Raw genomic sequence first — 72089 nt, 5'->3', positions numbered from 1 at the left:
CAAACAGCCACTTATATAGTTTTGGTGAATTAACACTCCCATGTTGGCAGAAAAGGAAAATCTATGTAGCACTAGTGTTAAATTTAATAAAATTCAACCCTTTCAAAGAATATTATCAACAACAGTTCAACTCATCCTAATTAATGGAAATTTTATCATTTGTTAAAAAAATTCACTCAAATAACCAAGTTTTGTTAATTTTTTTTATAAGTGCAATAGGGATTTCGTCCTAGTACCAAACAATTATATGCATAAGAATTTCAAACGAATACTACAGTACACATGTTAATCTTCTAGGTTTTGCTCTAGTCAACCTATGAATTAAATTAAGTCTTAATATAATTTAATTGTGTTTAGAGAAAATCATATTGACAATGAAGTTTTTTTTATTAATTGAAATCAATTATTTATAGCAAAAATAATTTTGACCTATGAATTGCATTTAATTAATTTCGATCAGTAAAAATACCAGTAGAACAGAACATTATATATAAATATTAAATGTTTCGAGTATATAAGTAGGCACAAAAACAATGATTAACTTTAAGGCTCCGTTTGGTAGGGGTATAAAATATAAAATAATTTTCACGAAATATAATTTACAATGAAAAACGCAATTTCAAAATTAGTTTTTAGTTGTTTGGTTCCATGTAAGAAAAATGATGAAATGAAAGAAAAATGAAAAGGAAAGTAAGGATGTAGTAGTGAGAGTGTACAAGAGAGCTAAGGAAAACAGTTTTCCATCATTGGGAGAGTAATTTTACTAAAAGGAAAATGATTTTACAATACGTTAGAGAAAAATAATTTTTCAGAAAAATATTTTATACCCTAACAAACGGAGCCTAAGTAATGTTTAATTTTTATACTTTTAAAACTGGTTTTCAAGGTTGAACATTTGACCATACAAGATATTATATTAGTATATGCACCCTTGGTTATCACCTTAAAACTGGTTAATATAACTTCTTAGTTAATATGTGTATGAAATATTATAAGCATTATAATTAACAAGAATTTAGGGATGTCACAATCTCATGATCTTAGCTAACAAACATGCTTTTGTTCTTGGACATCATAATAAATGGATATCATCTTGAACATAACTATTTTTTTTTTGACGGGATCTTGAACATAACTAAACAAAGCATTGAAAGGGCTAATTAGCTATTAAATAATTAAATGACCAAGTACTAACTAAGGTTTTCATGTGAATTATAAGACTATAGAATTAACAAGATGATCAAAAGGTTGGACCACGTGCGGTGCATGGACAGGGCTAAAGTGGTCCTTCACAGAAGAATTGACAGAAAGATAAAAAGAATCCTCCCTCTAAATAGACACCACCTCACATGCACTAACACAAAAATATTATCCTCCAAAAAAGAAAAATAAGTGAAGAAAAAAACCAAAAAATAAAGCCATATAATCACATATGGAGTATATATTTTCTTTATTCCCACACTTTCCTAAAAAATAAGATATCTTTATAATTGAGTTTTGTCTCGTAAAAGATCGCTTATTTTAAAATTAAAATTAGGTAATGGTAAGTCTAATATTAAAAAAAGAATTAGCTAATAGTAATTAGGTTAATTTCTTTCGATGACTAGTTTAATTCATTTAGTGATTAGGTCTAATTATATATTAAAATTAGAATATCTCTTTTAATAATTTTTGTTCTAAATATTGTCATCTATTCCATATCCAATATCAGTTTTTCTTGGTTATTTTGTAATTAGTTCTTTAATTCAGTTCAGAAAACTAATAAATTATGAGTAGCTATATATTCACAAGTAAATTAGGAAAGGGAAGATACTACATGTAGGGCTCCTCAAATTTATATAATTATCATCATTATAAAAAGTATTTACTATATAGAATCATATGTAATGAACTTAAAAATGTACTACCAAGGGTTACAAATAGCAGTAAAGTGTGAATATTACTCTAAACATATATGTAGGCCTCTCCTCCATATTTATTTAATCATCATTATAAAAAGTGTTTATTATATAAAATCATACTATTATGTAATGACCTAGAAAGTGAATTGTGAATATTACTCTAAAATATATATGTAGGGCTCTCCTCCATATTATTCTAATTATCATTATAAAAATGTTTATTATATAGAATCATATATATGTAATGGAAGTAGAAAATGTACTAATAACAAGGGTTACAAATATAAATATATTCTTATATATATGAACTTTATACTTAAACAAAAGGGGCAAAAAGAGGGCATAGTAATGTAGTAGAGTATTTGATAGTAAGAAATGTATCAAAAGCCCTTTTCCCTTTGGGAAGCTAGTAACAACAAGAGAGAAAAAAAGAGGAGAGAGAAAGGAATTAATAGTAGTAAACTTACTAGCTAGCTTGGTTTTAGCTAATTAAGCTTGCCATGATTTATGGGTATCTTGTTGATGATCATGATGATGATGATGAGGAGTGTTTGTGGTGATGCAATTACCAAGTCCAGCAATGGTGAGAATGTCACTATGAGAAAGAGGTCTTAATCCTAAAAAATCCCTTGTTAATCCATCATTTCCTCCTCCATTAATAACACTGCCATTGACATTGCCATTGCAATTGCCATTTCCGTCGTCGCCGCCGCCGCCGCCAAGAGTTTGATGAAATGCAGCTAAGGAAGAAGGGTCTTTCTTACCCAACATGCCCATACTACCAATACCAAAAGCATCATGATGATGATCATGTTGATCATAGGTAGAGGAGAGAGAATTGACCATCATGTCATGGAAGAAGGATGATGGTGGTGGGCCTTGGTTTGGGCTTTGGGTTGGGCTTGGGCCTCTAAGTTGTTGATGATGATTGGTGGAAGTATTGGGTGTTGTTGGTGTTGTTGCAGCTTTATTTCCAAAAGATGACAAACCCTGATTTACAAAATGACTACTATTACTAGTTGGCATCATCTCCTGCTGTTGCTGCTCAAGGTCACGTGAGGACAAATTCATTCCAAACAACCCAGCTGTTGTTGTTGTTGCTGTTGTTGTTGTTGTTGTTGTTGCTGTTGTTGTATTTGAATTTGTGTCAGACACGTGACTCTGCTGGTGTTGATGGTGTTGTTGTTGTTGGTGTTGTTGATGTTGTTGGTGGGGTTGCTGAGTTGCAGTGTTGCTCATGGTAGCTCCCATCTGAGCTGCCTTTTGCAGCAATGCAGTAGCTGACATGTGAGCTGATGCTGCTGCTTGTGAATGATAAGGTCCACCACCAATCCCTCCTCCTGATGAAAATGTGGGACCCATATTAGGGTTGCTAGGGTTTGTATTTTGTTGTTGTTGTTGATGGTGTTGCATCAGCTGATCTTGATGATGGAAGATCGATGACGACGACGACGGAGAAGGAAGTTGATGATTATGAGGATCCATTGATGGACAAGATAACCATGGAGGTAGATTCATTATGTTTTGCTGTTGTTGCTGATGTTGCTGGTGTTGCTCTCTCTTTAATGGGTATGCATGAAGTGGATTATCCTGATGTTGCTGATTGTTGAGCAACTGTTGTTGTTGTTGTTGTTGCTGAAGATTGATGAAGTGAGAGGTTGAAGAAGGTCCAACAGCAGCAGCTGCCACAGATGCTATTGGGTTTGATAGAATAGAGTTTGTAGTTATTGCTCTTGCAGTTTCCTCTGCTAATGCATCACAAAATGCTCTGTGTGTTATGAAACTATCTCTCCTGCACAAACCAAACACATCCATCTATCCATCACATGACTTTCACTAAATTATTCACCCAAAAAAAAAAATTATAAAGAAAAAAAGAAAAGAAAAAGCATAACTCTTACACATATGTATATATCTCACATCAAAACAAAAATCATGCATCTTTATCTTTCTTTCTGATCAACTTTTTGCTTCCCCCTCTCTTGTTTTCTGTCTCTTCCCTATTTCTTTGCTTTCTGACTTGTTACCATATTGGTAAAAAAGAATCTCACATAGCTAGCTATACCTATATAGTCTATATATAACATGTATAATTCAATAAAAGAATTTTACTTTTTTAGTTTAACTAATTTAAGCTCATCATAATCTATGAACATTTAATAATTTCATAAAACTGATTTAAAAATGAGATTAGTAAATAAATAAATACCTGGAGAAAAGGGTGCCACAATCACATCTGTATTCCCTAGTGCCACAAACCTTAGAATGAGCTTTCCAATCAGATTGAACAGCATATCTCTTAGAACATTTATCACATTTCCATTTTTTCTCACCATGTTTTCTACAAAAGTGTTTCTTGATTCCTGTTAAATCTCCTAAAGCTCTTGATGGGTCATGGTGCACACAGCTTGGTTCTGGACAAACATACACTTTCTTCCTAACTTCTTTGTTTGTTCTTTGCTTCAACTTCCATGGAAGATTATGTCCTCTTCTATGAAGCTGCAAATTCTGGTCTCTTTGAAAACCTTTGTTGCAGATCTCACACACAAATCTGTTTGTTGCTAGTAATGATTTTGGTGATAAAGCTATCACTTCTGCTTCTGGGTCTAAAAATTTACAAAAACAAAGATATACCCACAAAATATTATCAAAAACCCAGATCAAAGTTGTCAACTTTATTAAAAAAGATTGAATTTTTATTATAAAAAAAAATCAAAGAAATTATAAAAACCTGGGTTTCCTGGTAGGTTTCTTTTCTTCTTAGCAGGTGGTTGTTGTGCTTGTTCTTCAGCTTCAACTTCAGCTTCAGACTGATTAAGCTGATGTGAAAAATACTGATGATGTTGTTGAGGGTAAATAGAATTACTAGGTTCACCTCTATTATTGCTAGAAGAAACACTTGCTTCACCAGAAGCTGCTGCTGAAGTCAAATTTGACATGTTTTCTTCAACAAATACTTGTTGTTGCTGCTTTATCATTATCCTCTATTAAAATTTTCTGTTTTTCTGGATTTTTGCAAACTTATAAATTTTATTAATTAGTTTATTTGGATCTTACTTTTGTCATCTACAACAACAAGTTAAGGGTCTTTTTTTTAAAAAAAAAAAAAAGGTTGGGTTTTCAAGGATCTATATGTAATGATCTAAAAAGACAAAAGAAAACCCAAATCTGGTAAAAAAAAAAAAAAAAGAGGAAGCAGATGAAGAAAGACAGAAACTAAAAAGATGAAAGATTTTAAAGTTTTGAGGTTAAGTATTTTCAGACCCACTTCATATGCTCAATAGCACTAACAGCAGCAATAGCAGCACTAGCAGCCTCTTTGTTGATGGCTTCTTCCTCCTTTGGCTGCAACCCAACAGACAACTTTCACTTTTTTGGAGTGTAGAGAGAGAAAGAGTGGAGTTTTTAGAGAGAGAAATTAAGAGTGTCTGTATATTATTTGAAGAGAGAGAGGGGGAGAAGAGACCTCTAAATAAGGCTAAAATAAGCCTCTCTAGGTGTTACTATATTTCTTCATTTTTATTTTTTTTAAATAAAATTTTATTTTTCATGTGATATTTTTGAAAATTATTACAAAATTCAAGAAATATCCCAACAAAGAAACCCAACCCACATTCTAGTATAGAGAGAGAAAGTTAGAGAGAGAAAGGGTGATGGGTTGAGATGTGGTGGATGGGATATAGAGATTAGAGTGAGTGCCCTTATGTTTTTTCAAAAAAAAAAAAAAAAACTACACCTCAAACTCAAAAGAAAATGGCAAAGAGAAAAATAATAAAAAAAATTAAAAAAAAACACACTATGAAATCTGATGTTACCTCATTTTGTCTTTTCCTTTGTTTGGGGTCCTTGGTATATCTTTCCTCTACCCCATAAACATAAAAAAAGAAAAAAAAAAAGAACTTTTTTTTTTCTTCTACATTAATTTATTTTAATATTAGCTTTTGAAAAAGTTAAAATATAATTATCTAGCAAGTGCTAAAAACTTTTCTTTAATCTAACCATCTTTCCCAACTGTGCTAAAAAGTGAGATGAGAAAGCAAGCATGTAAAAAGGGACAATGATTTGTAAATGAAGAGAGACAGAAAACTGTGAACTGTGAAGTGTCATTCATCTGTATATTCTACCATACTTATTCATATTCATATAATCATATTCATATTCTATAAATTTATCATGGTTGTAGTAGTTGTAGTAAAGTATTACTATAATTTATAAGTAGAAAATCCTCTCTTTACCAAGCTTTCTTCTGTACTTAAAATCTCTTTTTTCTGCATTAACTTTTTTCCATACTTTTTGTGTGTATATTCATTTTCAACCTTTTTTTTTTTTATTTTTTAAGTTTTTTACTGCCACATGCTTTGATTTGTAGTAAAATGTTAAAGTATAGACCACCCATGTACTAATGAATTATGAATTACATACCATTTTTGTCTCTTTTCTTTTTTTTTCTGATTTTTAAATTAGTTTTCAGAGTTAATTATTCAGTATGGTTCTTGTGTTTATAAAGTTTTGGTTAGGCTTGAGTGATATATTGATGATAAGAAAGTGAAATGAGCAATAACAAGGATCATTTTCAAGACATGCATAACGATTAGCAGCAAATCAATGGCCTTATTTTCTTACACTTTGATGTAATAATACTCTTGTCATTTTCAAATAATTAACAATATGATTGTATTTCCCTTGGAATAATATCTTCATGAAAAATCATTTTTTTTTTAATTGAAAATGTTCTCCTTGTAATCAAATTTGAGATGACGTATGAAACTTGAGATGGCTCGATTAAGAGCTAAGTTAAGGCCATGTTCTTTTTGACTTATTTTCAATTCAATTCACTTTTCTCGCAATCCAGTTCAGTTTGGTTCAGTTTCTCACAGTTTAGTCTAGTTTTTCCCAATCCTAAAAAACGGGTGTTATTGTAGCAAATTATATTAAATACTGCGCAACTTTTAGGGCCTGTTCTCCCCAGCTTATTTTCAGTTCAGTTCAGTTCAATTCAGTTCAGATCAGTTCAGTTCAGATCAGTTCAATTCAGTTCGGTTCAGCTCTTGACAATACTTTTACTCTCACATATCACTAGTCATTTCAGTTCAGTTCAGTTCAGTTCAGTTCACTTCAGTTCAGTTCAGTTCAGTTCAGTTCAATTCAGTTCAGTTCAGTTCAGATCAGTTCAGTCCAGTTCGGTTCAGTCCAGTTGTTTTATGCCGAAGAGAACAGGCCCTTAATGTACATCCAACGCTATTTCTTAGCTCATTTTCTCGTTTGACAACTTCAAATGAGCAAAAAAGTATTGAGTGTACAATAAATTTTGAGTTATCATATCTGACGTTTATATATGCTGGTGAGAATTCTGATCCATAAAGTTAGATAATGGGACTATTATATATCCATTATATTCAAAATTCATATAGGGCTAATAGCCTTATATATTTGAATTAATTCATATCTTTGTTTTTTTGGTACATGAAAAAAAGTTAGGATATTCTTCTTTCAAGAGAGTTAACTAACTAAGGAGAACACATTTATGTAAAACAGGATTAATTCATATCTAGTTAGTTACTACAAGTATATCTCTGGAAGATGACTAAATATAAATTTAGATAAGAAATTTTTTGCCACAAGATTGAAGCCTATGTAAATAGTAAACCTGCATAGCTTTCCAAGTTACTATCCACAAGTGAATTCAAACTGGTTTAGATGCATATCATCCTTGCGGTATTTGGATTCTTTAGAGTTGTAAAATAAAGAGTTCGAACAATATCAATCATTAAATAAAAAGTCAACGGCTCATATATTCTCTTTTTGAAATCCCCCCAATTTTATTAATATGGGCCATTGATTTTAAAATGTATGACTCAAGTAGTCAGATACAACTATACCTTGTAGAGTTTCACTAAAACCCAAACTCCATCGTGGCGTTTTGTAGAATTACAACGCTGGCGGGGTTTTAAAGATTCATGAAAAGTTGAATAAACTTTAAAAGTATTTTCTGGTTTATGTTTTTTCTAGGGGGAATTTTCTGGTTTATATAAATACTGTTAGAGATGATTAGCTTCACCAAGAATATCTTGGCCTAGTGGTTAAGATTGAGGTACTGTGAATAGAGGTGGTTATTGGACAGGGTAGCCCAATGGTTAAAGGGTTAGGGTCAATTTTACAGGGCTTTTATTGGACAGGGTCATTATTGGACAGGGCCATTATAGAGTCAACAAAGGAACCCAATAATTTTAAAAAATAAAATAAGTTTTGTAAAAACAATTACATAATCGGATTCGCATTTTATTTATACTTACTTTTGGCTCTTTTTGTTTCTTGTTTTTCTTGCTCGTTTACCGACACACCCATTATGGGCCCGCTATAAGCCCTCTACCCATTTGGCCCGACCCGCTACCGACCTTTTATTAGGCGACCCTCTTATGACCCGACCCGCTTCCGACCCGCACTGATCCTGACCCGACCCGTTCAATAACCAGGTATAACTGTGAACGATAGGTCACAGGTTCGAATCCCCCCTCCGAGAAGATGGGACGTGCAAAAATGCTAAAAAAAGTCTTAAAATGCAGTTTTTAGAGTCAATTTCCAAAATTTTCTAGAAGACTCCCTCAAACAGTCATACTAGAGTTCATAACATGTGTTACATTTTCGCTATAGTTGTATTTAGTTTGTTTGGACGAAAATATCTAAACTATATTTATTTTCCAATAAATACATTTCAACAATATCAATTCAAACTTTTCGACAGCTATATGAAAACTATTTTCTATCATATAATATTTTCTCATTTAGAAAATGATTAATACAGGAGACTTTTTTCTTATGAAATTAATTAATGAGGGAGACTAACTAAATATAAATAATGTTACTTTCTTAAAAATATATACTTCATATATATCCCGTTTCCAATTAAGCACAATCCTTTTTTTTTTTTTATGTTTCACAATATATGCATCATTTTCCTCTTTTGGATGTTTCACGATAAATGCATCATTTCCTCTCGTGTATGTTTCACAATGCATCCCTTTTTTAAAACATAATCACACGACTTTGAAATTCAATCACAACCCTCTCTCTCCACACCCTTGCTTTTTGTGCCATATAGAAATGATGTATGTATTGTAAAAACAAGGTAGTATTAAAATCTTATAAGACTATCCAACTACTCAAGATTTTAAAGATTGATTTTAAAAGACAGAAACAAACATTATATTATGGGACGGAGAAAATAGTTGATAAGTATAGAACATTTGCACGGTTCATTTCAGCTGAAAAGGACACTTGAAGAAGAGATTGACACCCAAAAGATTGCAGCAAGAGCAAGGAAGTTGCCTGTTGGGTCAAGTTTTTGTATCATTTGTCATAATTTTACTAAAAATAAAGTTTCTTTTGATAGTTACCTCTTTCATTCCAAATCCCAACACTTTTTTTCGTACTTTTACATAAACTAGTTTGAACTTCAAAAGCAAATACACAGTTAAAAATGCTAGTCAATATGTGAATACAATTGACTTCCCCAAGAATTAAAACTTGTAAGTTCATATGCCTGGCATGTACTACTATAACATAAAAGCAATAATTAGGTATACAATGATCGACGAGAATTAATATAATTCTTGCTTTTTAGTTACTATGAATTCTATAAGCGGAAAAGTGACCAAATTAAAGTGGCTTGTATACATGTATGATTTACATCCTTTTTCCCTTTTTAATATATATATGGCAGTGTGGATTCGGTTTGTGAAGAGACACCCTCAAAAATTTATCTTGGACAATTTGTTTGTGAAAATCTATGTATAACCAAAAATGGACCGCACTTAAAATCGGCCAAGTCATAATTGTTCAATCTGACTACGTAGTAATAACAAAAAATTTCATTATATCTTAGTATATATTTTAAAATTTTTGTAAAAGATTTGAAATCTCATATACCCTTAGGACAATATCAAAATTTGAAGCATTTAAAATGAAGAAAAACAAAAAAAATCCAAATGTGTTGATGCAACCTCTAGGGCTTAAACTTCCTTTTACACCTTGCTTCACTGCTACTTTGCCACAGTTTGTTTTGTGACATAAACTATAATTTACTTAATTAATATTATTTTACACTAAGAACAAGACATATGGTAAGCTATAATTTATTAATTTATTAATACACTTAATTTCACAGACCTTCTATATGAGCGACGAAAGCAGTACAAAGTTCAAAGAAAGGGAGTGGAGATTCGAACTTGTTACATGTCGTTCACAAGACCTCAATCTTAACCACTAAGCTAAGACATCCTTAATTGATCTAATCTCTTTATACATGTATACTGAGCTCTTTATAACAATGCAAAGCAGCAAAGTCCCACGATTTACTGTTTTTATAAAGTTTTTTTTACATGTTACGAATTACAAATACGCCTAGCCCATGCAATCCTCTCCAGGAGTAATAATCAACTGTTAACTCTATGGTAAATTGATAATGATGAAATTCTCTCTACAAACATCTTAAGAAAATAATAATGGAGGGAGTACTTATTAAGTTCTTTTCACATTATTTTTTCCGTTTTCTATTTACAGCTTCATATATCAATCGTTACAAATTATTACACAAAACCTATATGATTGCATCAGATTTTTTTTTTATATAAAAAATATCTAGTTAGTTTAGCAAGTTTCCAAGAGTAAATTATTTTGGAGCCTATTGGCCATTACGGTCCTTGGAAAGCCGCTATGTCCCTTTCATACTAGGGTAGTAAAATGTTTACAATTTTCACTATCATGACAATTATGGCTATATATATATATATAGAGGTATTCAAGTGAAAAAAGGATTTAGTTTTATGTACATCCGTAATTTTTTCTGGAGGAATTATCAAGACAAAAGTCATAAATCATAATGTACTTTATTTTATATATTTTAGATGGATCGAATTATCAAAGGACCAACTAACCAAAAAGTTAAGCTGATAGTTGGAGTCCCACGAATAGTTTATTAATACTCTATCACCCCCTCCTCACGCGAGAGTCCATTGGGCTTGAAGTGTGGATCCAGCACAGGCTGCCCTCATACATGAGGTTAAATATTCGACTTAGAAATGAGGGGGTGGATGAGATTTGAACCCGTGACCTTTATGTCACGCTAACTCTGATACCATGTTGAATGACCAGCTCAACCAAAAGCTTAAGCTGATGGTTGGAGTCCCAGGAATAGTTTAATACTCTATCACAAATGTCTTATAGAGAAAGTATCGGCGCATACCCGGTATGGGTCAACAGTGTCCATACCGGGGTATGTTAGTAATTTTGCCAGAAAAAGACAAAAAAAAGTTGACTTAGACAACTCTGATCATGTTGGAGAGAAATCAGATCAACTACAATGTGAATCAGATCAACTATAATGTGAATTAGATCATGAATATATGTAAGTAAAAAACCAAAAAAATTAAAATATAAAAAAAATTAAAAAAAAAAACAATAAAAAAAAGAAAAGTTGTATTTATTTACAACTTTACCCCGGTATTTAGAAATACCGGGTATGTGCTTATCAGCGCTCATGTCTTATAAGTCAACCAAACATAGGGTTACAAGTTAGAATTAAACAGATGATTTGTGAAGAGTGAAAACAATCTAGCGCAGTATACCCTAGAATCTTGTGAAAAAAATGCGACCCTTCAATTTAACCTCAAAATCTACCAATAGATCAGCAACCTCAGCAATACATGTTTTTAACTCAAAATTGTTATCTGGCATCACTAGAGAACGTTTAATACCAAAAAAACATAGCAGATGTTCAGCTAACTTCACCACTAGACCAAGAAGCCAATAAATGTAATTCTGTTAGGAATTCTATTTCTAGTGGGACCTAAAATGTTGGTTTTTTCTGTTTTATGTTTCTGGCATCTTTCTCATTATTTATGTTCTCATTCAATGACTGTTGTTTCAGTTTCATACTCCTACAACTAGACCTAGATTATATATTTTAAAAAATAACAGCTTTTTTTAGGGTTGTTTATAGCATTTCATCATTTCTTGTTTTTATATCTTATATTGGTTTCTAATTTTTGAATCTTTTTCATGTTTAGTATTCTTTGAGATTTGGCATTTATTTCCTGAATATAACAAAAGAACAACTAAAAAACATGCATGATTTCTTGACGTTTTAATGATTATACTAAGTATGGGAAAAGTACGTCTTTCTCTTTGTATTACGTTATCTACTGCATGAAGTGATGCTAAAGTATGAAAGGAATAATACTGGTTTGTCATTACTATAAATTTCAGTAGTTATTTGCTATAATTGTATTATTACATATGATCCACTAAAACAAACAACTCAACTACTTAAAGTCTGCTGAATAATTATCCAGTAAGCTAATTAGAACCGTTAAATTTTAATAATATAATCCTTCTTAGCAGTGAGTGAGTTGGACATAATACCTATAGCTCCCTAGATTATGACATGTACATTCTATCAATATGAGTTCTACTTATACATGAAAGATACGGTTTTCTTGAATTTTTTTTAACCTTTTTATTTTCATAACTACTAATGAACGAGTTCAGATAAGTTTTGATAAGTTTGGTTTTATTCTAATATGGTGCATGTTTTCTTCATTGATTTAGTAGGCACAAATTCAACTTAAGATTGATCCTCAACATAACTAAATAAACTGACGTAATTAACCTTGGTGGCCTTGGATCATAATCTTCATAGTAATTATAATGTATTAAAGGCATTAAATTTAAAAATCAATAAAACAGATATAAAATTTATTTGAACTTGTTAACCTTTCTAGATAAATTATGAAGCTATGAGAAATGGCTCCTTCTTAAAAGAAGGAACTCCAAATTCTCTTCTTTTGTTAAGACATTTAAACTTATTTGAATTTTTTTTATTATCAGAGTTAATTTATTTGATGTTATTAGCCTTATTTGAGCTTATTCATGATCAAGATTAGTATTCCTTCGTTATATATATTACTAGCTTTATATGTACACTCTGTGTGTGGCGATATTTTTGACTTAGTGCTTTTATCCAATTATAGAGTGATATAAAATCGGTTGATTGATTATAATTTAAATTGAATCATTATCAGAGGCACATGATTTCAACCTCTTTAAGGCTATGTTCAGTTCACCTTATTTTTGCTTATTTTAGATCTAATCAGATCAGATCAGATCAGATTAGAAAAAATAAGTTCAGATCAGATGATATCAGATTAGATCAGTTCAGATCAGATTAGATCGATAAGTTCATATCAGATCATGCTTATATTTAAAAACTCATTATTACTATTAATACTATTATTTACTAGTACATTTGTTCTAAAGGATTATTATTGTTGTTGTTGTACTTATTAATTATTAATATTGGTAATTATTATTAATCTCATTGTTATCATTATAAATGTCATTGTTATCATTATTTTAAGTTATTTTGCTGTTATTAAATAATAGAAAATTAAAATCCACGTGTCATAAGATTGGCGCAAAAATAAGAAATATATAAATTGATAGCTCAAATTCATGACAACGAAACTACTAAGTTTGAATTACATTTCAAAATAAGCTAAGTGCGAGATACAAATTATAAATTTAGATCCGGTATAACTCTTCCTACCGAATTCCAAATCTCTCTAGTTATTTGAAGTTGCACGCTATCCATTTCTTTCTTGTGCAAGTCATAGTTTTTTTTTTTTTGGTAAACAACATTTCATTCATTACCTAATAATGTTAAACATATTACAATCCGAAAGTAGTTGTTCCGAACAATAACTAGGGGGGGAATCCTAGTTACAATACTATCACCATCCATGTATATCTTATTTTATATCTTATTTTATTTTATATGAAAAAAAAGAGTTGAGTCTGCCGACTTCACAAGTGTGAAATATTTTTTTTAATGAAAAGTGTGAAACATTTAAAAGTGCTCTTATAAAATAATGACTTGAATTATATAATTATTTTTAGTAATAATAATAATTATTATGATTATAATTATTGTTGTTGTAATTATAATAATGATAATAATAATAATATTAATTATTATTAATAAAAGTTGTGTAAAAGTTGTGATAGAAATAAAATGATAATGATATAGTAATACTATAAATAAGATCTTATAATATATTGTACTAGCCTTCATATGCACGCGATGCGTGCGTTAATTTCAAAATTTGTTATTCTATTAGAAACTCCATTCGTACTTTATTTATGATTAAACTTAAATGTGAAAAATTCAACAGTTAGATGAATTTAGATATATTAATTTGCTAATGTAAAAAAATAAAAAAGTTGTGAGTGATTGTTAACATTAATTTTTTTGTGAATGAATATTGAACCAAAAGAACAAAAATAATGAGTTGGTTTAACTGAATTAAAGAGTATCAAAGGTAGTGAATGTTCAGACTTTTCATGTGCACGTTATGTATGCCATCTTTTTTTATAAGGTATAAATATTTTGTCCATTTAATTTTTGATTGAAGTATTTGATGCATATACCATTTTAAAGTTGTTTTAAATGGCAAGTTGGAATGAGAATTTTTAAATGATTTGCTTTTGTAATTTTTTTCATTTCATTAATTAGATCATTAAGGGTATTTTAGTCACTTCAAAAGAGGACACCACACCTCCTCCCTTGGCTTATATAATAGAGATAATAATGAATTATACAAAGTAATAATATAATAGTAATAATATATTTTAGGGAAATTCTATATGGTAGCCTTCAAGTTTAAACTTTTTTATGTGGTAGCAAGGCAAAAATAATAATTTACAAAGTGACATTGTACTATGACTAATTATATTTAGTGACCTTAATTCACTTAATATTGACTAACCCATTAATAAAACCTAATTTACTAACCTACCCTCTTAGTAAATTGCCCTACTCTCTTTAACCCTTCCTGTCATACGTGATTTATGATCACATTAACTCTTCAACTTCCTCTGTAAAGCACATCTCCTTGCATTGATCATATTTGAAAAATAAAAATCGCTCCATTATCCATAATTTTTCGCTGCAATTTCTTCGAAATCTAGAGGGTTATTTGAAGGTTGTAATTTTTCTCCTGTCATTCGTGGCCAAAATTTGGGAATTTTACCCAAAACGCTGCTCACTATTTCGCGCTCGAAGTTGTGCATTCTGGTGCACAAAATCTGCAATTCAGGTATACATCTACTCTTTTTTGTTGATTATGTACTTTGTGGTGTTTTTTTAACAATAAATTTGTAATTTTTGCTGTTGCTGGACCCTTAATTTCACGCTGGATGTTATTATGCACTTAGTGTTCTCTGTTTTAGTGCGAAAAATTAGGGAAATAGTTAGAAGATTAGGATTACTTGATTTTTTCATGAATTATGCTTGATTGTGTTCTTATAATAGTGTTATTGTTCTATTTGCAGTATCAGTAACAATGTTGATGAAATAGTGTTGAACTTTAATTGTCTGGGTAATTGTGTTGATCTAATGATTGATGACATTGACAAAGTGATGTGGATTGACCTGATCAACGAATTTGAGGATGAATTTAGGAAGAACAACTATCAGATGCCTGAATTCCCTAGTTTCCATTATTGTTTTAAGCAAAAGGCAGTAAAAATTCATAGTGACAAGGATTTGATGACTATGTTGCAAAGGTTTAGTAATAGCAAAGTGGTGTATATACATGTTGGTTTCTTGGATAAGTTAACTGAATGTGTCAAACTAGCTAGGAACTTGAAGTTAGTTGGTTTGGGAAAGGATAAGAATGTGTTGTATGAAACAACTCAACCTAGGACTGGAAGTGGAGTTGAAACAGGCAGTGATGACCCAAAAACAGTTAGTTCCCCTATCCCCAAAGATGACCATTTTCCTACTGTAGACAATGATGTCATGGATCGACTAAATCATGCCAATGAAGAGACTGCAGCAGATGTAGAGAATTACTTGGATGAACACCCTGAATTTAGGAAAGCATTGAATAAGAAACCAAAAAAACCCCAAAAACTACCACTTAGAACCAATAGAAAGAGACAAGTTGCCACTCCTAAAGTCACTGCGTTATCTCAAATGGCCTCATTCTCAAATGCACCTCCTTCCCTTCATGCTCACATCCCTACACAACCTGCTATAGAGTCCACAACATCTGTGTTCCTTAAAAAAATACCTAGGACAACAGCTGCTAGGAAGGGACTTATGATCCAACATGTTTCCCAGCCCCTACAGCAACCTGAAGTTGAACTACATGGTCTGGAGGATTTAGGTAATTTGACATTGGAGAGGGATGTTGGTGGCAAAACTGTGAATGGTAGAGAAGACCCTCTAGATGGTCATGAATATGGTGATTATGATCCTTTGCATTCAAATGGGGAAGAGGAGGACTTAGGTGATGATGTTGCTGTTGATATTGTTGACAGTTATGACCCATATGCTGATGAGTACTGGCAACATGATGTTGATAATGATGAGTCCTATTTGAAGAGAATCTACAAGAATGGAGAGTACTACAAAGGTGAGGAAGAATGGGGAAGGATTGTGTTAAAACCTTGGATGTTGTTTAGTGACAAACAACATTTCAAAGGGGTGTTGAGGGACTATTGTATACAGTGTGGGTTTGGGATAGTGGTAGAGAGGTCAACACCAAGTGAGAAGGGCGAAAATAAAACTGCGGGAGAATTAAAATCAGAGAGGGTTTGTGGGAGGGGTTAAAGAGAGTAAGGCAATTTACTAAGAGGGTAGGTTAGTAAATTAGGTTTTATTAATGGGTTAGTCAATATTAAGTGAATTAAGGTCACTAAATATAATTAGTCATAGTACAATGTCACTTTGTAAATTATTATTTTTGCCTTGCCACCACATAAAAAAGTTTAAACTTGAAGGCTACCATATAGAATTTTCCTATATTTTATAAAAGATAAGATCTTGTAAATCAGATCAGATTAGATCAGTTTAGATTAGATTAGATCAGTTTAGATTAGATTAGATCAGACCAGATTAGATCAGAAAAAATAAGTTCAAATCAGATAAGATAAGATCAAATCAGAAAATTTCATGTGAACTAAACATAGCCTAAGTGTGATTTTGAGAATGATTACTTTTATTTTCCATTTAAAAAATTTGTTGATTTGTATTATTTTTAAGAGAAATCGCACTTACATAACATTTTTTGTAATATTCTAGGTGTCTTTTTCTCTTCGCATTGTGTACTTCTTTTTTAATATTGACGATTATTTTAGAACCAAAAGTGCGAATGTTTTTATTCTAATTTTGCATTACCTTTTAAAGAATCTTGTGTATTTACGGTTGTGAGTAATACTCATTCTCTTGAAATTTTTTACTACTTATGTATATCTAATACACTATTGTTTTTGTAAATTTAGTAGGGAAGCATGTGTTATATGCGAAGATAACAAATTGCATACTTGATTAAAAATATAAAACGCGCCCACAAATCATAAAAGTTGTGATGTTTTAGGAGTAGGACCATGCATAGATTTTTTTTTTTGTTATAAAAAGAGTTCATACAATATATACCAATTAACAGAAGAGAAAAATTTAAAGTCAAATAGCGCTAGTATCATGATCATATTTACCAAGGGACATAAAATATTATACGGTTTTTTCACTAGGTACCCCTGTGGTATTTCCAAATTCATGGGGTACCCCTATTGTTTATAAAATGCACTAGGTAACCTTACTATTTCAATAAAATGTATTTAATGTCCTTAATGACAAACAACATCAAGTTTCCGTTAGTCATTAATCCTAATCAATCCATCTTACCCCTATAACCCCTCTAGTCCTAACATCAAAACCTTAACACTAAACCCTCATCCCCTAACACCTAACCCTCATCCTAAACCATAATCCTAACCACACAACCATCACAACCCCGGCCCCACTTCCATCCCCCACGAGCACCCCCACCCCTTCCCTCCACCATGCTTCCCACGCCCACCCCCTCCTCCTTCCCCTCCCCCGTTTGTGTTGATTTATGGGGAAAGTTCGAAGAAATTTGTGTTGATTTATGGGGAAAATTCGAGAAATAAACAGTAGCTCTGTTTTGTTTAAAGAAGGAAGACGATGATATTCTTCTTCATCAGTTAAGATTGATGGACGAGGGTGGTTCTAGTGTTGTTCCTGTAAGGGGGGTGCAGGGGTGCGGGGTAAGGGGCTGCATAAGGGGGGTGAGCTGCTGAGGTAAGGGAATGGGTGGGGGTGCTTGTGGGGAGGGCATGGGGCTTGTGGTGGCTGAGTGGTTAGGGTTAGGATGGGGGTTCGGTATTAGGGGGTTATGTGTTAGGGGTTAGGGTTAGAGGGCGTAATTAGGGTTTGATGAGTTGATTAGGGTCAATAACTAACGGAAACTTGACACTGTTAGTCATTGTATTTCATGCATTTAGTAAGGTTACCTGGTGTATTTTTGAAACAATAGGGGTATCCCATGAATTTTGAAATAACAGAGAGATACCTGGTGAAAAAACCAATATTATAGAGTAAATACTTTGGTCTATATAATATAAATAAAGCTATAGTTTTAAAAAGTGACATATATAGAAAACGTAATAACTGATACTTAATTCTAGATTCTATTCAATATCAAATGTTCAAAATCATCAAGGACCTTTCTCGCTTCTCAGTTCAGATCAGTTGAGAATAGTCTATCGTTGCACGTTTAATTGATGCAAATCAAAGCTAGAAAAATCTACTAGACCTAATGAATGATCCTTGACGGCTATATATAAAGGCCAAATTATGGGAGAAGAGACCGGTTAGAATCACTAATAAATAACTATAACCAATCAATATGTTTAGTGAGGAGAGGTATTGGAAAAAGTTTGAACTCATATTAGACAATTTGACTAGTCAATCCTCTAATTTGAGTGTTTGGTAAATAGAGGTTTCAAATAGAAAATTCAGCCCAAAAAGCTCTTTTTGAAAAGTTGGAGGGAAAATCCTTTTGACATTTGAGGTTGAATATGAGTTAACCAAATTACGTACGTTTATGTCCTAAAATACTTTAAAATTACATTAATAAACAAGAGAAGTACAATAATGAACTATGCACGTGTCTTTGTTGATCATTTTATACAATTATGTAGCAACTCACTATAAGCTATTTACCAAATATTTTTATATGAACAACTAATAAAATAAATTAATATAATCATCTATCAATTGCTACAATCATGCCAAACAGGGTCAAAGTGTAATATCTTAATGAAAGACTAAACAATCGGAGGATTCCTAACCTTTAGAGGGGAGAGCGAGCTTACAACCCAGCTTGCAAATGCTATGGTGAAGGAAGCAAGGAACCATATGACTTTCAATGAATAGACTTGACTCTAATTATTTTACATGTATTTTTTATAAAGAAAAAGTTACTTATCACTTTATCAGTTATTAATGTCCATACTCCATGATAAAGAAATAAAGTCTAACAACCCTAACATCATGTATTCTTTTCATTGATTTGTCCATAAGGATACGGTGTAAATATCGATCCCTAGTCTTAGAGAGTCTTGAGACAAGATTTTCATGGGTCTTAGGGATAAACTAATGCAAGACTAGGGAGAGTCTTGAGTTGAGTTTTGTTTTCCAAAACTCAACTTAAGACTCACCCTTGCCAAATGTCAAATATTGATTGGGTGAGTTTTTTTTAAAACATCAAACCAATTATATATATATAAAAAAAAATCAGATTATGTTTTGATGAATAAGTGGGTCTTGATTAGAGTCTGGGGATAAAGTATAAAAGTATAAAGAGTCTGAAGTGAGTCTGAGTTAGTGGAAAACTGATGTGGCAGAGTCTGAAGTGTAGTGTTGAGTTTGAGGGATAAATTTACCCTCCCGTTTAATATCTATACTAATATATTAAAAGGTGTTGTACAATAAGGAACTGTACCACATGACACTATCCCTTAGAGTGTTTACTTCATGTACTCCACATACAATAAAAAAATTTAGAAAATGCATAATATAAAATTTGATCCCATGACCTCAATATACTAAAGTATTATTAGGGCATTACTATTTACCGCCCGTATTTACTAAAAATAGCCCGAATTTTTTTTAAACTTTTCCTAAACTACCCCTATATATACTCACTCAGTCTCTCTGATCTCTTTATTTCTCCTTCTCTCATTCTCACTTTCTCTCACCTCACCCCAACCACTATAGCAACGAACCACCACCGGAACCACCACCATAGCAACCACCTTACCCAACCACCACCACCGGAACCACCACCACAGCAGCGACCACCACCACCATCATCACATCAACCACTATGACAGAGGCAACATCACCACCACCGTGAGACCACTGAAGTTTTTTTCGTTTCCTCCACCGAGGAAACGAAACAGATCTTCGTTTTTCGTTTCCACCAAACAAAATTTTGGTACTGTGCCTTGGTGGCGGGAAAAAATGTTTAAAAGACTAACCACATTCCGTTGGTGGTTGTCCGCGAGTGTGAGTCCGACGGTGGTGTTGTCCGTCGGCGGAGGTGGTCTGCCGGTGGTGGTGGTCTGTCGGTGGTGGTACACTGGTGGTGGAGGTCTGAGGGATGGAGTGAGGTGGAGGTGAAGTTGGATGAGAGCTGAGAGAGTAAGAGTGGGGTGAAATTAAAGGGGTAGGGATGGGGGTATTTCAAGGAAAAAATATGAGCGATTTTTAGTAAATACGGATGGTAAATAGCGAAAGGGTATTAATAACCACTAAATCATGTAATGTTTAGGGTTAAAATTTCAATGTAAAATATAATTAAATAAAAATTATGATTACCCGGGACATAGCTCTGGCGTGAAACCTAGTTATCCTCTACAAAGCGGCAATGAATATCTATAAGGAAATAATTATATTGGTGTGAGAATTCTCTTACAAATCACATATATTAACCAATTACCATTACCTCAAACAAATTAATTACCATTAATTATCAGTAGGTCGTACTGAACGAGCCATATATATAAGTAAACTAATAATGGTGGTGGTAATAGTCATGGTTTGTTAGTACTTGTTACTAATGATGCTATGTCTTGAACTAATCTATCATTCTGCCGTACCAAAAAAAACAATAGAGGGGTTCAATCTGAGACTACTAGGCTCAATCTTTATGCAGTTTAATTTTATCCTTATCTCAACTCTCAAAAAGAAGCCAATTCTTTATAAAGTAAATCATGGATTTTGTTTCTCAAATTGGATAGGCAAGAACTACACGTACAGATCAGATCCCGTGATCCGTCTCTACTGTTTTATGATTATCATAAATAAATAAAAACTATTAATTAAATTTCCATAAAATCTGCAATTAGCAACAAAACATAGCTTTAACTTTATGTTTGAGAATTTAAAATTTTGACCATCAATATACTTAAATATTAAAAAGAAATTATATTCCCTCCATTTTTTTTTAATGTAACATTGGACTTTTCAAATTTATCGAAGCACAATTTTGACCAATAATATCTCTAATTATATAAAAGAAAAATTATAAAAAATCATATACTTGGAGAGTGTATACCGTGACGAAACAAATAAGATCCCACATGACTATATTTTTTCGTATGTATAAATAACACTTAATGATGAAAGTACATTAGATTGAATAATCCCTAAAGTCAATATGTTACTCTAAAAAAACGGAAGAAGTAAAAAGTTGACAGGTTATATATCGAGACAAATCTAATACGATTTCAATATGACTATGATTTTTTGTGAAGCATAGGTCACCAACAATAATCAAAGTAGGATACAGTGATTAGTGCAAAAGTAGATTAAAGAAATGGAGGGAGGGCTTTCTTCTCTTGCAGGTATCAATGTATCATAACCTACATTATAACCTCTATGTTAGTATGTTCTTGGATGGTATGATCCTTTTGAAAATCAAAAAGTTACTATATATTTTGGGTGCAATATTTTAATTGTATATTATGTGTTAAAAAAACATAGGAGCTAGCAGTAACAATGGACTGTGAACTTCATAATATCCTTTTTATTAATTATCTTGATACATAATTTAATATAGTATATCAAATGCTTGAAAAGAAATAGCTAGATGTAGACAGTGAGATCACTAGCTAGTAGTAACATATATAGATTTGCGTTATTTGGATTTAGCATAAAATAATACTCTTAATTATTTATCAATGTCGGAAATCTGCATTGATGATGTATGTGGACTTAAACAGATGTACTGTTCTACATGTCAATTGTCACATAATGATATGTTTACTAATGCTTCAGCAAATTAGTGTACGTACTCTCTCCTATACTATAAAGGGCTTAATATGAGAATCACGTGGGTGTCCAATGGTTGGAGCTCCTACCTCCTAACCTCATAGTCGGGAGTTCGACTTTCATTAACCTCTTGTGGGTATAAATTCCCACTTTCCAGTCTCTGGAAGTTTTCTTATGGTTTGGATCTCCTTATCACCCCCTAACTCATGAGGACTGAGCCTACTTGACCAGTTCATTATCGAATAAAATAAAAATAAAAATAAAGGGCTTAATATTATAGTATTATGTGGACTAATTTGAAAAGCAATCATATCAAATTAGATTAGATATATTACTATTAGATATTCTACTTGTTTTGTGAGTTTGTTCCCATGTCTTGTTCTTCCTTTTTTTTTTTTTTTTTTCCTTTGATTAAAGGGTAAATGTGCTAACACAGCTCATTATAATCTAAACCAATTTATTAGACATAAAGAAACCAATAATTGAATGATGATTAATCATAAGGATTTATTTAATATATAATTTGTGATTGAAAAAATATTCTTGTTGTTAATCTAGCTCCTAGTTATCTTACGTGGAAAGCAAGGCTCCTATTATCGGATACCATTTTATGCCACATGGCATACCTTACACCTCTAAGATTCACTAAGCTCATCAGTTTACTGTTTACCTATATGATATTATCTATCCAGTTTTCAATTATTTGGAGAAAAATAATGTGTATGTAGATCTCAAAAAAAAAAAAAAAAAATTTCCTTTTGGTCCTCCGAGTATCTAGCTTGTCTCCTAGGTCATCTAGTAAGACTTTAAATTCAAAAACATAGTTGATAAAATCTTCCCGTCAAAAAAGTAAAAACAATTTGCATTAGATTTTACTTTAACGAGCAAACTTGAGATAAGGGTTATATCTTCTATTGTTATTGAAGCTCTTTTAGTACTGCATAGTAAGAAAAGCTTTATCATACAATTAGGTGTATTAAGGATACGAATTAGCTTAAGTGGGTAGAGCATTATGCTGGGATATTCTCTTAGCATGCTATGCATGTCTTAACAGCCAATGTGTTGGTGTTTTCTACAGGTTATTAGTAGCCATGTAGGGGTTAGCCCTTGGGTTGACTTAATGTCCTAATAAAAAATTAAAAATATATATATGTATATAATTAGGTGTATCGTGATTATAGTGCACTCAATTTTATTTTATTTTCTTATTACTCATTTGAAATAATCCAAATGAGCAAAATGTACTAATAATGAGAGTTCTAAATAAGCAAATGAGCAAGAATTAGTCTTAGATATACCATGTATATGATACACCCGGGTGTATGATGGATGAACTCATAAGCTTTATGAAGTAAAGTTCGCTAAGATTAAGATATCATGGGGAAAATCGATCACAGAGATTCAATATTCACCCTGAATATAAACATAGTTTCGTCGTGAAATAAGTAATTATATATATACTCTTCACATAAGTTACTTGAGAAAAGAAACATACAATTGAAATTAATACATAATGACTAATTAAACAATAATTTGTTGTCTAAATTGCTCCGCAAAATAATTCGAAACTCTATATAATTAAGGTAAAAAAGTGCTACACAAAAATGTTGCAAAATTAAGTAGGATTGGATAGAGGGATGCACTGAATCCTTAGGAATTAGGATTGTACAATATGTATCTCATATTACTGATTACATGTGAAGGGTATCCCCACACAAAAATATTCCTTACCTTTTGTGTATCTACATTCCATAATGTACATGCTCCCATCATTCAATATGAATAATACAAGATGAGGAAATAAACATAAAAGCCCTCAAGAAATTTATTGAATCCAATTTATCATCATTTTTATAGTTGATTGCTTAAATATGTTAGGGTATATGTTGGTGGGGGTGGCACAGCTAGCGAATATTTTTTGCAGCCATGCAGATTGCAGAGTTATCATATTCAGGAAGAAGACAAGTTTGCTATTATGTTAGTAGTATATCTTTATTTCATTTAATATATATATATATATGTTTGAAATTGAGAATTTTTATGAGGTGAAATATTGTAATTAAATATTTAGAAGAGAATCTTCTACTTATATACCAAGTTCATCAATCTATATGAATGGAAAAATTAGAGGGGGGTGGGGAAAGTGCAGAAAAGACAAGAATGTCTTCTGGCATGTTTGTTGAAAGAGAGGCTAAATTTCATTAAAATCTCATCTTGTGTTATTTTTGGGACCGAAAGATAACATTTCCAGCCTAGCTACCAAGTTCCAACATCCCTCTTGGCATACCACAACCCCACACCCTTCTTTTCCCAACGACCCACCTCTCCTCTCCACATAAAAATAAAATACTTCCTTTTTTATTTATTTATATATTACACTTTTCAAATCACGGACTCCTAGATAATTTTTGAAGAGGAGAGAGATAGAGAGAACATGTGATAGGAGAGAGATAAAGAGAAGTTATTACTCAAAATAAAAGCGTAACATCTAATTTGAAACTTCCTAAAATAGAAAGTGTAACATGTAAAAAAAACGAAGAAAGTATAGAAAACGAAAATTGTCTCCCTCATAGATGATTAAAATATTATACACCTATGTACTAGGTGGAGAGCCACATATAAAAGTGATAAAAATTAAATTAAGACGATCTTATTAGAGTATCAATCATGTTGAAGATTTTACCGCTGAATTAGTTGACATCTATTGGTAGCATCGCAAGGAGTAGATGTTAGAATCTAATTGTAGGTCACGTCTCGAACATAGTTATTGGCTGGAATATAATAAAAAATATTTATCAAAGGTGAAACTATATAATTGTGACCATCTTGACATATACAAGTCAATTTCTTGTCTTAAGAGAAGGTATTAAGAAACATTAGAAGTTTGTTATAGAAGCTAAGTATTATTACAAATTGTAGTTTTCTAACATAAAACTTATATGTATTTAAATTTTCTGTCAAAAACAAAACAATAACTTAGAAATAGATAAGTTATATCAGAAAATTAATTAACATCTAGTCGTTTGTAAGAAAGTTTGATGTTAAGGCTTAATGTTAGATCAATTAGCTAAGTGATGTAACCAATTAGTCAAATCTTGAAACAAAATACTCTTCATCTATTAGTTGAATGCCATAAGCAATTAGTTATGCTAAAAATCATAATTAATGACTGATCATAACTATTAACCCCGACCCAAAATCATAACTATTCACCATAAAATTATAACTATCAACCCAAATCATAAAATCATCAAAGATTATATCATAACCATTAACCCACAATAATAACTTTTAACCATAATTATTAATCCAAATAAATAATTTTTAGTAGAAAACTATAACTATTAACCCAAAATAATAATTATAAACCTAAAAACCAGAACTATATAAAAACACAATGACTATACCAAAAAACCATAACTATTAACCAAACTATTAGCCAAACCATAACTACTAACCTAATATTATAACTTTTACCAAAAATCATAAGCTTTGGTGGTCAGATTGTTGCCAAAAATCTTATTGACAGCGGTGAATCAATCAAAGTTAAGTTAAGTTTGTATTAAAATCTTTAGAGCCAATTATGATTTTGGTATAATAGTTATGATATGTAGTGAGAATTAAGGTAGAGAGAAGAGAGCAAAAGCTCTAGAGTTTGTTATTGCGGAATATTGAAGCTAAACTTTCTGTTATTACAAACTACTATTTATAAGCTAGGTAGTTATCATTTAACTAACTAACTAACAGAAAATAATAGAGTGTAACTCAAGTTTCTTTTATTACAAGATATTTACAAAGTATTCTTCATATTCCCCCTTCAAGCTGGACATGTGGAGAAGACACAAGACCAAGCTTGGAACTAATTTGATGGTGTAGAGGACCAGCCAATGGCTTTGTAAGGATATTTGCTAACTGCATGGAACTAGGAACATGAGAGGTCTGAATAAAACCAGAAACCACCTGTTCTCGAACATAATGACAATCACGGTTGAGATGCTTTGTCCTCTCGTGAAAAACCGGATTCTGCGCAATGTGTTTAGCAGCAGAATTATCACAAAATAAAGTGATAGGTTTAGCAACATGTAAATCCAAATCTTGCAATAAACCTTCTAACCAAACAATCTCAGAAGCAGCACTAGACATGCTTCTGTATTCAGCTTCTGCACTAGACTTGCTTACAGTCTTTTGTTTCTTGGTTTTCCAAGACACCAAATGATTACCCATGAACATACAATAGGCACTTAAAGATTTACAACTGAATACACAAGAACTCCAATCAGCATCAGAATAGGCTGTAAGTTGTAAATCACAGTGTGCAGAGTAAAACAAACCCAAATCAAGAGTGCTCTTCAGATACTTGACTACATGTATAGCAGCTTGTAGGTGTGGCTTCCTAGGACAACTGAGAAATTGACTGAGGTGCTGTGTTGCATAAGAAAGATCAGGTCTGGTGATGTTTAAGTACAACAATCTACCTACAAGCTGTCTATATTCTTCAGGATGATCAAGAACTTCCCCTTCTTCAGTAGATAAATTAAGACCTTTTAGTAATGGAGCAGTAACAGACTTAGAAGAGTGTAAGTGAAAGTCTTGGATGATATCAGTCATGTATTTCTTTTGACTAAGAAGAATCCCAGAATTATTCCTTATAACCTCAATGCCCAAGAAGTATTTCATTTCCCCTAAATCCTTAATAGTATAAGCTGCATCAAGAGCCTTTTTCATGATGTCAATTTGACTTTGACTTGTACCAGTAAGCACCATGTCATCAACATATATCAATATAACAACAAATTCACCATCTAGATGCCTGGTGTAGAGAGAGTAGTCTTGCACAGATTGAATAAAGCCATGACTAAGAAGAAATCTGCTCAGTTCCTTATTCCATTGCCTTGATGCTTGTTTAAGACCATATAAAGATCTCTTGAGTTTACACACTTCACCAGATTGAGCTTTTGTGTAACCTAAAGGAGGTTTCATGAAGACTTCCTCATCCAAAAAACCATGTAAGAAGGCATTATTTATGTCTAATTGACATAAGGGTCAGCCTTTGGCAGTTGCAAGGGAGATGAGAATTCTAACAATTGCTATTTTAGCTACTGGAGAAAATGTATGAGTATAATCAGTCCCTTCAACTTGTTGATAACCCACAGCCACTAATCTGGCTTTATACCTTTCAACTTCACCATTAGGAAGATATTTAATCTTGTATACCCATTTAGAAGAAATAGCCTTCTTTCCAGGTGGCAAATCTGTTAAATACCAGGTGTCATTTTGTTCAAGAGCATGAAGCTCTTTATCCATAGCATCTTGCCACTCAAGAGATAAACAAGCTTGTTTATAGGAAAGAGGTTCTATAATGGGAGGAGAAGAATGGACTGAAAAAGAAAGAGATGAAGAAGAAGGTAAAGTGGGACATTCATAGTCTTTAAATTTGATAGGAGGTTTAACAACTCGTTTTGGAAGTTGACAAGGACTAGAAGGATTATTAGAGATAGAAACAGTGCCAGAAGATGCAGGAGAAATAGGGTGTTCAATCATAGTGTTATCTGGTGTCTGTAATGAAGAATCAGATGATGAAGAAGTAGAAGAAAAAGGGACAGGAATAGAGTTGATAGAATGATTATCAGAACATGAGGAAGATAGAGTAGGTTGATCAGAAGAAGAACTAGAAATGTGATTAAAAGCAGGAAGTAAAGGTTCATCAGAAAAATCAACAAGAGACTGATCAGTAGGTTTAGAAAAGGAAGTGGGAATAGAAGTCATGTTATATGGAAATATTTTCTCCTGAAACACAATATCTCTAGTTACAAAACATTTTTTAGATTGCAAATCATAAACTTTGTAGCCTTTTTGACCAAAAGGATATCCTATGAATAGACATTTTGTTGCTTTAGGGCTGAATTTATCTCTTTTTCTGTCTGTGTTATGTGCATAACACAAACAACCAAACACTCTAAGGTTAGAATAATCAGGTATGGTATTTGTAAGGATTTCAAAGGATTTCAAAGGGAGATTTAAAATTGAGAAGAGGTGTAGGTAGTTTATTTATAAGAAAAGTGGCAGTCAGTAGACATTCACCCCAAAAATATGAAGGAACATTGGATTGAAATTTTAAAGCTCTGGCAACCTCTAATAAGTGTTTGTGTTTTCTTTCTACTCTTCCATTTTGCTGAGGTACACCTGCTATACTTCTTTGGTGTATGATGCCTTTGCTATTAAACAAACTAAGGCATTGGTCTTGTATTATTTCTGTACCATTGTCTGATCTAACTCCTTTGATTTGTTTCCCATATTGTGTCTCAACTTGTATGAAAAAGTTGGCTATAGTTCTATAAACTTGCTGTTTATTTTGTAGAAGAAAAGTCCAGGTTGTTCTGCTAAAATCATCAAGTATGGTAAGGAAGTAAGATCCCCCATGAATGGTTTTGACTTTATATGGGCCCCAGAGATCAATATGTATAAGAGAAAATATTTCAGGTGCTCTAGATAAACTTCTAGGAAATGCAGATCTATGATGTTTAGCAAAAATACAAATCTCACAAAAGTAATCATTTCTATGAGAGCATAAGGCAGAGTCAATATATTTCATTCTTGAAAATGAAGGATGGCCTAGTCTGGCATGTAGGATGTCAAGAGAAGGCTGAGTTATATTTGCTTTATGAGCAGAAGATTGTTGTGTGTGAATAGGATCAAGAATAGAATGACAAGCTGTAATTTCCTGTGTAACAGAATGCATTTTCAGATAATAGAGACCTCCAAGTTTAATCCCTTGAACAATTTGAGTACCATAAGCATCAACAAATACACACTCAGAAAAAGAAAATTTCACTTCAATTTTGTTGTGTTTAGCCAATTGTCCAACAGACAATAGATTATGCTTGAAACTAGGAACTAATAGCACATCATGTAACACAACATTTGGACAGATAACCACATCACCAATTTCAGACACATATGAAATGCTACCATCAGGCAATCCTACTTCAATCATTTTATCAAGTTTTCTTCTAAAAGAAAATAAGCTTGCATCATAAGCCATATGGTCAGTAGCACCTGAGTCTACTATCCAAAATTGAGAGCATTTTGTACCTGCAGAATGAGCATGAGCAGCAGGTCCTTTCATGGATTTGAGAAATTCTTGAAACAATGAATGCATCATTGCTGTGTCAACATGATTTGCCATATGAGATGGACCAGCAGCAGCAAAATCAAGAGGAGTATCTTCTTCAAGACTATCAACAGCAACGTGAGCAGCAATTTTTCCACCAGATGTGTTACCAGATGTTGATGATGGCTTCTTATGATACCAATCAGGAAAGCCAATCAACTTAAAACACTGATCCTTTGTATGTCCTTTACCCTTACAATATTCACATTTTAAATTCATTTTCTCCATCTTTTCCTTCTTCCAATCCTCCTAACACCAGAATTTCTTTGCACTGCTAATGCACTGATTTCATGAGTAGAAAATTGAAGAGCAGAAAACTGTTTCTGCTTCTCAATTTGTTGAGCTAGAGAAAACGCTCTATTTAAAGATGGTAAAGGATCCATTGACAAAATTTTAGTGATAACATTGTCATAACCTTCATTGAGACCTAACAGAAACTCTATGAGTTTCTCTTCTGCCTGAAAATCTGCTATTTTCTTTAGAAAATTACAAGTACATTTAGATAGAACACCACAACTACAGTCAGGAAAATTTCTAAGGTTTTGTAATTCATCCCACAGTCGTTTCATCCTTCCAAAATATGTAACTATGGACATATTTTCTTGCTTCAACTTCTCTAAATCTTTCTTCAGCTGATAAATTTGTGGTCCATTAGACTGACCATAACGTTCACAAACCTCATTCCAAAGTTGAGTAGAACTTTCTACAAATGTAAACTTTTCACCAATTTCGGGTTCCATAGAATTGACTAACCAGCAGGTAACAAGATAATCGCATCTTATCCAACGATTAAAATCTTTACAATCAGGTTTCATGATTGAACCATCAAGAAAACCTAATTTGTTTTTCGCAATTAGTGCACGTTTAACGTTTCTTCTCCAGCTTACAAAATTTGTAGCATTCAAATTAGTTGCTACTAGCTTATTCATAGTTTGATCTGAATTAGAAATATAGTAAGGATCATTGTTACTCACATTGTTATCACCAGTATTCGAGGTTTCTCCAGTATTTTCCGCCATTAATGAAGCTCAAAGAACAGTTTTATGCTTCTGGAAATGAACAGATTCTCTCAGCAACAATCGTTTTTAACTTTGCAATTGTTGAATCACAATATCGCAAAGAATCAAGAAAGAACGATTAAATTTTGAGGTTTGAAAATCAAGGTTCAATTTGAACCTGCTCTGATACCATAAGAATTAAGGTAGAGAGAAGAGAGCAAAAGCTCTAGAGTTTGTTATTGCGGAATATTGAAGCTAAACTTTCTGTTATTACAAACTACTATTTATAAGCTAGGTAGTTATCATTTAACTAACTAACAGAAAATAATAGAGTGTAACTCAAGTTTCTTTTATTACAAGATATTTACAAAGTATTCTTCATATGTAGTTTAATAGTTATACTATTGGATTGAAGTTATAACTTTCTGGTTATAATTAAGTTATGATTTTCAAGCTAATAGTGATGGTTATAAGATAATAATTATGGTAATTGGATTGATATCGAGGTTAAAAAGTTACCTTTTTGGTTAACATATATTTTATGGATTTTTTGGTTATTAACTATGGTTTTGCTGTTAATAACCATGATTTTGGCTAAATAGTCTAAATTATAGGTTAATATTTATGTCTTGGTTAATAGTTTTGGGTTAATGATTATGCAATTCAGACAAATAGTTATAGTAAGGTTGATAGTTAAGGTTTTTGGATATAGTTATAGCTTTTTTGGTTAATAATTTTTGTGTTGGATTGATAGTAATGATTTTGAGTTAATAATTATAATTTTAGGGTTCACGAGTATACAATTAAGTTAATGTTATGGTTTTCGGATGATAATTATGTATATGTGGTTATTAGTTATGGTTTTTAGGTTAATAGTTTTTGTTTTACATTAGTAGTATGGTTTTGGGTTAAAAGTTAGTGTTTTGTATTAGCAGTTATGGTACTTTAGTTTATTTTATGATTTTGAGTTGATAGTTACGATAATCTAAATAACAGTTAAGAATTTTGGTGTATGGTCAGTCAATAATTATGATTTTTGACTTAACTAATTAGTTAAAACGCGTTACGACGCGAATAGATGCAATGAGAATTTTTACTAAGCTTAACTAATTGATCTGACATTGTATAAGCTAAACCTTAGACCATGAAGAATTTGTGGAATACTAATTGGATTACTAATTAATATGGTTCATCTTCTAAAAGAACATGTGGGATGATTCATCTCAATCTACAAAATAATACTATCCCTTATTACTTCAAAGCCTCTTATGCCTTTTTTTTTTTTTTTTGGATTAACTGGAACGATATATTAAAAGATCAAGTTAAACGTAAATATTTCGAAATAACTTAAACATGCCCTATCTCAAGGATAATCCTACTCGAGATGCATGATACTAGATAAAGGAAAGAAAAAGAAAAGACTACTACAAGAGCAATAATGGAAGATTAATATGAATTGAAGAACTGGAAACATCCGAAATATGCAAAACCTCACCTCAATCTTACAATCTACGTACCCTAAGTTGTCAAACAGTTAACACAAAGAAAACTACAATCACATAAACTAAGACAAAGAATCAAGAGGAATCCTGTATAATTCTCCGGTGACATTGAAAAAGCGAGAATAATACTATCAATTAAGCATGCAAAACAATCATTACAACTTCCAATTATGCGAATTAATAGGAGCATCATTGTAGGAAAATGTCGTATAACTATTTTATCTTAGTTTAATTTGGCTTTTAATTTCCTTTTTTGACTTTGTTACACGTTAATAGTTATTGAAGAAAAAGTTTAAAGAGAACTACTGCATACAATAAACAATTCTTGTGAGAAATAAAAATATGTTTTACCGAAGAAAGCTTTTAGGAAATGTTCCCTTTTTATTAAAGATAACTTTTGCTCTTTGACGAAATATGAGACTTTCAAATCAAAATAATGGCACACAAAACCTTGATTGGTTTGTGCTTGTGATATAACTATTTCTAGGACTCTGATCATCGGTTTAACTTTGATTGAGTTGGTCATTTGACATGGTACCAGAGCTAGGGTGACATAAAGGTCACAACATCCACCCCTCAAGCCCAAGGGGTTCTTACATATATAGTGGAGCGTGATAAAGTATATAAGTACTTCTGAAACTCCACCCATCAGCTTAAATTTTTAGTAGAATTAGTCTTTTGACAGCTATACTTATAATTTTACTCGTACTATTTCTCTTTAAATTCACAATGCCAGTTACACTAATACATAAATAGCGAGCCAGATATTCAAACTTATATACTTCCTCCGTTTTTTTTTAGATGTTACAATTTCCATTTTAGGAAGTTTTAAATTAGATGTTACACTTTCCGTTTTGGGTAATAACTTCTCTCTATTTCTCTGCTATCACATGTTCACATGAGACCCTTTTGCTTTTCATTCTCTCTATCTCTATCCTCTCCAAAAATTACCTAGGAGTCCGTGATTTGAAAAGTGTAACATCTAATAAAAAACGGAGGAAGTATATCTTTAGTGTATTCATTAACTTCAACCATGGAGTACAAAATTAGAATATCGTCAACATATAATACATTATTACATGGTATTAAAATGATTTACTATAACTTTTGTATCTTGTTTATATATGTCTATATCCTCATGAGTCATTATCATAGGAAAATGAGTTCCAAGAAAATAATATACTCCAAGAAGGTATCCCAATCTAGCTATTATAGTATGAGTGTGTTAGCTACTTAGCTCTCTTAAAGTCGTCATTTCAAGATAACTTTTGCATTTTTGATATATCTACTTTTTCATCATATTTTTTATTACTTATATATAAATGAATGTATGTTATTGGATTATTTCAATATAATATACATATAATTTCAAGATATCAAACTTTTATGACTTGGCTTTTACTAATAAAAGATACTATTATGAATTAAATAAAGCTATCTCTGTTAATCTGGGAGGAACATACTAACTGATGAGATATTAAATTTAAAAATAGAGAAAATCGAAATAAGAACATAAGGATTTATGTGGTTTGATCAATATGACAAGTGTTAGAAGATACTGGACCGTAGGTCTTTATCTCTAACACCAAACTATTTCATAGGTACAATAGAGGGATCAAGAGCATATCTTACTTACCTTCAACAGAGCAGTACAAGAGGAATATACAAGCAGTGCTTATTAAAAGGAATGAACTGGCCTCTTATACCATGTAAACCCTAAGAATCCAGAAGAAACTCTTAGATTATGACCCAAGAAAACAACCATTGGGCATTATGTAATTAGGGGTGTACAAAAATCGGTCCGGACCAAAATTTGGACCGGAGATTCCGGTCCGGTCCCGGTTCCCCCGAATAACAGGATTCCATTCCGGTCCGGGACGGTACAAACCCTGAAAATTCCGGTCCGGACTAGTTGGACCGAAATTTCTACTATTTTCGTAAAAAAAAATTTTATATGTTAAAAAAATAAATTAAAAGGTAGAAAGCTAGAAACTTAAAGACCTACTATTTATTCTTTTAGGATAATTTATAAATATACATTTAAATAAAATAAAAATAAAAAATTTTTTTTTAAAAAATTCCGGTCCAAGAGGTCCAAGACCGGACCGGACCAGAAAAATTATGGGTCGGTCCCAGTCCAAGAAAATCTCCGATTCCGATCCACCGGTCCAGGCAATTTCGGTTCGGTCTGATACTGGACCGATGCACACCCCTAAATGTAATAACGGAAGCACAAAAATACCAGCGCAAACACTCAATAATGCTCGTCAGCAAGTTGTATGTCAATGAAAGAAGCATGGCCGATAGTCCCTTGCCTGCCCCAGCCCGTCGTCCACAATTTTTACTACGTTTGAGGGGACACGAAAAAGATATTAAAGATTAAAATTGTATATTAGCTAATTAATTAGTGGAGATATTAAACTCAAACAACTATTAAATAACAAAGGGATCAATTATGCAACCCCCTATGCAAAGTAGGAAACAAAAACATTATTCAACCCTGCTCATTTCAAAATAGTGTTACTTCACAAGCCACTTATCTCTTTGATCTATTACTCTATCCGATTTTTATTAGTTTACCTGTTTTGATTTTTGACACTATTCTCATATACGACTTTGACTATCTCTTATGATTTGTAGTTAAGAAAATATATAATCATGGGAGATCTTGTTAATAAATTTAATTTGTCTCAATGTATATTATCCAATATCAACTTTTTTGTAATTTTTGCTTATTGATCATTAGAAATATTGAGGTTTAAATTAAACCCTCAGCAAATGTGCCCCAAAGAAATAGGTACACTGAAAAAAATCAAATGATGCAATATACTGTTGATAGCATATACTTAAAAATAAAGTTTGACTATCTCTTGTGATTTGTACTTAAGGAAAAATACAATCATGGGAGATCTTGTTAAATTTGTCTTAGTGTGTATTATCCAATATAAACTTTTTATAATTTTTGCTTATTGATTATTGTTAGGAATATGTATCGTAGGCGCTAACAAATCGAACAATAAAGTAGAATATACGGAGGAATTAAGAAACAAAGCAATAAAGAACGCACAAAGATATAACGTGGAAACCTTTTGAATAAGGAGAAAACCACGAACACTGCACTAGGATCTTATTTTAATATGAGATGATGATATACAAGGATAAATCTTTAATCTCTCTAGACTCTCTAACCTTTCTCTAGGTTCTCTAGTCTCTCTAGATTGAAGAATAATTCTCTCTTCTCACGTATGGCCTCACATAAACAATAACGGCCTCAAACATATTTATAATAGGGTAAAGAGAAAATTCACCCTAGCCGATAAAACCTGCGGGCACAGTTCACAACCTGCAGGCTGGCAGATTCTTCGTACTCTTTAACTCGCCCGGGTTTTGACGAATGACGAGGCCAAAGCCTGCGAGCTGCTGTGAGTAGAAAGCCTTCGTCCAAGCTTCGTTTCGCCACAAATATACACCACACCTTCTCTATGTATGCAATGAATCTCACGCCAATTCATTCCTTCTTCTTCGTCTTCCAATTACCATCTCCACACTCAATACCCAACAGATCATAAGAGATATCTATACAAATATATTAAAAGGCGTTCCAATCAAAGGAACGGTGCCACGTGGCACTCTTCTCAAGCTTCTTATACACATGCTTATAATCTCAATAAAAAAATTTAGCAATGTGTACTTACTAGGATTCGAACACATGACCTTTGAAATGTAATGTGAGAGTTCAACCACTAATTCATTACAATTTCAATGCTTAATGTTTCAAAGTAAAACATAAAAAGCCTTATAATGGTATGTAATCATAAAAAGATGCAGACAAACCTTTTGATCTTTAACCTCTTTTTATTAAGTAATAACATTCTCTTACCCAAATTTCACGAAAATTGTTATTTTTATCCTCAATTCCTTCGAAATTTTTTTATAAAGAACTTATCATGTCATAACGTCCATTTTTCAATTTCGTACTCGACAAAATATTATGAAAAGCTAACATAATCAATTATAAAATTTACGAAAAAATTTATATTTGATAATTGTAGCTGACCCGAGGCGTAGCCCGGACCAATATACTAGTTTAAGTTTAAATCAGTACTTCGACAAATGTACCTTGAAGAAATAGGTAAACTAATAAAATCAAAAGAAATAGTATAATATTATTGGTAGCATATACTTAAAATTCAGTACACCAAGGTAAGTCGGCCGATAAATTCAACATTTTGAGCTAAGATAATGTTATGATCTAAAGCAGATATTGTTGACCACGTGAACAGTTTGCGTTTCAAAATTGGATGTCGATCACAAATGAGTTAGTTGTCTTAGCAAAATAATATCATATTAATTGGGTGTCGTTGGCGATAAAAATAATACAACTATACCATATATAGACATACATAATATTAGTAGTATAGTTTTGGTCTATGAGTTTGTGACTTGGAAGTTGTTGGAACATCTTACCGAGAAAGAGAAAATTCGGACATATTTGTAGAATTTATTTTGGGATTCGCCGCCATGCTTGGAAATTCTTCACAAAACGAATTTGACTGGCAGACCATGCGTGACTAGTTCATGAATGATTAGTTTACTCGTAGACTTGTATTTATATATTTCCAAACTTTGGAAACTAATAAGAAGGCTAACACACACAATTGTACAAAAATTAACTCTTATAAAAAAAAAAACACATACAAAAATTAACATATTGGAGTATTTAATTTTAACTAAACTTTGTCATATGGACTCTTTATTGCCTTAACAATGATAAGGTGTAATGGATTATATAACTAGCTAGAAATGTATATAATCCATTAATTTCCTTTAGTTGTGATCACGGGAAGTCAGGAACGTATTGGAGTATTTAGAATATCAATGTGATAGGAGAGATGTTCTCAAAAAATGGAGTGAGAACAAAATGCGTTTGGAAGAATTTGATTTGGTTATTGGGGACGACAATTGTTAGCCTGGATGCGTATTGGTGACGATATACTCGATTCCGTATAGGTCGGGTGTTAACTTATCGTATACTAGATCCTACTTTACATCCGGAAAGCATTAGCCGACGTCAAAGATTTAGAGAATAGCCATCAGAATGGGACTAACTTATAGAAGTATTATTTGGTCAGTTTGTTGCAGGAGGATAATTCTGACACGTTGACTAGCAATATTAAAACTAATTCGACGATCCACAGAAAATAGAAAATATTGGCAAGACAAAGAAATGGTGTATCATCCACGAATTCAAATGACAATAAGTTTAATTTGAACATGGGCTTTCTTTCTTCTGGATTTTCATTTATTACAGCATCAGTTTTTTCTTTCTATTGATGTTTCAACTTTCAAGCTTCAACTCCTTCGTTTAGGCTCGTCTCGAACTATATAGAGACCCTGTGCGATCTCGTATTTGAAGAATTCAATAATGTAATAGCTCATCCATACTTCACATAATCATATTATGAAAAAAAAATAGTCCAAATAAGTAGATAAACTTTTTCTTTTTACTACTTGAACTTTCTCTATTTTGGGGCCCTCACAATAAATGGGCCCTGTTCCATGGAACATGTTGAACATGCTAAAAGCCGCCCCTGCTTTCGTTATCTTAGTAAAATTTAAAAAGAAAAGAAAATATATGTAGTAAAATGTTTTACATCATAACATCAATTACAGAAAGTACGTTTGCACTTATTATATTACGAATCAAGGACCATTAGGTCTAATGGTATGACAATCTGTCTTCTACATACATGGAAGATCAAGGTTTAAATTTTGCTAGAAGCAAAGATTTTAATGTAGTAGGGGGTAGGGGGTTGAGACTTCTTGAGCTTTTGGGTGAATGATCCTGTGTGAGAGCAGTCCAAATTTTTTTTTCTTACCACGAGATTCTCGAAGGACCCAAATAATTAAAAAAGTATTACATTGCGAAAAGGGTTCTTAATTTGTCTTTGCCTCAAACTAGTCAGCAAGACTAAAATACTAAAAACAATAACCTAATTATCTCTTTGGACTTGAGTCTATTCATTAAACTTTAATATGGCCTATGTAATCATTAAAGTCGGCATAAGAGAAATACTTGTCTTAGTCTAGCAGAATAGTAAGAGCTTGACTCATTAATCTTTTGGTTTTTGAACCAATTAAGCAACTACTTTATATTATTTGTCCCTTTGTCGTGACAATATAATATTACTCCTAAACTTAAGGAGTACTACATGATAGTCTACGTACATATGAACATTATCTTGCATGGTCATGTCTACTCCTCGTAAGCCCATCAATGTAGTAGATTCTCTTTACGTGCAAGAACTTCCTTGTTTGTTATGATTCGTTTGTAGGAATTCCTAGCAGTTGTTGTGGTAGTCATCTTTTTTATACTCCTAACTTAAACCTAAGTAGTAACCTGTAGTATGAAGTGGTAACACGTGACATTTTTGATGAATTTTCAATCATATTTGAGAAATAAAAATATTCAATAGGTTTAAATTTTTCTATACATAACTACAAGATACATTACTCCTACCCCTTTTCACCATTTTAAGTCAAGTAAAATTAGTTATGTTCGGAACTATCCATATATCTCAAGTCATGGCCGTCTAAGATGGTATGTAAAGTAAACCTTCATCTGTATTTTAACACTTGCAACGATTTGACTTTTGTATTATTTATATACTTACTTTGACTACGAACTTATTACTAATACATTATAAAAACTTGATGACTAAATTATTAGTGATTAACCCCCAATTAATGGTAAAATGGTAGTATATTGAATGAATTTTTTTTATATAAGATAGTTTTTTTAAGATAAAAGGGGAGTAATTTTTTGAAAAAAGTTGATTATAAAATGTAGTTTTATGAAAATTTTCCATATATATTTATAAGATTTCAACTTTAATTTTTTATAATTTAGATAATTGGAGATATATACCGTCATTGACACATATATATACATTGCAACTTTTTTAAAAAGGAGGAAGTATTACACAGCTGAGGGACCCCTTATATTAGAGCAAACGATGATTTGATGTCCATTATTATTTTTAAGTAGTCATAACAAATGCTCATATTTTAGGTGATTTATTCTATAAATATAGCTATATAATTATATCTGATTATTTTATTAAATATATTTATTGAAGTATGCATTATAAATCCATATCTTTATGCCTCAATTTTATAATCAGCTTAGGAGTTAGGAAGCCCCATATGTTTAAAACTCTTGTAGGAAGTATATACTAGCTATATTAAGTACCCAATAACCCAACTATTCATATCAAGGACCTTTGAGTCTAACGGTATGATTTTCTATCTCTCACATGGGAGACCAATGTTCAAATCTTGGTGGAATTAATTAAGCAAAACTTCAATATTGTTTGGGAGGGGGGCTTGCTGGACCTCTAGGTGAGTAACCCTGTGCGAGGACAGCCTAGAGAAAATTCATCTTAGCGGCCTTGTGCGAGGGCATCCTAGAGAAAATTCATCTTACCGGCCTTGTACGAGGGCAGCCTAAAAAAAATAATTCATCTTTACGGGATTCCGAAAGGGGAAAAAAAAATAACCCAACTGCTGATCCTCTTCATTCCTATAATTGTACACAATAACGAAAACTAACACAGTTGAGATAGATGCATCATGGATGATAATTCTTGTAAATTGTCAGCTGCTAGTGCCAATCACATCACATATTATTTCTACTCCATCTTACAATCAGTACGATAAGATAACGTTATCACAAAGTTATTTTAGCAGTAAAAAAAAGTTTAGCTATATATATATGAAGCCATATAACCTAATTATCCAATTTTCCACGTTTGTATACAATTATTACTACTATTATCAACGTCACATAATATGGTGACCCTAAAAAATGTTCATAAAATATGGTAAGGTGGTGGATAATTAGACCACATAACACGAGTCTAAAAGCGTAATGAAGAAGAAATTACATACATTGCATCATTGTATGGAGTGAAAGAGAACTTCAATTATTTAGTTGTGTAATTCATTTATACACATACAAGTACGTTAGAAATTCTCTTATAGTAAAGTTAGTGGCAAGGAAAAAGGGCCAACTTTTTCTCTCCTGATAAATTGAATCATATAAAAGTTGCTGCCATTGAGATTCATTATTATGCAAAAATATGCTTTCTTGTCCCATAAAACCAGGTGATGTGTAGGTGAATTATGATCATATTCAATACAAAAGCAAACACTTTTATGCAACTTTACAGAGAGAATCATTTGATCGATCGGTTTTAGCCCCATATGCTCTATCATTTGTATTATAATTTAGCAGTACTCATATATTGGTTAGGTCAAAACCTGGCTAGGAGGAAAATCCGAAAATATAATGTTTTATCTCTTTCACATTTTTTGTTTTTGTTTATTAGTGCTTATGTCAAATTCTTCTATATTCAAATTCAAAACATAAGTTATGATTATTTGAGCGAATTTTAGATAGGACCACCAAACAAACACAATAATATATATTTTTGCTGAAGTTAATCAGTAATCATCTTCGGTCATCTCATAAAGTGATAAGTTACCGTTATCATGAATTAATTGATTCTTATCTCACAATAAGCTATTGAATTACTATCTTGTATAGAATTTTGCCTTACTTTGTCTTTTTTTTACTTCTACAATCGATAAAATAAATGGTTTGTTGACATGTTTAAGCAACATGTAAAACAAAAGTATAATATAGTAATCCTCATATTTGATATTACTTTACGTGTGTAAATAGATATAATATTAGATAAAGGTGCATCAATTCTTGTTGTCATGGGAGATATATGTAATCTTATGCTTTCTCTATATCTTTTAGCCTACAAAGTATGGCTTTCATGTTTATCAACACCGATTTTTGACCAGTATGTATCATCTTCAATTATATATCAAAGAGTTCAAATCATCAAAAGTACATTGATATTTTGAAAATATGCATTATCTACTTGACTAGCTAGTTTTCCTTTATGAATAAATCCTAAACTATGTTCAAAGAGAACTATGTAAATAGTGTCAAAGTACAAAGTACGAAGTGTGCAGAGATCAAAAATAAAACAAAGGGAGTACAATAACAAGAGACCATGAAACCAGTTGCATATAACTAATTGGCTAACTAGCTAAGTACATTTACATGCTTAAAGATTGTAACACGCATCCTGATTTTTCTATATTAAACATATATATTATATGTCCATAATGATCCATTTTTACTAAGGATGTCTTGGCCTAGTGGTTAAGATTGAGGTGTTGTGAATGATAGGTCATAGGTTTGAATCCCCCTCCCCTTCTTTGTACTTTGTACCGCCTTTGTGGCTCATATGGATCAAAAAAAAAAAAAATGATCCATTTTTGCACTAAAGTGAGTTTATTATCTTTATAGAAAGACAACAAGATAGAAGAGAGAATATGGCTAATAATTAATTAAGGTGATTATGAATCTAATAAATTTTACTTAAAAACGTAGGGTAGACTACCATAGAGCAAAACAATCAAAATTAAGATAACCTCACGTAATAAGGTGATTATAATAATCTAATCAAATCTACTTTAAAATGTAGGGTAGACTACCAAAACAATCAAACTACTACACCAAATTGAGTTAAGATTAAAGGTCAATAATAATGCATATATATGAGATATGTAGTGACCAAATGTGAAGGTACGTAGGACAGAAATACAAACTAGAAAGTGACAATGAGATGTCAATTTTAGCCCTACTTCATCCAATATTTGGGTCAGATTAGTGACACACAGAAGGCTATGAGAATAACCCATGTATGAAAGCACTGAGAGTTCACGAGTGTGGAATTTTACATTTCGTATAAGTAAGGGTGTTTGTGAGTCCCACATTTACCTTAACTTAATTATTGAGGTACAGTTGACCCACAAACCTCACTCAATCTTTTGAAAATCATCTTCTCTACCTTGATATATATGTCGACGAATAGTAATAATGCTATATCTTAGGAGCTAGATTAATATATAGATTATGTTATGTTTATGATCTTAGTTATAAATACTCCATTAATTATAAGTATTGTTGTCGTTACAATGATAACATTCAGGAACACTGCCGATCCAAAACTGTTAAAATAGATTTAGTAGTATTTCCTAACAAAAACTAATATAATTAGAATCTACTTTCTAATTTGTTAGAGGACTCTAATTGATGGTCATTATGCCAAAGAAGCTAAGATTCGAGTGTGATTATAGACTAAAAATCGGATGAGATAAAACTATTCATTTACATTGCCTAATCTACTTAGATTTTCTTGGTAGAAGACATGAAGTATAATATAATTGATACACCACACAAATTATATCAAAACTATATAATAAACTTCTCTGTTTAGAAATAGTTGCACCATTTGTATAGTGTTTACTATTCACATCTTGCACTTTGGTTGTCTTTGGTGATTTATATTTTAGGAAAACATAGTCATATGAGATCTTGTTAGATTCGTCTCAATGTATATTATTTTAATATCAATTTTTTATAATTTTTACTTATTGTTGATAATTAGAGATATTAATGTTTGAAATAATGCATTGGCAAACGTGAAAACATGAAATAGTGCAACTATTTCTTAACGAAGGAAGCATTATGACTAAATTGGCATACTAATGCACATAAATCTAAATCATCCATATTAATTCGAAAATCAAGTTGATTAACACTTACTTAAAGTTTGTTGGGTGGTTTAACCACACTTGACACTAGCTCCTTCCAAATTGTGTGGGGGTCACAAAAAGAATATCACATGCATGAGTTATAATCCTTCACTGCAATTGTCTATGGTGGTCTTAGCTTGTCTGATCTCCTTGTGATGCTAAATAAATTGGCGGAGTATTCCCTTTGTTTCAAATGATATTTTCAACTAACTCATAATGGTTTCACAAACATGTCTAACCAAATGAAGAAGAAGACATGTGGTTACAATTTTGTCGCATTGCCTTTTTATATAACAGGTTAGATATAAACTGTGTTTAGAAGCTAAGCAATTCTATAAGAGTTAACATTAATTTACTAAGTGCTAACAAATTTCTGCAACGTCAACTTTTCTAATACACCTTTTACTGATCTTTAACTCTTTTGAACTTGATGATGAGAAAGAATAGATCTTCTAAGGCATGTGTTTGTTCTCTTAACCCGAGTTCCACTTATTTAAAATTTATTACACAAGTTTTAGGGTGTAACTGTTACACCATAATTTATGGTGTAACAACTCACAAAACGACCGTTTTTTAGTATAAAAAAAGTCAAATGACATGATATATGACAAAATGACGAGAGATCAATGTCATTATTTGTGTAGTCCCTTATTGAAGTTTATGTCATTATACATGTTATTGAATAAGTTACGATTTAACATATTACACAATAAGTTCTGGTGTAACAAGCTACACCAAAGACGCACATGATTTATTATAACTTTGTCGGATCTTATTCAAACTTATCGTACCATAATAAAAGAAAATCATACATAATAATACTTTTACCTCATGTTGTCAATTAATTTTAAGACGAAATCTCACTAGACTTGCTTATGATCAAACTCCTATCTCAACCATTAAAGATTTGTCGTGGTAAATGATCAAACAACATTGTGATAGAGCCACACTCATCAATGATATTTGCCACTGAATATAGACATCCGTATATTATCCTACCTTGACTAGGATTTCAACTAGCATTGAGAAAATTTCCATAAATCTCTTACTCTAAATTAGAGGCTAGATAGAGAGTCAAGTGTAACTAAGCTCAACTTTAGGTTCTTACTCAAAGGTAGGTCCTGGACCTTATCCTAACCCAAACTTTAAGGAGAGTTTTGTGAATAACCAATGAATGATCATCTCTAAAAGTATTCGAAATGGTTGTTGCTTGAGCTACTTAACCTGAAACTATAATTGGGCCAAGTTGTGCTCTCACGAGTCACCAGAGACCTAAAAAAAAGTAAATAGTAGAAGTAGTATCTTTGAATATAGTTACGTTTACACAAATTGACAAATTATTAAAAGAGATCAACGGTCTACTTTTAATATAAAAGTAAACCTAGTAATTAAATGAAGTAAACTAGTCACAGAAAGAAATTAACCTACTCATTATTAGACTAATTCTTTTTTTAATAATATCATTGCCTAATTTTAATTTAAAAGTAGGCGGTCTCTTACAAGACAAACTCCTAAATTTATAGTTGTATATTATTCAACTTTTCTTTGAATAGAGTTAAGTGTATATTTGAGGAGTTAGCTTTCACAAAAGTTGCAAATAAGGTACTTTAATTATAAAAGTTGCAAATAAGATATGCAATTAACTTCCGTTAGCTATAGTGTCATTAACTTGCATTTAATTTTTTATAAGAAAAAGACTTTATTGTTCTATCTCTTCTCCAAACGTCATTCTTTTTTTTTTTTCCGCACTTTCTCTCTCATCTCCCCTCAAAATACTTCAAATCCCTTGAATTCTATTGCTTATTTTGTGGGAAAAAACATCAGATTAATACTCTACAAGTTGTTGCGAACATTTTGATACTAATTTTGATATATTATTTTCTTTCCCATCAAAAATTAGGGTAAATCCATAAAACCTTTGTTAGGTTCACGATGAAATCGAATCAAATATTCAAATTAAAAGAGAAATTAAATCAAACATGAAATTTTTAAAAGCGAGGACATCGAGAATTTTGTGGCTGTCAGAGAATCTGAACTCATGAAGTTGATTTATGTATTTCAATTTTGAACTTAGTGGTTTAATTGTTGTCACATGTAATATTGGTGGCTTTTTTGTTGGCTGAATTTGATTTCTGAGATGAAAGTCTTCTGTTTAAGATGAGATATTTTAATTTGATGGTCGGATTCCAGTTGAAGAATGCAAAAAATCATATTTAATTTCCTCATGTTAGTGATTACAAGTGAGGTGTGATTGTATTTAAATCATGAAATTGATGAATAATATCAAATAATATGTTAAGTTTCTTTCTTACTTTTTCTCATTCTTTTCAAGTGATGAAGTAATTGTCATATTGCCATGCTATCTTTGTCATGCTCAATATGTATCATTTGTGGCTGAATAATTGTGTAAAGAGGATATTTATGGAGCTATTGATGTTACTGATGATTGTCGTATGTTTTGTTGATTTCACTCTGTTTTGGGTGATTGATTTCCAATTTTTTTTTATGGGTTCAATTCCTTTAAACAAAACAATGAGCTTAAGTTATTTCTCCAAATTTTAAGATTATTAAACAATAATTTTAGTGAGAGAAAACTCACAGTTTTTAGAAGGAGCGGAGAAATTAACGCAAAAAAAAAAAAAAAACCTGATGCAAGTCCATGAAAAAACTTATCGAAATTCAATAAATTGTTGTTATACACATCCTCATAGCCAGAAAGTCTAACAAGAGTGGCACATATGGTTTTGAGGAAGCGTGAAAGAGAAAGTGATTGATTTTTTTGGTTATTGATCCTCGTTCTTTGTGCAACTCAACAACCAAAACAACTCAATGTTCGGTACCTTAAATGATTTTGGTGACATAAGTTGAGTTGAGTACCTTATTTGCAACTTTTATGAAAGTTTTTTTGAGGGGAACTTTTGTGAAAGTTGAGTATCCAACTATACACTTAACACATCTTTGAATGATAGCAAAGTGTTGAGTGTATTTGGAAACATAAATTGTTTTTGCTATTTTTCCTTATTTGGGTTTTAGATGTAGAATATAATTAATATTTTTTGTTTTGAAAGGAGGTGTGCTACATGTTACTCAATTATCTCCATATGTCTTACTAGTATTGTTTGCACGCTATGCGTGCGCGATATCGCGACGATATTGTACATATTTCTTTTGTTTTTAAAAAAATTGGAAGTTACCCTTCATTAAAAAAAATCTAGCATTTTTTTAGGGAAAAAAATCTGCTAGTTACATAGAGTGTTTTAAAAAGATTTCTTTTACTTTTTTACCCTCATTAATTATCTTGGAATAAAAGGTACTTAAGGGAATTCAAGTAGACACCAAATTCCTTAAGAGTTTCCACATACATAGAGGTCTTTCCATTTCTCTTCTCTCCTTTTCAATTTCATTTATTCATTTTTCTATAATTTTAATGGTGGAAAAACTAATATTACAATTGCTTATAATGTCAAAAAGAAAATACATGGAAGTTATTTTCAATTAAAAATATTTTCCCTCTAATTAACAGAGTTTAAGTCCCATACCTTATTAACTAAAAATAAATGAAAAAACACACTTGCACAAGGTTCATGTTCTTTTTGTTCGATGATTCAAATTTTTCATAATTTTAGAACTAAATTATCTATTTGGTTAGATTTTAGCTAGCTAAAATTCAACAAAATACCTCAATCTTTTAGAAACAGTTAGGGACTATTATAGTAACATGCCTGAATATCAATACCCATTAGGCCATTAGTGTCTTTTAGAAGGTATGACTACATCATGATGTTTTTCTTTAAACTCAAGTTTTACATAAGAAGAGTAACAATGAAGCCTGAAGCTATACCTTTTTTTACCACACTTTTTTCTATTCATAGCTCCAGATGAGACATTGATAAAATTAGATCGTTCCATTTCTGATCAAACATGAGTTTTCATACTTTTGCAATTTATAGACCATACTTTTGCAATTTACTAGACCAAGAAAAGGATGAAAAGGAAATCTTCCAATATTGATGGTGCCAACAGCCAAAGCTAAGTGCCAAATGACAATAATCTCGTTTAATTAAGATCACATCAATGTAATGATCCCTCTATCACTTAATTGCCAAGTCTGGCATTGTAGTCTACAGAGATGGGATCATTGGAACCTGACAGAGAAAGGGTGGCTAGAGATTTACAGGCACACGAAGTCCGTCGTAGATAAATTGCACATCAAGTCCTCCTGGATCCTTGAAGCTCAACAAGTACGCGTTAATTTCTTCATGATCCACCAGACACATTATCATGCCTTCGAATCATACTAGTAAAGAATAAGGGTTAGTATTTGTTATAGTCCAGTTTCCCTGTAAGTAAAATGACAGACAATGAACGGACAGATGAAGGAAACATCAAAGAAATGGAACAAAACAATCTAAAAGACTCTAATGTCTTCACTTAACTTAGAACACTGTAAATAAGCTACATACTTCATGCATTTAACTTATATTACTTGAACTCTCATTTAACCTCAAGTACCCTTGTAGCATGCTGAGATGCACGACATGTCGACATGAATATGAACATTTTGACACTGCATTTTGGGCTAAAATCGTAGAACTTTTTGACATTATAGCCGAGTAAATACTTTGACACATACCTCTATCCGACACAAGGTGCCACAGTCCAAGTAACATAGCATATAAGAACAACGAATATCCAAAGAAGTATATACATAATAACATAAACATATCATTGTAGGCAAAACACTACAATCCAAAAAGAATCATTCGATAAAAATAGCAGCAATACCTTATGTAACTCAGAGACAACGGCACCTGCTAGAACTACACTAGTGTCGATCAAATAGTACTGTGTCTTCTTCATTACCTGAGATTACTGTATTAGTTATCATTATCTCAATACATACATATTATCACAGTTACAGAGCAAGAAAAAGGAGCCACATATATTCTAATCAGAGGAAGTCATAAATCATAATAGCCTGTCAGCTATCAGCATACATAATACAGTTATTATAGTATGTAGGCCCAATTTACAGTTCTAATTGGTAAAGAGCAAGAAAAAGGAGCCTTTTGTAACTTCACTTAGAGTGAGATTTATTAACCCCTATCTTATGCGGCATGTTCATAATCGGTTTTGTTTCCCGTATTAGTTTTTCTTTTTCAAAACTAAAGCAAAAAAGTGGAAACCAAGTTCCACTTTTTTGTTGTTAGTAAAAAAAGATATGATTAGAACAAGTTTTACTAACTTTGAGTTCATCATACAACTTAGATCATATGAATTTTAAAATGTTAAAACAAAAAACTCAAACAAAGAGTGACATCGAACAAGCCTAAGTATTTAGTTAACTAGAGCTTTGCATTGAGAAATGACACCACTTTAGCGTCCCATATAATCTTGTTACTCAAAGATCATAATATGGACTTAGGAGAGAACGCTAGGTGATTTTCTTGAGACGAATTAAGGCCTTGAAATAGTAATAATGGCATTGCTTCAGTGCATACGAAGAATTTGTTGAAACTTAAAAACCAGTTTTTTTCCTCTCCCTTTTTCTTCACATTCTCCCCTTGAGAGAGTGGTGTTAATGAAATTAAAGTTTTCCACAACCAAAAGTATGAATCATCACCATATTGATAGAATATGCATCATATAAACAACATTGAATATCTAGCTCATCATTCTACATTCACAACAAGGACTAATAAAAATCCATTCATATCCATTCAAAAATGACACTTGAGTGCATAATTTTTCAAGCAAGAGTATTCTTTAAAAAAGATTGCAAATTAAAGCCTAACGTAAGATATGCAAATGAGAAAGTAGACCTCAAAACAGGATTTGTGACATATAATGGCATGGAAGGGCTGAAGTGCTGAACATTGTTTGTCCAGTCCCGAAGATCATCAAGACTTAAATGAAATAAGGAGGAATAAGACCTAAATGAAATACGGACTATCAAGATCAAGATCCAACTGAGATAAGAAGTATCTGACGGGGGGCGGGTTCGAAGTGTAATGATTATCAGGGGAGAAAAGTGAATATGAAGTCTTAGGAGTGTTCATGTCAGAGTTCAGACAGGTCCAGCATGAGAATGAGTAATAATATCTAAATCAATTGTTCTTATCTTGGCAAAAAGAACTAGTCACAAAAAGAGAAAAAAGATACTGGAAATACAAGACTCAGAAAGCCCATGAGTTACGTCGATGCGACTAATAGGTTTATTCAAGGTTGACGAAGAAATCGTATCTGGACAAATAAAACATGCAACCAATTTGGGACCAAGTTTTTGAAGCAGAAGAACATACAAAATACCTGTTCTGTAACCATCATTCTACAGAAAATCTCATTAGCACAAAGAAGCGAAGCATTAAATTTTCCAATTTTGCAGTGACCATATTTATAGATTCAACCTTTTCTGTGTGGAACCTTAATGTCGAGAAAAGTAACAAAGCCAGACATTTTCCTCGATATAATATCAGCTTTTCTGAACAAATTGCAGCTTTCACAAATAATTAGGGATGGAGATTAAGCAGCATTAGTCAATAGAAAGTGAAGCTACTGCTTACCCATACGTAGGGACTCAGCTGAGAACACTATGCTCGAAAAATCTGCATAAAATATGAGAAGCTCTTCAATGAGTACATTTGAAAATAGAAGGTACATGGAAGAAGAGGTAAAATGAGACATTTCCAGGAAGAAAAAAAAAATCTTGTTATATGATAAAAAATAAAAAACCACAATACCCAAAAAGAAAAAGGAGACACACAACTCAGGTGCAAACATAAACACCTGGAAAAATTCCAATTTATCAACTGAATGATTCAAACAACTACTATATCTTCTCCATTACCAAGCAATGTGCATGAACATTCCAATCTGACCCAGATGTAAAGAAGAAAATACCCAAATGATTGTAGACTAATATTTTATTTTGAAAGCACTTGAATATCAACATAAGAAAAACACTTGAATGCACTGGATCATTATATCCCTATTGTTACTTACCAAATTATCTTTAGCATTTTACTCTAGGCATTTTGGAAACCACATGCATATCAGTCTCTTTATCTTACCCAACACCCCCACTGCATGTGTCATACAACTAATTCCTTCTAACCAAGTTTTCCTAATCCCTAGAATCTTAAAATTACTGCGAAGGCCTAACATTCTCCCTAAGATTGACATTCACTTCAACATTAAAGTGAAAAATTATATGAATTTAGCACCAAACTTACTTTCCAGCATCTAGAAGAACATTTAATCCCAGAAGATATATTGAAATGGATCATGGTGTTTGTGTTGAGTCTTTTATCTGGCTCCACTGCTTTCTCGCATACCTCAAAAAGTAATAAGGAGAAGACATGCTTCCATTCTTCTTAGAACAATATTGTAATGATCAATTAAATGTTATTATGATCTTAACTATATGTTGTTCATACAGAGCAGATCTTAACAGGATTAGTCAAGCAGCTTAAACGTGGATTGCCGTCACTTGTTCCTGTCCCTACACATATGATCTCAGACTGTCTCCTAAGTGCCACAGGCCCACAATACTGTTGCATGTAGATTTACTGATATACTGATATAAATAACTCACAGAAGCACTTGGAAGCTTTCAGTATATTTGAAGTAATCAGCAAGCAACATCTAACCAATTTCCTGTTCTAGAGTTTAAATTTCAAAAAAAACTTGATTGATTGATCCTAACAATCAAGTGTACACGAAATGAAATAATTTTCTTGGATTCAGAGCATGAGCCAAGTTTTTATCTCCAGTGTTCATTTAGATAGATCATAATTTGCCTTAATTATCTTCTTTCAAGTGTCATATACTCTTGCAAAACCTATTTCTATCAATCTTGATGCCCTGCATCCATCTCTGTTTGGTCTCCCTCGACTTATTTTACAATGTCCATAATCTCAACAGACCACTACTATACTGGTGCATCCTAATATCCTATATCCCTATTGTCAATGTCTCGCATGCCAAAATCGGTTTTCTTCGATCTTATTTTCAACATCCGCTACTCCAATTTCATTACAGACCTGCCCCTCAAGGTACTCCCACTCATCCAACTAAACAATGTTCTCAATCAAGTATACAATTTCCAAATGGAGTAAGATAGACAAGCCATTACTAAATAAACCTCGTATGTTTTTCATATCACAAACACAAACACATACTTTTCATAAAAGTATGTTTAGAAGTTATGCCTGCATAAATTAGACACCAAAAACTCAATTTCCCGTATCTTAAAACTGTTTTTCACAGCAAACTTGTGGAAATTCTAATTCATTCTGAACTCGTTTGCTTTTTGTTTGCTTCTGATTCCCTCATTTGATGAAAGTTACCAATAAGCATCCCTCTCGTAGTTCAAAGATTTATCCTTTCTCAACAAGAAAAAATCATCTTGTTACAAGTTTCTTAGTCCAGCCTTCTTTCAAACATACTCATTAATTTCCTTATTACTCATCATAAGAACCTTGAACATTGTGTCAAATCCAAATCTCACCAAAATAAACCTTCTCAAAATATATAATCCCCCCGTCCTAAATCTAATAATCCCATGTCCCAATATAGTCTAAACACTTTTCTTTTCTTTTTGTCCCAAGTCAATGGGAATACTTCCATTTTTAGTGTAGACCACCATTATTATACTAGTTTTTCAATTCTCTTTTTGGCCCACTAACACTTCATATCTACTACTTTCTAATATAAAAAAATTCCATCAACTCCTATCACATTTATTCTTCAATAAAAAATATATTTGATAACCACAATACAACTTATCTCTTTAAACTACGTGTCCTAACAAGTCCCAACGAGCGTCCAAATCATTCTGGGACGAATGGATCAATGGAGTAATATTCCTACTATGTACATCGTCTCCAAGGCGCACCTCTAGGCTCTAACCACCAATATATTATTAATAAATATTATAAATGGATACTCATACTATGAAAACACACTTTGAAACACATCTAACAAATCTGATTTGACATTATCTTCTTCTTGTATATCAATAAATATATACAATTAAAGATAATAAAATTTCTCTTATGCTAGTAGACTTCAATTGATTAGAAGCATCCACAATAGTATGTAGAACTACTGGGCTCATATCTTTCCTCTCCTCAAGAAAGTGATTAGGGCGGTTGAGACAATATTTAGGAAGTTTTTGTGGACGATCCTGCTACGGATTCAAAAAAAGCACCTATTGCCTGGACTACTTTCTACCATCCTAAAGTTGCTGGTGGCTGGAACCTGATTGATATGACATTGTGGAACAAAGCTGCTAGGGGAACTTGCCTTCAAATGTGATAAGTTGTGGATGAAATGGGTGAATGCCTATTATATTGAAAGGCAAACTATCTATACTGTCAACATTAGTACTAATATTCCTTGCGCCAGTTTTAATTCACCAGCTACCTGTTTCATGGCTTTAATTTGAGCCGCGGACCCTAACCGAGAAACTGAAATACCCACATTAATAGCTGGTCCGATTTGTTAGCATCAAGAAAACCTATTCTTTGTTGAAAGGTCAATTACAAAAGGTGGAGTGGAGAAGACTCGTCTGCAATAATAGGGCCACACCAAAAAGTAAGTTTATACTTTGGACGGCTATTCAAAACAGACTATCAACAAGCACAGCAGACAGGATTAGCAAATGGAACATTCCTGGCAATGTCACTTGTAGTCTCTGTGTGAGAGAGATGTATCGAAACAGCACCTATTCTTCTCATGTTCTTATGCAGCTGAAGTTTGGAGCATGTTGCTACAAAGACTGAAAATGAGACACCAGGTGAAAGATTTTACTGAAGAATGTAGGATTCACAGTCAAAGGCTCACAGCAAATCACAGCAAAGATTTATGTTATGGTTTTTACTGAAGCTGTGTATGCTATTTGGCTCTTACTGCTACAGCTTGTGTCCCTACTCCCTCCTCAGCAATTAGTGAGAGATCATATTTAGAGTAGCCTGTAATTGTACAACAGAAGCTGACAGACAGCTTCTTATAATGTAGCCCTGTGTTTTGGTTCTTTTTTTGCTTCTTGTAGTCTGTTGATGAGCCTGTTGCTTGTACTTCTGTTGTCTGTTGCTGGTAGCCTTTGTGTGGCCTTTGGTTTGTTTGGATGACAATTTAGTGTTTGTATCCTCCATTTTTTTTGTTATCAATAATAACTTTGTACTACCAAAGAACACGAGTTAATAAAATTCGACCTAACTCACATTCTTTGTGTCAATATCTTCATTAAAGACCTCCCTCCGACATTGTTACTTGATTTTTGATCCAATCTAACAATTCATTCTCCTCCCACTACGAGTCTACGACTATGGGCTGTGACAGTAAGTACTAACTAAATAAGTTGAAACTTTATCTTATGTATAGTTTATGCAGTTGTGTATCATTAGGATTCTCTTGCTTCACACTATACATATTGTCTATGTATTGTGCAGTGCAATACATCCTAATAGGGGACTCTCCCCTATTCAAGCAGACAATTCAAAATGATTCCGTTTGAACCTTAATTGGTGTTACAAAAATCAGCTATATAAATTATAAAAAAGAACACCATGAAATCATCACAAAATATGTATCTCGATGACTAAATGATACTCATATGGACATAAAACACTTATTATAAAAGAGCATGAAATCAACCACTGCCTCTATATACCTCTATATTTTTTAGTTGCACCATTTGATTTGGTGGCACTATTTATCAACTAATTTTGTTAAAATATTTCGCATTATTATATAAGAAAAAACATAGTCTTTGGGTCTGATTCCAAATATCAGATTTTTATAATTTTTACTTACTCACGTTCAAAAAATCATCTCGACAAGTGTGAAAAGGGTAGTATGCAAACAAAAATGAAAAAGGGGGTTAATGAAGATATACCAGAATGTAGAGACGCTTGAAAGACAACCCATTTCTAGGAACTGAAACCGATAATCTCGAGAGAGAAAGTTTGAGTCTTTGATCGGCAAAATTACTCAAATTGAGGGAATCGGACGAACTGTAACCAAAGAAGGCATCATTTTCTATTCCGATCAATTATGAGAAAAATGACAATTGGCCCAAGAGTAAAACGCAGAGGGAAGATGAGGGATTCTTCCTCTGCTTATGCTCCTTTATGTGTATGCCGCTCATCTGTCTGAGCTTTGTGTATTTGGCTATTTGCCCAATTCCTTTAATAAGTAAATGTATAATCGCCTGTAGCAATGACTAATTCCGTTAAAAAAAAATCCCTCGTTCTTGGGTGCTTTACTTAAGGGTAAAAGATTAGTCAACAATTTCTTTTCATTCCCAAAGGTTAAGGATCCAACTATCGACGAATTGATTAAGGGACAAATTGAGCAAGCACTGTACTAAAACCACTTAGTTACACAATTTTATACATTTTTCTATTCATATATATATTGTAATATATAGTGATTTAGTCACATCACGTTACCTAATATTATTAGGAATAATAACTTATATTATAAATATGATCAATGCCTCAATAGGAAAGATTTTAATCTAGCGAGTTTCACGAAATCTTACATTGCATCACAATTGAGGCTAAAAAGTTACTTTTCCACAAATTTTACTTTTTATCCTTGGAATTAGCACCCTATTCCATCACTTCCGCCACTTAGTTAGTGTCAACGCTATTGCTTTGCTCTTCCTCCAATTTGTGCATTTACAAGTTGCAATTTTTTTCTTGATGTTTATTTTGGCCCATCATGACTAAGTATAATGAGACTCGGGTCCCCTTGTCTTTTTCTACAGATCTTCGTCTCGCACTTATCGTGAACAACATTAAAAATGTTATTCCGTTGACTATGAGAAAGTTCAATATTCCAATTGTATGAAATTATTTGAGAATTTTTTCTTGGCTTACAACGTGCTCGATCACATACGTTTCTCTACGCCCCGTCCTTCAAATGTCTGATCAGATGCATTATGAAAACGTCTAGATGCAATTGTGAAATAGTGGATCTAGGGCACCATCTCTATCGATCTCCTTCAACCTAATATGTCAAAGGTAATTTATGGCTCAAGAAGCATGGAATTGCCTTCAAGTTAATCTATGGCTCAAGAAGCATGGAATTGCCTTCAAGAAATCTTCCAAGATAACAAACTACTTGGGTTATTTATCTTGAAAATCAATTTAAACATGTTCATTTGAATAGTTCTGACTACGTGACTGCTTACTATTATGAACTTATCATCTTGTCTTATCATCTTGCTAAAGTTGATCAACCCGCGTCCGAAAAAATAGGCTATTCTTCTTTTAATTTTGTCGGGCTCAATAACACAAACTTTGACATTTGTTGCTACCATACTCCAACAATTCAACCCAATGCCCTATTTTCATGTCATTTTTTCCTACATCTTGAAGAAACTAAGCGTAATAATGATCAACCCAAAACACCACACTGGTTCAATATTCCAACATGAATAATCCTTTAGCTATCAAACGCCACTACCACCAAACAACCCAACTTTTAAAACTGAGGCGACAATACAAGTGGTTGAGGTGGGCGACGTGACAATTACAAAAACAAGGGTGGTTGGAGTCGTGGAAGGAGGCGTGGATCCAACAATCACAACAGCAACAATTTAGGCAACAACAACAAGCATTCCCATATCATAACTTGGCCCAACATGCCAGCTTCAAGATGAGTTAAAATGCGACATTGGCCTTAAATCAACAACACCAGAACAATGTGTCGTTGCACCTTACCCTTACGGCCCTACCGCAACGATAGCAAGCCTGGCAATGCTGGCTGCTGTAGCACGTCCGTCAATGTTCAGCAATGACTAATCACATGCATTCATAATCATATTTTATGTTGTAACGATCATCACATGCCAATACACGATTTCAAATTTAATTAGCGGTGTTTGGTGAGAAGGGATAATACGACTTAACGGGGTAAATTAAAATAAAGAGAAGATATGAGGTGACAAAGTGTAAATAACCATGATAATAAGCTCATTATCAACAACCTAAAAATACAACATTAAATTAACTAAAAATACTATCCTTTCGCATTTAAAATGTGTATAATCTATCAAATATCATTTTTGGTTCTCTAAAAGTTTTCACAACTAAAAATTGGTAAAGATTAAGAGAGAGTAAAGTAAACAAATTAAAAAAAAAAGTGAATAGCCAATAATAAAATCTTGCTTTAAACTGTTTTTTTCCACTCTCTTCAACTTCTTCAACTTCTCCATCGACCAGATTACAAGTATGCAATCTCAGAGCAAAAATGGCGACCCAGCCAATTTTTCCCGCACTTTTAAGTATCTTCTAGGTTGTTTAATTCTCTCTCTTGCATCTTAATTACTTTGATTGTTGATAAATAATCTCCACTTACATTATTAACTGTAATTCCTGAAACTAATTACTCTACCTTTCTCTTTGTCCAGCAACTCAGGTCTTGTCAAGGGGCATACCTTTTATCTTTAATACCTGGATCATCAGACATCTATCTGTTGACGATTATGCTGTGAGAAAACCATATTTTATACTTTAGTTGTTGTTGATTTTTCTATTAATTGCTCTCAATGTTAATCTCAACTCCATTTTATTGGTTGTATATTTTTGATGGAGGAAAAGGAAAGTATAATCGAATTCTGAATAGAGTGCCTTCTTTCCCTAATTTGTTATTGGTTTTAGTTTCGCAGTTAATTCATCATATATCCTTAATTTCGAGAAAATTGGTACAAATTCAGTTTAACATAATTCGCTATATAATTCATTTGTTCAGTTCGCCCAAAATGGGCCAAAAATAGGCGAAAACCGACAAGAGATTAAGGAATTATGTTACAGACTACAATTACACATATGATGATCCTGATCCCTTTTTGTCAACATGACTGATGACTCAAATGAGAGGCACTTAGCTTAGAGAAATTATATATATGATTATATTTGTTTTCTTGTTCTAGGACTATGTTATTGATTATACTCGTCAACAGTGTACTCCGACACCTTCATTTACCTCAAAAATGGGGTGTTGTCTCGGGTTCGACACGACACTTTACTTGGATACTTCATGTTAAACTAAAAGCTTGACTTTTTTCTATAAAATAGTCGAGTTGGACACTTGGACACCTATATCCGAGTAGACACTCAATCTGTGTCTGAGTAACATAGCTTGTGAAATTATGACTTGCCTCTTTAATGCCAAATATTGCAGATTTATGCGGTGCAATTTCATCTGTTTGTTACTTGCATACTCTTTCTCAGTCGAGAAGGGTTCAGGCGAGCATGTATGCGAGCTGAAATTAAGAGGTTTTTCCTCCCACTCTCTTCCGTTTTTTATGCTTCTAATTGTTTTGTTGAATTTTAGAATTAAAATGATGATTTTCTTGATGATGGCCTTGCCTTGTGTGCTCTCTGGTACCACAAGTCCGAGGCTTTACATCGCTGATGCTTAGTGTTTTTCTCTAGTATTATCATGTAGATTATTTTTCGAAACTAGTATTGGAAGGGGACCTAATAAAACTCTTAATTTTGACGATCCAAAAGATTACCAAGATTTATCGTATTTTGCTCTTGGAGCTAGTAATGTACTCTTAAAGGAGATGCCAATATATTCTAGCTATGGTGTATAATCTAGTAATGTTAACTGTATTTTTGCAGTGATGACACTTCAATAGAGGAATATGCGGCAAAGATTTTGAAAGTAGCTTGGCTGTCTCTTCCACTTGGAATAATTATTACAGTGATAGCATGTGCAGTCATCTTCTGGTGGCAAGAATTGAGCTATTCTAGCCCTTATGGGCAGGCTATATTATTGAATGGTAATTTTCAGATTATATTTGATAGTTTCTATCTCTTATATGTGTTTTGGAATTATTTTTTTTAGGACAATAGTTTCCTTTAATGTTTCAAATATGGCTAAAATGCGTTAAGAAGATGTTACTGCTGTGGGCTTGTTGCATCTTTCTCCATTTGTGTATGTACCTATCCGTCTGGCTGTGTGTTAATTTTCTTTTTCCTACACCTTCTTTCTGGTCGCCTTTGATTTTGCATTCCTGCTGGAAACTCTCCTTTTGTGAATTTTGTAGCAAGTGAATGTATTTTGTGCTTGGTGATCTTCTCGTGAATATTTGATTTTAGGCTTGTTACAACACCTGGCTACACTATACTACATAAGAATATGGAACTTGTTGAACCAAACAAAGCCTAAATTCTTAACTTTTGTGGCATTGCAGGATTTGCGTGCTTGTTGGAGCTTCTGGCAGAGCCGTTTTATATTCTTGCTCAGTATTTATTCTGTCTCAAACTGCGCATGTTTGTCGAAAGTGCAGCAACACTATCTCGTTGTGTAACAACATACGCCCTTATTGTTGGGAAAAGTGACATGGTAAAGCTGTGCTATTGCATTAAGATACTCTTGAACACCTTTCTCTGTCATCATGATTGCACTTGCAAAACATTGAGACACTATGTTTATATGGTTATCTTGTTATACTAATTGTGCTAATAGTCATGAGTACCAGATAAGTTTATCTTTGTATATATGACCTCCTAATGCCTGGATATGCTTGGTTACTTAAGGGTGAATAGTGACATTGCATGAAACGTTTGGAATGAACCACTTTTCTTACTTTGACTACTGAATGCTAGGTTAGTCCTGCGAGTTCTTAATGTGTTGGCTGCTTGATTTCATGTCTCCAATCTACCTTGGTGCATCTATTGCAGTTAAAGGAAAAACTATTGTTTTAGGCATGTGTATATCTGGCTATCGGCAACTACTATACTTAATAACTCCAACCCTAATATATATATACACAAGTGAGTTCATATGAGAATGCATACTTACATGAGAAATGAGAATGAATTTTATGCGTTATAACTCTTTTGAATAAGTGATGTAACTCCAAAAAAAAAATATTAGAAAAGAAACTTTTTTTTGGGCTCAAATTTTTTTAGGAGTGTATAACTCTCATGAACAATTGTTGTAACTCTAATCCAATCGTGTGGTTGAGATTCATTCTCATTTCTCATGTAAGAAGCATTCTGATGTGATCTTGCTCCTATATATATATATAATATATATATATATATATATATATTATATATATATATATATATAAATATAATATATATATATATATATATATATTTTGAACCCAAATTTTTTTGAATTTTTTTTCTTTCTAATATTCATTTTCTGGAGTTACATCACTTTTTCATGAGAGTTACATCACTTATTCATAAGAGTTATATCGCGTAAAATTCATTCTCATTTCTCATATAAGTATGCATTCTCATATGAACTCACTATATATATATATATATATATATATATATATATAGTAAAGGTCAAAGTTGCGTTATATACGCATGACTTGTACTTCATGAGGAAGCTTCCATTTGTATCTTCTGTGAGTCTATATAACTTTGCGAGTGCTTCTACTATTGGTGATTATTTTGTGTAGGTTAAAGTAAAAAAAATTGCTATTCTATTTTCTATCGGTTAAGGTAAAAAAGATGCCATATGTAGAAAGAATGAGCATTGTAACTTCTTTGCAATTGTTGGTCTAAATTGAAGTTTTCGCGTGTCAATGGTGTGATGTTTCATGTAACTTTGCGAGTGCTTCTGCAATCGCTGATTATTTTGTGTAAATTAAAGTAAAGAAGTTGCTATTCTATCTTCTGTAGATTAAGGTTGAAAAGTTGAATATAGAGGAAGTGTGAGCACTGTAATTTCCTTGCAATTGTTGGTCTAATTAGAAATTTTCATGTGTCAATGGTGCGATGTTTGTGTTGCATAACTTTTTTGCTGTCAACGCGCTGGTTATGTAATCTCTTTTCTTCTTATCTATCTGAGTGAATTATTTTCATAACAGTTGGGATCGAATTAGAGAGATATGGCTTCAGGTATTTTGGCTATTCTTTAATTGCTAGAAATCCTTGTTAAAATAATATAGTTTGAGGATACGTAGCGTAAGATAATGAGTTTTGGGCGTGGTTTCCTTTGAAAGAACTATTCTGTACCAAACCTAGATCCTTCCGCTTGTTACTATGGAAAGTGTAAAGAAGGTTTCCATTTCTGGGATTGCAATATATGAACCAGTGTTTCCATATACCTGAAACTATCTTCCCTTTCTGGTCTTTATGCACTTTCCTTTTCCTCCTGACCTAAATTGAGGAAATCTGTTTTGTTGAGTTGCAAGCTCAAGTAGTGGCTTTTACATTTGAGGAAAGCTCTTGGCAATTTTTTTACATTCGTCTTCTTATGTAATAGTGACCAGGACACAGCATCAGTTATGAATTGAGCTTTTCTGTGTGGAGAATTCATAATCATGCTCATTTTATAGAACATTCCCATACCTACTTGTACATATCAAAAAGAAAAAAAGAAAGGGTAGCAAGGAGAGACGAATGTGAGTTTGACCCTAAATCTAATGTTTGAGCACTAGCTTTGGAAAGCAATTTATAATAATAGAGTAAATCGCGAGCTTAGTCTCATCGCTTTCTAAAGCGAACCATGCCAACTCATCACTGTTATGCTTTTTGCAGTTGCAAGTCTCTCACAGTTTTCCTTTAAGCATGGAACGTCTTAGGAGTTTCTGGCTCCTGTCTAATTGTAATTGTCATAGATAAGTCAGGAATTCACAGCATAGTGAAAATTGAATCCTATACCTGTCATGACTCATGAGCTGTCTTATGATCCCTGTGTTTTTTGTTAGTTTACCCCTTTGCTTTTACACGGTTTCCAAGACGTCCCTTTGACCGTTAATATATTTAATTTTGTGTTAATAAAAATTATAAAAAGTTGATAACTTAGATCTAAATATTGGAACGTATCTAATAAGATCCCACATGATAATGTTTAGTGTTATATAGTGTTAAAATAGGGTCATAGTTAATGAACTTTGACGTTGAAAAAGTAAAAGGTCAAACTAATATGATACAGAGGGAGTATACTTCTAGTAGTCTCTCATAAATTTCAATTGTTCTTCTTACTTGCAGGAAAAGGCAATTATGTTTGCTTTATCACAAGTTTCATATGGAGGTTGCGTGTTCCTAGGTTACTGGGGATACTTTGTCTTATATCAAAAATTGCGAGGTTCAAAGATTTTTCCTTATAGGTATAGTATATATTCCATTTGTGTGAGCTATATTATTCTATTCATGCAAACTTTATATCTACATTGTAGGTAAGAACTACAAGGTTAAGTTTAACATCCTGTACTGGAGAGTAGAGTCTATAGATTTATACTAATTGTGTTAGCAAATGTATGGTTGCTTGTTTTGAATTGAGGCATGACTTGCAATTTGGTGATTATCATGGGACGTTTTGGGTTCAAACCACAATTTGACAATGTTATGTAAGTAGAATTCTACATCAAGGATTTACTGCACTGGAGAATCTTAAATGCAGAATCATTGTGCATATGATCACAAGCTATTCTAGCTAATTCCATATTCTGGTGTAGTTTGGAGTATCTTTGTGTACAAAAAGCTCTTTCTTCAAGATCCCCTTTGTTTTTGATTTAATTTCAAGAATTTTTAGTCCGTTGGGAAGTATTTTTGCTTGCTATGAAGCTTTCACTTGATGCTGAAGTTCTTCTCTAGTTAGTTAATCCGTAAAATATGTTAGTGTTCCTTTTTCTTTTTTTGATTAGTTATATCAATAGGTATACTATTTTAAAGTGTTTCAAAAGATAGGTTCTGCTTTTATTATTGCCAGGAAGCTAGGGTTCTTTGTTGTGGTTAGCTAAAAGACTGCCTTTTTCCGTCACATATTGATTATCGTTCATTGACATTTTGTATTACCTTCTCTCAGAGTGGGTGACATGATGAGCTATGATAAGCCACTGTTCAAGATGTGTACATTGTTTACTCTACAGTCATTCCGTAAATTGATTCTTCAAGAAGGAGAAAAAATGGTACTTGTGTGGTTCGACACGCCATATAACCAAGCTGTATATGGACTAATAGATAAATTAGGTGATTTGTCAGTCAACTTCTTGATCTTGGATAGAATTCTTTTGCTTGCATTTAAGCTAAATAAACTTAACTTGCTGTATATAAACCTTAGTTGCTTACTTTGTCTACAAATTTCACTTGTCAGGTAGCTTAGTGGTGAGAATGGTATTTCTTCCTTTCGAAGAGAGTTCATATGCCACATTTGCAAGGTCTGCTTCAGGTCAAGCTCTTATTATCTTCAACTATTTACTTCACTCTCGTACGACTTAGAGCTCTATAATTTTGCTTCATTGTTCTTCAACTAGATCAAATAGTGATCAGGCTAGAATAAATAATTTTAGAAGTCATTGTTCACATATGTTAACATCTTTGTTCTAGATGTGACACTATAGTACTATACAACAGAAATGCTGAGGCCCTAATCCTATTAGGATGGGCCGGCTGCATGAGTTAAGGTCTCATGTCTCATCTCTGGTGGTCGTCCACAGATTTTCTGCCTCCATTTGGTTTTGCAAGTGCTAGATGCTCTTTATTTCCATCTGAAACTATGATACATTTTAATTACTGTCTTCTGTAACTTTAGGTGGACTACTTAGTCATCACCAATTTTCTTTTTTTTACACCTTTTTGAGTAAGATGTTTGTTACATACACCTTTTCGGAGCAAGATGTAATAGCATTTAAATAAGCTTTGACTTCTCCTGAGAATCACTCATTCTTCTTACATTTAACCTCTCTTACAATTTATTGTTAATTTAACAACAAACAACAGTGCCAATTGCTTTGCTCCATCCAGAACTATTTGTCAAAGGCCTTCTTCTTCTTCTTCTTCTCTCTCTCCATTTCCTCCCATCTTCCTTGTCTTTCCTTTGACAAATACAAAGGTCCTTTTTTTTTTTTTGGGGGGGGGGGGGGGGGGGGGGGGGGTGGGTGGTGCTGGGGTGAGTATGGGGCACAGACAGGCAAATTGAGATTTAAAAAAGCTGACAGTAGCAGGTGTGTAATTGGACAGTTTGATGGGGTAGTCTGATCACTGATGTTGAACTAGATTTTTGGAACTTGTTGAATTATATGCGTTGTTTGTGGTCGACCAGTTACTAGAACTTCTGATACATATTGAGATCACATTTTGTTTCAAATTGATGTTATGATTGATTGATTGATTGCTAGAGTTGGCATTGCCTCCTTGGTTTCCCCGTCTTTGTCCTTTTATACCTTGTTTCATTGGGATCAGGGAGGAGTTGGGCCTGAGCTCTGAGAGATACTTTTACCTTAATCGTTAAATTGTGTTTGTCTTTTGAACTTTTTCCTTCTCATTCATAGCAACAGATGAAGTTTACCTGGCATGCGGCACAAAGTATTCACCTCAAAGATTTTAATAAATCCTGCATCTTATTCTGCAGAAGAGTCTAGAGATAGAAGGAAAAATCTTGGCCGCCGCCTCACAGAAGCCCTAAAACTTGTATTGTTGATTGGTATGCTCTTCTATCTTGTTGTTTTATTTGATTTACTGTCTTATGGTTTCTACTTCCTGATGAATTCTTTTGTTGATCGACTTAGCATAATATCAATAACTTGTTTCATAGTTGAAGTAAAACTTGTTAAACTAAAATAACAAGGTCTACCTGAATATAGATATTGCAACTTCTACAGGGTTATCTGTGTGAAGTTTGTGAAGTGTGTAATGCAAAATCTTTGGCTCTTTGCTGGGTTTGCGTATTAATGTTTGAGTATATGATAAGATATGCTATAGTAGTGTTTCGAGCTGGTCAAAATGTCTCGTATCATGGAGCCATAAGCTACTTTAGCATATGTATTCTGCAAACATGTGCAGAAGTCTTTCTCACATGAACCTAGCTTGGTCTTCCTGTTTTCTGGATATTGTTTTTTATGTAGACCTGTATATAGGTATTTTCTTGAGCTAAAACAAGAAGTGCCCATTCTTGAAAGTTAAAATCCTAAGATCCTTGTGCACCTTTGGCCTCTCTCTCTCTCTCTCTTCCCTGCACGATCTTAGGAAAATTTGTAGAATGTCTATTATCATGTGTAGTCTGGTTCTTGTAACTTGATCATAACATCAGCTTGCTCTTCATTACACTGCAATTTAGTTATGCAGGTCATGCCTGTCACAGCTATTTTGGCTTTTATAATATGAAACTACTGTTTTTATGGTTTGAATCACACTTACATGTGCTCCAAATTTTCTTCTCCTCATCCTTTCATGGGTCGTCATTCAATTCATTAATTGAGGATCCGAAGTATTATATTAGGTTATGGATGTCTTCTCAGGTCATTTGAAACTATATTTGTTTTAATTATCATTACAGGTTTTATTTTTATGGCTTTTGGACCAAGCTTTTCTTATTCTCTCGTTAGATTGCTGTATGGCCAAAAATGGAGTGATGGAGAAGCTTCAACTGCTCTCAGATACTACTGCTTGTACATTATGGTTCTGGCAATGAATGGTTAGTGATATCTATTCTGGCCTCGTGAATTTACTATACCTAGTGGCATTTGGGATATTCTGAGCTAGATGTACTCTTCTGATTGCATAGTCTGTTCTCTGTAGTCATGCATTTCAGTCAGTCCTCACCATTGGCTGTGGAGGCATTCGTCTTAAGAGGCAGTTGCTTATATTACCATTTGTTATTCAGCTTTGTTGGATCTGTATATTAGTATTGTTTTTGTGCTGAAGTTTGCTCTTTAAAATGAGTGTAACTTGGTCTTAAAGAGTTAAATAAAGTCTTCTATTCCTATTGTTACCCATACTCATGTGTATGTGAATAGTACGTGGAATTGCAATATGAATGTTCAGTGTTCTCTTTGTATCAGGAACATCAGAAGCTTTTCTGCATGCTGTTGCTGATGAGAGCCAACTAAAGCGCTCTAATGATTCTTTGCTTGTGTTCTCGCTGATCTATGTTTTGCTGAATGTCTTGTTAGTAAGATCAGCTGGTGCTATTGGTTTGATCTTTGCAAACTCTACAAGTATCCTTATATGTGGTCACATATTCTGCCATTTACCTTGTTATTGTATTTTTATTGGTACTACCCAATTTGAATCTCAGTGAGTCAAGATCTAGGGTTATCTAGATGTATGAAGCCTTATCTCTACACATTCATGAACTATTAGACAGTCTGTTCCCAAAAGTGTATCTTTCTTGGTGTCTGGTCAATTCCGTGGTTTGACTTCAATCATTGTTTCCAGTTGGATTTAAGAACCTGGAACGTGTAACATGAAAAGTGCTACAACTTTCAGTTGGTTTTATCTAGTAAAAAGTATCATATGGTATGATGAAGTCTCATTGACTACTAAATATTTGTGCATATTTTGGGTCTTGGACCTTAGCTTTGCCTAACAAAACGTTCACTCTGGTTATTTGCTTTTTTTTTTCTTTAAAGAACTTAAATAATTTGATTGGTTTTCTTTGTACTGGTTTTAATATGCATAATTTGAACTGAAGGGTTGAAGGGTTAATTCCTAAAATTATTACTTTGTTGAAGGGTCTGACATGATTTTCAAATGAGTTGAATAATAGCTTCCCCTCCCCCTCCCCGCCGTACTAAAAAAACAGAACAGGTGTGTTGACTATTCACACCCCCATATTGAACAAAGAGTTAACCTTAGTTATCAAATTCGTGGAGTACGTACGTCTGGAATTCACTCCTATGTCATATAGTAGTGCAATTATGAATGAGACATGATCAACCCAATTGTTGTAGATTGAGGCTTTCTTTTGTCGGTAGGGTCAAATGTATTATCTACATGCTCCGTACTCGTTGTTGCCTTGATTGTGCTGAAGATATGGCACTCAGGATAGCATATTCTGCCGTATTTATCAAGCAATACTTCCAGGTTTGTCCTGCTCCTTGGAACTTGATTCCAATCCTTACCAAGTATCTCTGTACAGTATATGTTCCTCGTGCTGGAGATACGTTACGTTTTTATATCACTGAATTCTGTCCTGCATACAGGGATCCTCATCGTTTTCATTTCGTAGCTGTTTGCCGTCTGGTTGGCTAGTGCTGCTATCTTGTGGAGCAGTTACCCTTTTATCTGAGAAAATTTTTCTGAACAGAGATAATTTCCTGACTACATTTTTGCTCCACTTTTCTGTTGGGTTCACTTGTTTCTGTGCTTCAGCTTTTGTCATGTAAGTCATATCTAACCTCCTCACCCAAAATACCCCCTATGTGCATGCTTGGAATGAGAAGAATGAATTAGTAGGTAAATAGGGAGTAAATTAAGGGCTAAAACAAGGGGGCATGGGGGGGGGGGGACAGATGATTGTGGTTTCCAGGACCTGGTGGGGGGGGTCTTATACTATCATGTAGGAGTAAATTATTACTCTTGTTGGGGGGGGGGGGAGGAGAAACCTATTATGACCGCCACCCGAGACTGATGTTTTACCTTTGGCCTTATTACTACATAATAGCTTAATACCCTTAGTGGAATAGTGGTGTCTTCAATTAGGTATTGCCTTTTAATTGATTCCTCTCACCCCAAGTATGGTTTACTGCTCCAAAGCGTTTGCATTGAATCCATACTCCTTGCTTACCTGCCTAAGCTAGGAATCAGCTGCTACGAAGTTTGTCTTTGGAACCTGTTTAATGATGGAAAGTTGGCGTTTTTTTTAATCTAAAAAGTTGATGCTGTACAAGTGAGGCATGAGATAGGCTTGAGAAACTTGAGTGGCGGGGCTATTGAAGGTTGAGAAATGCTGACTGGTTTAGCATATCGGGTTCAAATACGTGCAAGAGCTTCTTATATGATGATGTCCTAGTGAACACAAATTTTACAATAAATATTATGACTTTTTTTTGCATAAACAGTTATTGTCGCGAGCGAGACTTTATCAACAAATTGATCCACATTCGCCGTCATGCTGACTAATCATACCAACCATTTTTCCAGTCCTGATTAGAGGCAAGTTACTCCATTCACCCCTTTCTCTCCCTCTTGCATTCCCCTCAATCACTGACTTGTGCTTTTGCTTTCCCTTTCCTCTTGTTACTAATGTAGGGTTTTTGGATGGGTTTCAAGAGCAATAGAATGCACCTTTTGAGTGTTTCCAACAATAGCAATTGCTGACTGGTATTTGCGCTATTGCAGTTGAGGCTTTACTGATCTATTAAGCGGGTATAGTTCTCTCCCGGGTAAATATGTTTGTTCTTTGGTAAATTGATTACAGAATAAACAAAATTAGTTTCTCAATAATTTTTAATCCTCCAAATCTGTTGTGTACCTTCATGTTAGTATGTCCGGTTATGTATGTCATAGTCTTTTTTTCTACTGAAAGAAAATGGGGCTGTTTCATCCTTTCTACATTTTTTTTATTATATAATTTTGACGGGACCTTTTACATAGTTAATCTAACTAGTCGCTAACGTTTCTTCTGAACTTGTTCTGGTTGTGAAGTTGAGATCAGAAAATAAAGCTCAAATCTCCATTCTCTGTTTTAATATGGTTCTCATCACAAGTAATGATAATGTCTTTTTCTTCCCTTTCCCCATTTTTGGTTGCATGAAAAGCTCACTTATCAGTTGAATTTGTTAAGATTGAGTTCGATTGTACTCGCATCGTTTGAATGATTGATTGTTAATCAACTTGAAACTGTGTTGTTTGAACGCATGATACTATTTCCAGAACATACATACTTATGATTACACTCTTTACTCTCTTCTCTGTGCAGCTTTCTATATCTCTCCCTATGATCGATCTTCCGAAATTTGGAGTGGCATTAGGTAGCTGTCAACTAAGTGTAACAATCTGTTTAGTCTTTTTGTTTCCCCATTAAGCACCGTTGGTGGAATTTTCGTGTCGCTGTTCAGCTTTGATTATTTGTTCGAAGAGAAGCTCATGAGGTAAGGAAAATGGGTCTTGTTTGCTAAATATCCAAATTCTGACATGAAAATGAGGGTGGAAAGATTGGAAGCAATGTTTGTTGTGGAATCCACTTGGTTAATCTGTCACCCTTTTTGGTGCAAAGTGCAAGCTGCAACTGTGCAATTATCTTCTGTGATTACCCTGCTACTCACATTTGAGAAGCAATTGGATTTTCTTGGAATGAACATATGTGTGTACACGGGTAACACACAACTGCCTTCTTTTTTGGTAACTTTGCATATATCTAAAACTTATCCAAATCCTTGTATGATTTATCTAGAAGGGTATGTTGTTGGTTTCCTATTAAACCATACAAATCTACCAACTTTTTTTATGTCACATGATGTTGGTTTTTACAACTTTGCTTTTGTTTATTATCTTTTATTTCTTGCATGTTCATTACCACATTTATGGATATAGGGCACGGGTAGTATGTAACATCATACCCTCTTTTCTAGTCCTTTTCAGAATTTTCTGATATTGTCTTATCTACTTTTGAAATTCAAGATCTCTCACATTGCTGAGAAGTTTGGTTGATTTTGTGGTGTAAATTTATCAGTCTGAGTTTGCTCTTTTCCCACTTGAGGATTTTGCTTGTTCTTTTTATTTTTTTAGTTTCCCTGATCTTTTTTCGGATAATGTTATATTCATTAAGCATTTATGACTTTATCCATCCTAAATAAGTTACACCTAGGCTTAGATGCCTTCATCCGATAACAACTACTATGTAAGTGTCTATTTAGGGTATAAAGCATTATAAGATTTGCAAATCTCACCTTGTAACATAGTGATGAGAAAATCGGCATCATAAATTTCAATTTTGAAGCAACTTTTCATATGAATCTTAAATTTGATATAGTGACGACTGCTGAGTAATTCAAAAGTTGATCAGTTCACAATGTGAGAAAATGGTTACTAATTGTGCTCTAATTGATCATGACAAAATCACAAGTGAAAAACAATATTTAACTTGTGAAACTGGAATGGATGTCCAGAGATCAATATGGGAATGATACTTGTAAACTTGGGAATATAGAATCAATATGGAAAAGCAATATTTAACTTTTGAATCAAGAATGGATGTCGAGAGATTAATTTGGGAATGGTACTTATGAAGTTCATCTTTTTTTTTTCTTATTAGTATTAATTTAATTTTATGACTTAAAAGTATACGAGGGTCTAGTACTTTTTTTTTGTTCCCTATTGGGAACCCCTTGGTAAGAAGAAGGACAATACTGGGCCATCACCTCTCCATGTAAGCCAGCCTAACTACAAAGGTCAACGCTTATGAGTTGCACACCACTTTCACTAAGCAAGCTTGGTTTAAGAGAGTCTCACACTTGAAACAAGGTATTTCCCTACAAAAAATGGAAACTCTATAGTATAAAGACGCCACTGGTTTCGAGAAAACCCTCATCCTTAAAGGAAAAGGATACATAGATAACACTACTACAATTCAAACAACAATTTAATCTTGTTTCAGATATGAATTGCCTGCTCGTTACAGAAAATTTTCCAAACACCTCTCATACAAACAACCATGAAAAAGTAAGTTGTATTTTAGTCCTACCTTGTTTTGGGATAAAAAGAGAGTAATTTTTGGCACCTGATCTCTATACTACTTGGCAATATAAGAGATTATTAAGTTAATCTTTTAAACCAGCTATTGTTTATGAACCTCATTCTTTGTCTTCTTTCTCGGATTCACGTTTTTTTAGATTAACAAATGCATTTTGTAACTTCAGGTTTGTGCAAAAGTGCAAGTAGCTTTCCAAAGTTGTACTTCCAATTTTATAGAATAGTTTTAGCCTAATCATATCGAATTAGTTTTGAGCAGCAGGTGATAGTCTAGTGATATTGATATTACCTTCGATCCCTAAAATCCTGGGATTGAGTATTCGAGTCTCACCCCTTACAAGGAGGGATCCCCAATTCCCCCTCTCCTTGCAAGGGACTTCATCTTACTTTTAAAAAAATATCGCATTAGTTTTCGTAACTTTTATGATGACCAAAGTAAAACTGAACCCAAAGACCTTACAGAGGGTAATATGCTTGCTTCAAAATAAATCTTGATTATCTTTAGAATTCAGTGAAACCATATATTCGACAGGGGAAGTATTTTACTTTCTAACATAATTTGGGTAAAAATCATAAAATAGTGTTAGAGTATTGTATGGCAATATTAGTGGCACATATTTAGGAATATATTGTTTCCTTGTTATTTAGGTTTCCTTATCTTGTACATATATATTCTTGATTGATTAATGAAAGATACAAGCCTTAACCTAATCTTAGCATGGTATCAAGAGCCACCCATCTTTGCAAACCCTATCTCTAAACACCGTCCTTACCACCGCCGCCTGCCATGGCCGGTGATACTCCACCGAAACAGCCAACTTCTTCATCGAAAATTGAACCTAATTCACCATTTTTTTTAGGTCCTCAAGATCGTCCCGGTGATTTCATCACCCCGGCCCGTCTGAAAGCCGATAATTTCGACACTTGGGCTCGTGCTATCCGCGTTGCTCTATGCTCTCGCCGGAAATATGGTTTCCTTGATGGATCCATTTGTTCTCCCACGCCACCATGTACGGAGGACGACTGGAACACCATTCATTATATGCTAGTCTCTTGGATTACTAATACTATTGATCCTGAGGTTAGTTCTACTCTTTCTTACTATGACAATGCTAAAACTTTGTGGGATGACCTTCATGAACGGTACTCGGTTGTTAATGGCACCCGAATTCATCAACTAAAATCTGACATTATAAGATGTGAGCAAACCAAAACTATGCCGGTTGCCACGTACTTTGGTAAACTAAAGGTCCTTTGGGATGAATTAACCCTCCATGAACCTCCTCTTGTGTGTAAGTGTGGTGATCTTGGTCCTCTTCTACAACAACGCAGGGATAATGACCATTTACACCAATTTTTGTTCGGCCTTTATTCCGACTATTACGGCACTCTTCGGTCCTCTCTTCTTGCTCAGGATCCTCTGCCATCTCTCAATAAAGCCTTCCAGCAGGTTTCTCAAGAGGAACGGGTGCGTGGTTTCACTCGCACGAAAGATGAAAAACCTGAAGTGGTCGGGTTTACGGTTCGCGCCGAAGGTCGGGGTCGCTCTTCGACTCGTCCTCCGCGTGGAAATCTTGTTTGTTCTCACTGTAATAAATCAGGGCATGACGATACTACGTGTTTTACCCTTCATGGTACCCCAGATTGGTGGTACGAAAAGTTTGGGCATAAAACGGATGCCAGCCGCACCTCTTCGCGCGCTCGTTCCGGCCCTTCTTCTGCTGGGCGAGGCTCCCCTTCAACTGCTGCTCGCGCTCACGCCACCATCACACCTGCGGAGGGCAGCAGTAGCGCCACCTCGGTCGCGGCAGCAGCTCCTCCTATTACACCCGAGCAGTGGCAGGCCTTCTTCGCCGCGTTTGGTAATGCTTCTTCCACCCCCACTAATCGGTTGACTGGTAAGTTTGAACTTACTCCCTGGATTATTGATACTGGTTGTTCTCATCATGTGACGGGAGACCTTTCTTTATTGTGTGATCTTATATCTATTGTTGAATGCCCTGTTGGTCTTCCTAATGGAACCACGGTTCGAGCCACTCAATCTGGCACTGTTCACTTCAGTGATCATCTTATTTTACGGGATGTGTTATATGTTCCGTCTTTGCAGTGCAACTTAATTTCTGTCACCCAATTGAGTGATGCTTTGGATTGTTTTGTCACTTTTTCTACTAATATTTGTGCTATTCAGGACCTACGTTCAAGGGCGCTGATTGGAACGGGTGAGAGACGGGATGGACTTTACTATCTTCGGCAGCAACATGCGGCTCTTTCAGTTTCTGTCACTAGTTCCGCCTCTTCGAACTTGGCTCTCTGGCACATGCGATTGGGTCACCCCTCTGGCGCTGTGGTGAAGTTACTTCCCTTTGTTACTACTACAACTCAGTTAGATGATGGTTGTGTTGTGTGTCATAAAGCTAAACATCCTAGGTGTAGTTTTTCTTTGAGTGAAAATAAAGCATCTCGCATTTTTGAGATGGTACATTGTGATTTATGGGGTCCTTATTCGACACCCTCTTCTTGTGGCTCCCGTTATTTTTTGACATTGGTTGATGATTATTCCCGCGCTGTCTGGATTTATTTAATGGTTGATAAAACTGAAGTGTTTCGTTTATTCATGTCCTTTATTGCTATGATTAAACGACAGTTCTCTCATGATATAAAAATTGTTCGTAGTGACAATGGCACCGAATTTGCTTGTCTTGAGTCTTACTTTAATGCTGTGGGGATTATATTTCAAAAATCATGTGTTGGTACTCCGCAACAGAATGGAAGGGTAGAACGCAAGCATCAGCATATTCTTAATGTTGCTCGTGCTCTACGTTTCCAAGCTCACCTTCCTCTTGGTTTTTGGGGCGAGTGTACCTTAGCTGCAGCTCATCTTATTAATCGGACACCATCCATGTTGCTTCACAAGAAAACCCCTTATGAATTATTGTTTGGTGTCCCTCCCCACTTTGATGAATTGAAAGTGTTTGGTTGTCTTTGCTTTGCTCACAATCAACGTGCCAAGGGTGATAAGTTTGCAAGTCGAAGTCGTACTTGTGTGTTTGTGGGCTACCCATTTGCTAAGAAAGGATGGTTGCTTTATGATCTTGAACTTCATCAATATTTTGTGTCCCGGGATGTTCGCTTTATTGAAAATGTTTTTCCCTATTTGGATCATGCCTCTCGTCCGCCGCTTACTACTCCTCCTCTCACGGACTCGGCTCCATGTCTTGATTGGGCCGCT

General features: G+C 33.3%; 3 protein-coding genes and 1 long non-coding RNA gene across 5 annotated transcripts; 1 reads left to right on the top strand and 3 right to left on the bottom strand.

The window, feature by feature from the left end:
* Positions 1-2176: 2176 nt before the first annotated feature.
* LOC104899812 (protein indeterminate-domain 7) lies at positions 2177-5592 on the bottom strand. Its single transcript, XM_010687082.4, has 3 exons — positions 4633-5592; positions 4111-4507; positions 2177-3693 (listed from the first exon to the last, which is right to left on the bottom strand). Exons 1-3 carry the CDS (start codon positions 4877-4879, stop codon positions 2391-2393), a joined length of 1947 nt encoding a protein of 648 aa, XP_010685384.2. The 5' UTR covers positions 4880-5592; the 3' UTR covers positions 2177-2390.
* Positions 5593-27144: 21552 nt separating this feature from the next.
* LOC130589573 (uncharacterized) lies at positions 27145-29491 on the bottom strand. Its single transcript, XM_057390878.1, has 2 exons — positions 28360-29491; positions 27145-28022 (listed from the first exon to the last, which is right to left on the bottom strand). Exons 1-2 carry the CDS (start codon positions 29489-29491, stop codon positions 27145-27147), a joined length of 2010 nt encoding a protein of 669 aa, XP_057246861.1.
* Positions 29492-46435: 16944 nt separating this feature from the next.
* Positions 46436-53618, bottom strand: LOC104899811 (uncharacterized). 2 transcript variants are annotated; one of them, XR_790996.4, is made up of 4 exons: positions 53353-53618; positions 49016-49057; positions 47238-47315; positions 46436-46792 (listed from the first exon to the last, which is right to left on the bottom strand). It is a non-coding gene; the product is annotated as an uncharacterized LOC104899811 (long non-coding RNA). The 2 variants fall into 2 exon arrangements; XR_790995.4 differs by having other exon boundaries at positions 46436-46749; positions 53353-53614.
* A 1983-nt stretch (positions 53619-55601) lies between these two features.
* Positions 55602-67641, top strand: LOC104899810 (uncharacterized). Its single transcript, XM_010687081.3, has 16 exons — positions 55602-55760; positions 55876-55955; positions 56649-56743; positions 57095-57255; positions 57670-57821; positions 60437-60555; positions 61254-61417; positions 61542-61616; positions 62799-62870; positions 63723-63860; positions 64228-64383; positions 65199-65251; positions 65371-65549; positions 66229-66322; positions 66419-66535; positions 67089-67641. The coding sequence occupies exons 1-14, from the start codon at positions 55697-55699 to the stop codon at positions 66287-66289; spliced, it is 1569 nt and encodes a 522-aa protein (XP_010685383.2). The 5' UTR covers positions 55602-55696; the 3' UTR covers positions 66290-66322; positions 66419-66535; positions 67089-67641.
* Positions 67642-72089: the final 4448 nt, after the last annotated feature.

This window comes from Beta vulgaris, chromosome 7 (genome assembly GCF_026745355.1).
Source record: "Beta vulgaris subsp. vulgaris cultivar EL10 chromosome 7, EL10.2, whole genome shotgun sequence".
NCBI lineage: Eukaryota > Viridiplantae > Streptophyta > Magnoliopsida > Caryophyllales > Amaranthaceae > Beta > Beta vulgaris.
The sequence above is the reverse complement of the archived record's forward strand: the minus strand, read 5'-3'. Positions and strand labels throughout refer to the sequence as shown.

What these genes read in the sequence shown, in the direction of transcription:
- LOC104899812 (XM_010687082.4), bottom strand. Translation starts at nt 4,879, where the DNA reads ATGATAAAGCAGCAACAACAAGTATTTGTTGAAGAAAACATGTCAAAT. An exon ending in AAACCTACCAGGAAACCCAG is followed by an intron (nt 4,508 to 4,632) that starts GTTTTTATAATT and finishes GTAAATTTTTAG; the next exon opens with ACCCAGAAGCAGAAGTGATA. An exon ending in TGTGGCACCCTTTTCTCCAG is followed by an intron (nt 3,694 to 4,110) that starts GTATTTATTTAT and finishes TGGTTTGTGCAG; the next exon opens with GAGAGATAGTTTCATAACAC.
- LOC104899810 (XM_010687081.3), top strand. Translation starts at nt 55,697, where the DNA reads ATGCAATCTCAGAGCAAAAATGGCGACCCAGCCAATTTTTCCCGCACT. An exon ending in GCAGGCTATATTATTGAATG is followed by an intron (nt 57,256 to 57,669) that starts GTAATTTTCAGA and finishes GTGGCATTGCAG; the next exon opens with GATTTGCGTGCTTGTTGGAG. An exon ending in ATTTGCAAGGTCTGCTTCAG is followed by an intron (nt 61,617 to 62,798) that starts GTCAAGCTCTTA and finishes CTTATTCTGCAG; the next exon opens with AAGAGTCTAGAGATAGAAGG.
- LOC130589573 (XM_057390878.1), bottom strand. Translation starts at nt 29,491, where the DNA reads ATGAATTTAAAATGTGAATATTGTAAGGGTAAAGGACATACAAAGGAT. An exon ending in AGGAGTTAGATCAGACAATG is followed by an intron (nt 28,023 to 28,359) that starts GTACAGAAATAA and finishes CACATAACACAG; the next exon opens with ACAGAAAAAGAGATAAATTC.